Here is a 72,089-nt window from a genome sequence, read left to right as displayed (position 1 = left end):
CAGATTGTTGAGAAAAGCTGAGAGATTAAAAAGAAGAAAGAAAATCATAAGGAATACTTTTAGAAAATTAAATATCAATTATGTATGTAGCTATGCACCCAATTTGTTATATTATTATCTCGTATTTGTGCTAACATCGGAAAAATAATTTTTGCCCATTTATTTCGAAATTATTATGTACATTTGTATGAATAGGTAATATCGTTTCTTTTCTTCTTCCAAACTACGCAAATTCAATGTCCTTTTAGTGTTTCCATTTATGGTAAAATAAAAGCATCGCTATCTTGTTGTTGGCGCCCAAAATTATTTTTAGTCCAAAAATAGTTTTAATTAACTTAATGGATCTGAATTCGCAATAATTTTGTAGGATGTAATAGATAGCTGAATATTAATAATATTAATCAAAATAATCATCCGTTTTGAGCTGTAAGTAGTATAGTAGTATGTAAGTAGGTACTGTAGTGTGTAACGCTCTTATAAAATTGTAATATTTAGCAAAAAAGTTTTTATGGCATTCTAGGAGTTTTTCAATCAGTATTTGTCGTCGAGATTTGCTTTCTGAATGCGTATTAAGAACTTTCTTTTCCTTGGGTATATTCGTTAATTTTTCTTTACAATATCCATTATCTCATTTTATTTATAGAAGCAAATTAGGTCGTAAAGATATTATTTGTTTACGCAACTTTCTGACTATGCGTGGGCACTACCTTATTGAAAAAACCTCATCGTATATCAGAAACCTCATAAAACGTGGACAAATGTACACCATACTATATGAGATCTATGAGATGAACTAGGTATGAGAATTTGGTTTGCAATTGTCAATGTTTTATGAGATTTTTTTCATAGTTGTCTAAATTCTTAGTACAAATGTTCGTCAAAAACAAGCACAAATTCTTTAAACTATAAGAAAGGCTACCATTATCAGTCTACACTCCTGTATTTTTGGATCCTTGGAGTGGGTCGTTCTTAAACTTTTTTTTACATCCAATTTAACGTCATATTAATTTTTGAACAACTCCCGTTGAATTCCCGTTGAATTGAAAAGGTTGAAATAATCTGAAACAATACTAAGAAACATCATATTTAAATATATTATGATGTTTGGTAGTTTTGTAAACTGTCTCTAAAGAGCCATCAGAAATAAATGCCAGGAGTTTGTTATCAAGGACAAGGGTTAACCGATAAAACCCCAGCTTAATTTAAGGGTAACCAATTTAGTACCCAATGAGAGCTTTCCAAAATTATAATAGTGGACCAGAAAATGGTGGTTAATTTAATTAATTGCAAATTGTGATCCCATTGAATAAAATTTATGACTAAATTGCGAAAGTTATAGTAGGAGATCCGAATTAGAGACGCACTTCAAAATTATTTTATATTTATTTTAATATATTCGAAAAATAATCGCGAAAGGATTGACAAAAAAAAACCTGAAATTGAAGGATAAGTCAAATCATTCTCTCTTTGTGCATGTCTCCGACTGCATGTTATCTACGACGTTGCATAAAGTTTCGAAGGACTACCGTATTAATATACTTTAAATGTACAGCACAAAATGTTTGATATTGTTTCTATTTATTTCGCTGACTTTGTGTGCATATTGAATTTTTATCTTGTTCCAGTTTTTTCAGTTGATTTTGTATTAGTTGTTCTTCACGCAGCCGGGTTTTTTGTTTTTTTTTTTTATAATTTTCATAATTATGGATTTCTTTATTTTATAGCTCATACTTTCTGTATTTTCAAGTATTTTTTAACCGACTTCCAAAAAAGGAGGAGGTTCTCAATTCGACTGTATTTTTTTTTATGTATGTTACATCAGAACTTTTGACCAGGTGGAGCGATTTCGACAAATTTTCTTTTAATCGAAAGGTGGTGTGTGCCAATTGGTCCCATTTAAATTTATTTGAGATCTAACTACTACTTTTCGAGCTATATCTAATAATGCGTTTTTACTTGACGCTTTTTTCGTCGACCTACGTTGTATTATACCGCATAACTTTCTACTGGATGTACCGATTTTGATAATTCTTTTTTTGTTGGAAAGGAGATATCCCAAGTTTAGTGCCATGATAAGGAAACCAGGAGCTGATGATGGGATCCTAGAGAAATCGAGGGAACTTCTTGAAAATCCGCAATAACTTTTTACTGGGTGTACCGATTTTAATATTTTTTAATTTAATCGAAAGCTGATGTTTGTCATGTGGTCACATATAAATTTTATTGAGATCTGATAACTACTTTTTAAGTAATCTTTGATAAGGCGCAGTTACTTGGCTATTTTTTCGTCGATCTACGTTGTATTACTCGTCGATGTAATTGAAGTCGGTTTTTTTTTCGTTTGCGAGCAAACACAATTATTCTCTTGTATATTGAGTACGCTATTATGAAACGTGCATTATTAAATAAAGAGAGAAAAAAAAGCAATTAAAACTTTCTATCCAGACTGACAAACATTAATTGTCTTTTTTAGCCGATTCGTTTGACTAACCAACTCTACGTAACTGTTTTTTTAAACTTTTCCCACACAGCATGAGTTCCGCAATGAAACAAAGCGTCGGATTCTCATTCGACATTTGAATATAACCCCTATGTGGTGTAACATATATTAAACGGCATATGATACACTTGTTTACAACGCTACAAAAGCAAATATATCATAAATCGATGTAGTTTAGTGCATAAATTGTCTCTTTTACCTATCTAATTTGGTGGTACATACATATGGTAGAGTCACATTTGATTATAGAAGAAGAAAATAGGTTATTTACAAATAACAAAATAAGTCCTAAACTATTCACATTACTAATAACATTTCGTTACTCAAATAAATACTAAAAAAATAATAATAATAAAAACGCAATAAGTACCTAATGGAATTTTGTCTGTCTGTTTCACTGTTGGTCGGGGCTAATCGTAACGGCTGAACCGATTTTAATGGGACTTTCACTAGAATATAGAAGAGGCTGTGGAGCAACATAAGATAGAAGGGCTTTTTATGCCAGAATTCCTGCAAAATTCGGGATTTACGCGGTTGAAATCGTCTTTATCGCGTCCAAGTACCTACCGCCCAGAAAGCTATGAAATAACCAAACGTTTTCTATTAAATACGACATTTTTTGCGAGTAAATGTATACTACTTATACTAACGTTATAAAGCTGACAAGTTTGTTTGTTTAATTAAATGCGCTAATCTCAGAAAGTATTGATTCAAATTGAAAAATGGTTTTTGCGTTGGATAGTCCATTTACCGAGGACTATTTTTCCTCAGATTAACGAGTGTGAAATCGCGGGGCACTACTATTATCTAACTATATCTATCGAGCACACACTGCCATTTTATTTAAATTTATGTTGTAATAGTTCATACGTACATACATCAATAATCATGTTTTATTTATGGTACTGCGTCACTTCAAAAAGACGTGATATAATCCTGAAATTCGGAAATTATTTTTTTATTATTTTTTTTTAGACAACTAGGTCGGCCAATAAGCGTACGGCTCCTCAGATGGTAAGCGATGACCAATTCTTATAGGCGTCTGTAATACCAGAAGCATTGCAAACGCGTTTTCGACCCTAACCCCAATCCTCATTCTTCCCTCCTGAGCTCTGATCACCTTATTTATTTATTTATTTATTTATTACTATTTGCATAAATATAATCAAACCCTTTTACGTAGTAAAAAAGGAAAAAAAACAGCAGTACAGAAATAAAATTAAACAAAAAGTAGTAAAGTACCTTACTACGGGAACACAACGCTGCTTAAAAGCAGTGTTATTTAGCTGTGAGCTTCTATACGATCGAGGTAATTCCCCAGTCAAACAGTTCTAAATTTTGAGCAGGATACTTCCTAAGTTAGGTTACAGCCTTTTTATATATTATGAATTATTTAGATATATGAAGGCAAAAAAAAAACAAATCTTTTCTCATAATATATAATTAGTAGGTACAGACAAGGCGTCCCCTCGTCTATAGTTACTTGAAGATGAAGCGGACATATAAAAATGTATATCTAGAGGACATTCTACGGAAGCCGCGATTCCGCTTCCTCGTCGGGTGCGGGTAAAATTGCTCAAATATTTGTTACTATCTCACTCCTAAATAGCACTTATCTCACAGCGAAAAAGTACACTTTAAATCAGACAGTTAATAACTGAAATAATCCTTTTAAAAAGTAACGCAGAATTTATTATTTTATTACTTATTTATGTGATTACTTATAAGACGTAAAGTATTGTTCTTGTCAATAAGAAATAAAATTATTGTTTTAATTTTTAAAAAAAATTGGTAACAATTTTATGGGCATAATAAAAATGTGTTTTTCATTTAAGCGTTTAGACACTTTTTTGTTGCCCTGACTTTCCAAATGTTGTAGAATCGTTTTAATATCCTACATCAATTCATTTTTTATTTTCTGTGAAACGTTCCGTCCTCGTTGGTAATTTTGCATTTTTAATGTAATCTACAATTAGTTTCCAGCATAAATTATAAATATTTCCACGAACACTATAATAGTATACTTTATGTTGTTTCAGTTTTATCGTTAGCTTTTTTATAGTTGATGATTGAATTTTTAAATTATAGCAAAAAATATTTTTAGCAAAAAATTCACAAAATTTATTGATCTACATATACTTATATATAAAACTGTTTATCGTGATAAAAAAATCGGCCAGGTGCGAGTCGGACTCACGCACGAAGGGTTCCGTACCATTGACTAAACTAAATATAAGTGCTGTATGGCTACGGCACCAAAGAATATAGCCACCCCCTCTCTTCCCGTGGGTGTCGTAAGAGGCGACTAAGGGATAACAAGGTTCCACTACCACCTTGGAACTTAAGAAGCCGACCGATGGCGGGATAACCATCTAACCGCTGACTTTGAAACACACAGGCCGAAGACGGGCAGCAGCATCTTAGGTTACAAACAGCCCTGCGGTCACGAACCCGCCTGCCCAGCGTGGTGACTATGGGCAACACACATGAGTTCACGCATTTTTGGCGCGAACTTGTGGAGGCCTATGTCCAGCAGTGGACTGAAATAGGCTGGAATGATGATGATGATGATGAAATATAAGTAAATTGTCTGTAAAATATTTAATTGTTAAATAAAACTAAATATTTTGTAAATATTTCAAGCGTTTACTTGGTGCTGATTTTAATATCGGGCAAAAAGCGGCATAAAATCACTTCGTGTTGTATAAGAGCCCCCCTCATCATTACAGCCTATACAGTCCACTGCTGGACATAGGCCTCCACAAGTTTACGCCAAAAATAACGTGAACTCATGTGTTTTGCCCATAGTCACCACGCTGGGCAGGCGGGTTGGTGACCGCAGTACTGGCTTTGTCGCACCAAAGACGCTGCTGCCCGTCTTCGGCCTGTGTATTTCAAAGCCAGCAGTTGGATGGTTATCCCGCCATCGGTCGGCTTCTTAAGTTCCAAGATGGTTATGGAACCTTGTTATCCCTTAGTCGCCTCTTACGACACCCACGGGAAGAGAGGAGGTGGCTAAATTCTTTAGTGCCGTAGCCACACAGCACCCCTAAATATTCTTTATTATAATTTTATTATTTACTAGCGGACCCGGCAGACGTTGTCCTGCAGGGAAGACAGCTAACAAATTTGATATCTTACATACCGATAGCAGCGCCACCTACCGGGTCCAATTGAGATAAAAACTACCATATCTTCCAAGTTATACAAAATAACAGTTGCTTATAAGATTTGATCAAAATTAATTCAGTAGTTTCAGAGCAACATACAGATAGCAGCGCCACCTACCAGGTTCGAATGAGATAAAAAATACCCTATCTCCCAAGTTGGACAAAATTATAGATGCGTACAAAATTTGATAAAAATTGGTTCAGTACTTTCGGAGTTAGATACCAATAGCAGCGCCACCTATCCGGTCCAATTGAGATAAAAACTACCCTATCTGCCAAGTTGGATCAAACTACAGATGCTTAAAAAAATGATAAGAATTGGTTTAGTAGTTTCGGAGTTACATACATTTAAAATTTTCATTATTAACGCCCACCCCCGTAATCCTTATTGGGCATGAGTTATCCTAAAATCCGCTCATCGATCATTTCTACATCACATATAGCAAAATTTGTGAAAATTTGAACTGTCTAACTATCGCGGTTTTTGAGATTACAGCCTTGTGACAGACAGACGGACGGACGGACGGACGGACAGACGGTGAAGTCTTAGTAATAGGGTCCCGTTTTTAACCTTTGGTTAAGGAACGCTAAAAAGTAAATCGCTAGCAAACAATATGGTATAGCAGTCAATTTATTTTCTATTTTATAGGAATAACTAGCGCATACTGCTACGGTTAGCAGGCATATAGGTAGTTAGGTCTAGAAGAATATAAATCGTATTTGCTGTCATTTACTTGATTATGTTTTATGAAAAGGTAATTGTCGTTTTGCAATGATCGTGTAACGATGACAATCGAGACTGATGGATTAACGTGCTCACTCAGGCGCGCAGAGGATCAATGTTTAATCCACAAACGATCACGCTATGCTGTATTTATACAATATACAGATATAATAATGTTTGATTCATGTTTATTAATACACATATAGAATATATTGTAATAGTATATGAGTATTAAACTATTCATCAGCGTATTATGGATTAAATCGTGTTATGACAACACGAATTCGTTTTACTTAATGTTCAAACAATATCTGAAAATTCTGAAGACCAAAATAATTCAAATAAAAGATGTCTGCTATAAGCACGTATACCTACTGTCTAATAATGTCTTCCCAAACATAATTCGATATTAACAATTTCACTTGTTTGTATTACTTACATACATTTTTATTAGTACATTTGGAAACCTAAAACTTTATGTGATTTTACGTAAGCTCATTTTTACATTACGCTTTAAATCAATGTTACGTAAATTTGGAAACCTAAAACTTTATCTGATTTTACGTAAGATTATTTTTATATTACGAATTAAATCAATGTTAATTTTTACATTTATATAAGATTTAAACAATGATTAAAATAAATCGGTCGTTCTACAAGTTTTACATGCATAGGAACGGTTCCATATCATCGTGTAATATTTAATACTAGCTGTGCCCGCGACTTCGTCCGCCTGGAATTAAAAATATATTGTTCAGATCACACAGTTACAAAATAAATAAATTTCTAAAATAAAAATAGCCTAAGTTACTCCTTATTACTGCTATCTGCCAGTGAAAGTCCCGTCAAAATCGGTCCTGGCATTTTAGAGATTAGCCGGAACAAACAGACAGACAGACAAAAATTGTAAAAAAAACAATATTTTGGTATATGTACCGTTTATACATCCATATGCATTTAGTAAAAATCGTTAATATTAATATAACAAACAGACACTCCAATTTTATTTATTTGTATATATAACAGACACTCACAGGTTTTAAAATTCTGTTTAGTACGGCTGAGTTTGCAAGTGTTTTTTTTTTTATTTAAAAATTTTGATCCACGGGTTCAAAATGCCCGTTACTTTTGTTAATCATGCATGCATTATAATAATACCACAGGCGATTTTTCTTTATTACTACAGATCGACAGTCCTGTGACTGCCTAGTTAAACTAGGACGTGGTCCGACGCTGACTTTTTTTTTCCTTTTTTCCCTTACTTTAGTACGTAATACTATATGGAGAAGTATACACATAATTCCTTTCTAATTTCTGAACATTATTATTTTTCTTATCTATGTCTATATTTACACTTATTTGCTAGTTATCATATATGTACACTTAATTCCTAGTTACCATATATGTACACTTATGTTCTACTTACAATGTACACTTAACTTATGTTACTGTTAGTAAGGGATTTCTTTTTTTTCCTAATATTAATTTATCTATTTATAATTTATCTATTTCTATTATTTACTTAAATTTCACTACCTAATTATTTATTTATCTATTTATTTATTTTATATTATTTTATAGGTACATCCACAGAGCACATATAAAACATATATGATTCACTGTTACATTATTATCTAATATCTATCCCATTACGGGGTACACAACATTATATTATAATGTCATGAAGCAAGTATAATTAAAATTATTTCACATAAAAATTAAAAGTAAAGATCCTATTTGTTAACAATAAAATTCATTTAAAAGATCATTAATCAAATCCATATAAAAAGTAAAGTTACGTCAAGATAATATTGATAATCAAACATAGCTAGCATTCAATAATAATAAATTCAATAATAAGAAGATCAATAATACATAGTGAACTAAAATTTAATAATTATATCAACATGCAATAATAATTGCTATTTGTAGTTATTTGATAAATCAAAAGGAAATAATAAGAAATTATATTTCTATATCTACTTCCTTACCTGTATATCATAAGCCACGCCTGCCCCCAGCATCTTGAACAGAGCCCTTGCCAGCGACATATCACACTTGTAGATCGTTCTTTTTATGTTGTGCTCCAAGATGGTCCTCGTCGAGGCAACCAACGCTCGGCTAATGAACCTACCGATTGCGTCATCACCATCGTCAGTGTAGTAGACACAGGTGTTAGTGTGGCTTGTTAACGCTACTACCGCATGAGGCACACTGTCGTGGATTTGTAACCTCTCGGTCTTTGTTTGGACGATGATGACCTCGCCGTAGGTCTGCCCTTGTGCTTCATGAATGGTCATGACGCGCAACCCCTCTCCAGTGCCGTATCCCTGGTCTATCAGATTTCTTTTTTCTTCCTGTGTATAAACCAAGTATTAACATAGTTTGAAATTCATCTCGATTTCAAACTATGTAAGTTTTCAAGTGTTTACATAGTTTGAAATTCATCTCGAACTAGTTGTTAAAAATATATATAAGTATGTATTTGAAGAGAAATGTCGAGAAAATAAATCAGCTACTCCACTGTGGATTAGGTGCATTAGGCTCAAATCCTTGCCCAAAGATGAGACTTACAAGCTAAACGAAGACGCTTTGCCTTAATGCATCTATTATCATCTCATAAATTTTTGGGGTATTTTAACCTTACATTATTTAAGTAGGAAATTTTACCTCGACGGTATATCATTAAAATACTGCCACGTTTTTGTAGATGACTATTGAGTAAGACTTTTTCTGTAAGAAAATAAATTTTAAGCTTACAATGCAAGTGCGCACACATGTGTAGAGCAAGGAATCGACCGGCCAGGAAGCTGCGAGGACGTCCTTTATCTGTGATGTAGACTTGATTTTTAGTCGATTATTTTTCAGCTAAATAGTCATTAATTTTTTTATCCAAATCAAAGCTTAGTTTAGGTAGATTGATAGTTAATAGAACTTATGCTCGCAAGCCGTCGTCAATTGCACCTTAAATATTTTGTGTGGTAAGTGCGAGGAGTAAAGAATGTCGAACTTAGTACTTATTATAGATAAAATATAAGCTAATGGTACGAGATCCCTCTGCAAATTAATGCATGCATCGTGAACAAAAACAATTTTTTTATGTATATTTATAAGATTAGGAGAATATATATTGACCAGGTTGCCTATCTCGATGTGGCCGCTAGGATTTTTAAGTAAATTTTTGTTAATTGATTTTTTAATTAATTGAATTTTGAACAACAAATTGACACTCTAGTGGATAAGACAGGTAGCTCACAACGTTATACGATAGCTCGAACCGAAAATAACGCCATCTTGTTACGACAACGACGCGTAAATAAATAAAAAATACAAGTGAAAGGATTTTTTTACCCGACTGCCAAGGAAGGGTTATGTTTTTCGCGCGTATCTTGTATGTATGTATGTATGTAATATTCTTTACTACCTCATATTTCCAGAACCACTAAACGGATTTACATAACTGAGGTATCGTTAGGTTCGTCTTTGCTGCCCAAGTGTTCTTAGATAGGTGACATTAAAAAAAATCAAACATGGCGGCTGTGCGAAGCCATTGTATTTAATGAAAAAAAAAAATTTTTTCTCGAATACTACAATATGGGTATCAAATTGAAGGGCACAATACAAGGATTTTAAAAAGGTATATCATGATTATTATTACCGTAATACTAAGACCAAAATACAATATTAAAGTTTAAAAAATGTGGACTTTGCTCTTTCGCACGCCTATGCCATGTCAAACTCGCCTCCTAGGCGACGATCAACTTCGGGGTGTAGCCTTTCAAATAAAATACAATGGTTAAAAAAAACATACAATTAAAATTACAAATAAAAATTAATAAATGTCACACCAATTTACAATTACATTAATAAAATTAATAACAAATACATAATACCAAATACAAACAAATAATTTTAATAATAATTTCATTATATTAAAACTAATAGTTGTTGATTTAAGCAGTCACCTATTTGCTAAAGGTCAGGCTTACGTTGCTTTGAGCAGAGTGAGATCTTTCTCCGGGCTTGCTATCAGTTCTCTTGACCCTAAAAATTTACTTAATCAACCACATGATGTAAACTGTTTTAATTAATTGAACCGATTACGTAATTTGTCTGACTAAAAAGACATAAATAAAATAATAATTAAAAAAAAAAAAAAAACCCGCCTGCGTGAAGAACAACTAATAGAAAATCAACTGAAAAAGCTGGAACAAGATAAAAATTCAATATGCACACAAAGTCAGCGAAATAAATAGAAACAATATCAAACATTTTGTGCTGTACATTTAAAATATATTAATACGGTAGTCCTTCGAAACTTTATGCAACGTCGTAGATAATATGCAGTCGGAGGCATGAAATTGAAGGATAAGTCAAATCATTCTCTCTTTGTGCATGTCTCCGACTGCATGTTATGTACGACGTTGCATAAAGTTTCGAAGGACTACCGTATTAATATATTTTAAATGTACAGCACAAAATGTTTGATATTGTTTCTATTTATTTCGCTGACTTTGTGTGCATATTGAATTTTTATCTTGTTCCAGCTTTTTCAGTTGATTTTCTATTAGTTGTTCTTCACGCAGGCGGGTTTTTTTTTTTTTTAATTATTATTTTATTAACAAAAATCAATTAACAAAAATTAATTGCTGTTGAAAATGGTATACATATTAGAAGCTTCCTTAGACCTTTGAGCATAAATACGGTCATTTTGTTTATTAAAATATTGCTAGATTGTAGAAATTTTCTCATCCGTAAACAAAAAATTTCTGTGACCTACCCTTTGCGTACCGCTAAAGTTGTTGTTTTGATTTCACCACGCTATTCTTTTTTAAATTATTAGTTAAGAAATGACCAGTGCTTCTCTTATAGGCTGCAAGTCTTAAGTCATCTTTTAAAATACGCGACATGGTTCTAGATGCTATCTTCATCTCCCGGTGTAAAATCTTTTTCTTTCGGGCAGGATTTCTGCAAATACTTTAACTTACTGATGCCTGCAAATACTTTAACTTGATGATTGCCTTTTTCATACAAACACAACGTGAACGGCCAGTCTGTTTCTGTCACACACAGAGGAGGTTTCATTGTACCTATCAATAGCACAGTACACAAACATTTTTCTAATATCAAGCGTATGGAGTTTTGAAAATTGTATTTGGCTCCATACGTAGTTTGTGTAATATGCTGTGTGGTTACGGCAGTAACGAATATAGCCACCCCCTCTCTTCCCATAGGTGTCGAAAGAGGCGACTAAAGGATAACATAGTTCCACCATCACTATGGAACTTAAAAAGCCGACCGAAAGCGGGATAATCATCCACCTGCTGGCTTTGAAATACACAGGCCGAAGACGGGCAGCAGCGTGTTCGGTGCGACAAAGCAAGCCTTGCTGTCACCAACCCAGCTACCTAGCGTACTGACAATGGGCAACATACATGAGTTCACGCCACTTTTGGCGCAAACTTGTGGAGGCCCATGTCCAGCAGTGGATTGCGATAGGCTGAAGTGAAGTGATTACTTTAGGCTTAAAGAACTTTATTTCTCACGAACATTACAGTTCACTTATGAGTATTGTACATAGATACTTATTGTGTAATGCAATCACGGCGATTCTGTTCTCTTTATCACCCCGCTCCATTTTTATAGTACAAAATATTATATAAAATTTACAATGTATTGACGCGAAAATGAGAAAACACAATAAATAATCATATAATAATGACAGATTCCAAATTCAAACGTAATATTTTGTTTATTTTTAATTTTAACAGTATTTATGGCCAGACTATGTATATATCACCTATAGGAGTGATGTAATTGGTAACTTGGGCTACTAATAATAATATTTTAAAAGAAGAATTAAGGCTCCATACACAAAAATTAAAACACACGAAATTATAAACACAGTCTGACTATATCAAGGGAGTCACACGTAGTAGTTGTTTTTTAGTGTTATTATTATTAATTGTGTTCTTGTATCCATATGAAATTTTATTTTATTTATAAAGCGCTCTAAATCATATATTGCTTTCTATTGAAAGAAGTATCCAGACCGTTTTCAAATTGTTATTTTTACATCCAACAACTGAACATCACATGAAAAGCCGGCTTTGGATTTGCATACGGATTGAAATCTTTTAATGATAAAACTTTTATTCTATCACAGTAAACGAATTGCTTACGATTCCTTTCAAAATAGTTTTAAAGTTAATTTTCTACTCATAAATATACACATAACAAATGAAAATGTAAATAAATGGATAACAAAATTATCTCATTAACAAATAGTTTCTTTTAAACGCGCTTCTGTTTAAAATATCAACACCTTTCCTTTATTTAAAAGTAATATATATATATATATATATATAGATATATATGTATGTATATATATATTCTTGTTAGTATTTCCCAAATCATATATATTCGTTAATGACTCTTAACAGTTCATCTAAAGGAAATTTTACGAATTTTATTTTAATTTGAACATTAAAAAATTCCTCTTTTTATATTTATTTTAAGATAAACGACGCGCTCCCTATTACCTGCGTCGTAAAATATCGAGTTTTCTATCGACAATTCACAATAATTGTAAAACGGAGCTTCTATTACTCAATTAACAGAGATAAATTTTTATAGATCAATGGCATTTATAGTTTAAGTCATAACGTTGCTTTTATTAACTTGTATATAAAAACTTTGCCGTTAAAATGTATTTGTAAATACCACAGTAGAACATTCTTTTAAACTTTTTTTTCAAGAACGATAAGATCATTAATGTATATTAAAGATATGCATTTACTATTTGTTTATTTCGAACGTTTTTCGGGAATAAATGTATTATGTCATGTTGTTAATCAACCAACATGCATGACCGTACAATCCATCGTACAGAACTTATTATAACTTCATTACCCTATGACGTGTTTCGTATACCAACGGGACGTTTCATTTCCGCCAAAGCTTATGGATTTTTGATTGCTTAATACGTATGTACTTTGTCGTATATAACGTTTCCGTTCTATAAATTCGGTTTTACTTCGATTCAGACAATTATTCTTACATTTTTTATGGACAAACAAAGTCTTTTATGTTTTGAATTGTTTATTTTTTGTTTCAATTTAAATATTTAGACGGCGTTGGCGCAATGGTCACAGCCATGTATTGTACCTGTTGCGCTGGCGGTTGCGAGTTCGATCCCCGCTCATGACAAACATTTGTATTGGCCATACAGGTGTTCGCCGTGGTCTGGGTGTTTGTGCAGTTCTTGTGGGTCTCCCCGCCGTATCTCGAAGAGTAGGTTAAGCCGTCGGTCCCGGTTGTTATCATGTACACCTGATAGCGATCGTTACTCATAGTAGGGAATATATCCACCAACCCGCATTGGAGCAGCGTGGTGGATTAAGCTCTGACCCTTTTCCTAGATGGGGAAAGAGGCCTATGCCCAGTACTGCGATATTACAGGCTGAAGCGTTAAATATTTTATCAAAATAGAGTATAAATAGTTGACGAGATATGCACACAAATTTTCATAAAAAATCGGTTCAGCCGTTTTGGTGGAGAATGGTAACTAACATTTTGACAGGAGAATTTTCTATATAAGATTATTGCATATAATTCAGTGAGCTATATTTTTCACGATTTTTGGAACGAAGTTCCTTACAGCAGGCTTGAAATTTGGCTGGGCGACCGAACTGAAAAAAATGTGAGACTAAAACCGTAAGAAAATATATAACGGAAGTGACGTACTCGTAATATCAGTCACACGACTGTATAATATGATGTTTGTAAAAACGAACTCTCTTAACATTAAGAGCTATAAATGTTTGGCGTATTTTGGTAGTATAATGAATTAAAATAGCTATCGTTGGGGTGTAGTGTCTATTTGTATTCTCAATTTTTTTGAAGTCTCCTAAATGGTAAACAAATTTGGCAAGTACGGAAGTCCGACCACAGAAAATTTGGTAGTGTAAATAGTAAAGTGACACAAAGAGCAAATGAATGAACAATACTAATAAGCCATAGATGAGAGTAAAATTCATTTTATATTCAAATATTGTTGAAATTATTTAAAAACCTGATAACATATTGAATATTTTTATTAATATTTTTTTTTGAGTTATTTTATTTTACGGTATTTGTTATTTTCTAAAATACTTAATTTCCTACATACTTTTATATACTTAATTAAAAATCAATCAACAAAATTAAAAAAAAAAAAAAACGAAAATATATATAAAATTAAACATTTTTTTTTAAATTGTGTTGCTTCTATACTATCCGAAGGAACTTCGTTCCTACCTGGTGTCCCATGACACCACATAATTTTTGTTTACTATTTTTTATTGCTGACTAAAACTGTTTAAAAAAAAGTAAACAATTGTTTTATTTCAGCTCAGTATATTGGTATCATCAATATGTCGGCAAGAACGTAAAAATTTCGAAAGGTAATTTAAACAAATCCTTTGTTAACATTTCCATTTTTCTTTTCTTAATACATTTAGTTAAAACGCTTGAAGCGATTTCTAATTCAGAACAAATTATTATCAACGTTATTATTTGCCTTTTTCGATGCTGCACGTATATTTACAATCCCCTTAATTACCAAGTAAATAAAAAGGACGAAGTTTTTTCGATTTAGAAATCAGGAAATATAAGGATCGTATAAACTTGTATTTTTTGTTTCATTAAATAATAATATTTTTACGTAGAGTAAGACTTTCGTACATTAGAGGATCAAATAAGAGATCAAAGGGATCGCAATATGGCCTTGTAGGTATGTGAAAAAAACCAGTTGCAACATAAAATTCACAACACAATGAACTGATAATTTCATAGACTGTTGGTATCCAGTATTCATAATCTTACATTACAGTTAAGCGCGCACTATAAAATTAAACAGCTGCGTTTTTTTGAAACATAAAATCAAATCAAAAACAACAATGACTTTTATGGTCACGTCCATTGGCGTAGTTTGTAGTGACCCTGCTTTCTGCTCCGAGGGTTTTGGATTCGATTCTCACCCCGAGTCTGGGTGGTGTATATATATATATATATATATATATATATATATATATATATATATATATATATATATATGTGTGTATTATTTATAAGTGTATTGAAAAATAAAATAGCTATACCAGTAGGCTGTTACCTATAAGCATTGTTACTTACTTTAGGAACAGACGACCGTGTTGTATTGTAGATTTTTATTATTAACTAGCTGACCCCGCAAACGCTTTTGTGACACATATGTTATTAACCCCTTAATCCCCCCCCACCTTCCCTTTATGACTTAGGGCTATGAAAATTTCATAAAAATCGATCCACCCGCTTCGGAGGAGTATTTTAACTAATATTGTGACACGAGAATCTTATATATATGATTATCGCCTGAAAAGTGGCGGATAATTAAAGACAACAAGATTGGGCCATATCGTAAAAAGAAAGGTCTTTGATATCGAAGCTGGCATCAGCGCAGACTATTTTGAATTCACACATATTCGATAGTATAATCTATCATGAAATGGAGCTCCAATGAACACAAAAATTAATAATGTTTAATTAATAGTACTATAATAATATTCGGACACAATTACAAAACATTGCTAATTTCAAATAAATAGAATGACTGCATTAGGTATATTTGTAACTAAAAAAGCGTTGTTTGTATCTTTAAGGATGTTAGTCGCATGTCTTTTTATTTTCCATGTATTGGTTTTCATTTCACCTTTCCTGGTAAATCAATTATAAAATTCGTCTCTAATATTTCGCAAATAATTTCATTTTTTATTTTTAAAAATCGCAACGACTAACATTTTTAGTGCGTATTTAGCCTAACGTAAACGATGTAACAATTTGTATGACTTCACATCCATTTCCAATTTCATTTTTGTAGTACGTGGAATCTTGTTATCGATATCCTTTACAGATTGCTGATTATTATCATCAATAGTAGTGATGGTATTGGTGGTCAGCGGTAGTAGTGGACAGTGGTAGTGGTGGAAAAGTTGTAGGCAGCGCTTAGTCTGATAAGCAAAGTTGGTCTGTATGGTCCGTTGATCAATGGTGACATGGCCTTGAAGTACTGGATTTGCCTTTTTTGTAAAAGTATTCATTACAACACGATAAATTGATACTTTGTACTGAGGTATAGCATAGTAGGAAATATCTTCGTCAAAATCTGGAGCAGTTTGAGTAAATACTTCCTCATGCTTCAACCTTACAGAAAATGACAGGCAAATAACAATGCTCTCAAGTAGAGTTGTTTTTCTGTGGTAAGTTAGCCAGAGCTCCTAGGATTTTCTTCTGGTATTGCAGGTGTCCATCGATTACGTAACCGCTTACTATTATTAGGCGGATCGTACATTTGTTTGCTAACCTAGAGGTATGAAAAATACATTGAGATACCAGTCTAAAGAATTTTTTTGTATAGTCGTCTAATTTATGCGTCAATTCGAGGCAGTTGTGCCGGGCTTTCGAGGCGGGAGTAATCCAACCACATTCATATATTTACTTAGGACGCGTTAATTAGGGCCGACGCATTATTATTAAGTTATATCACTTTGTAAAATGATGATTTATAATTATATCAGATAGAAAAACGTCAATTGGATCAAAAAATTCGTCGTTTTTGTCTGTTAATTCCCTTATTAAAATCAGAAAAAGAACATTTATAGCTCGAATCAGAATATACATTTTTAATATAATAAATTTATTCCACGTACTCTACCTTTTATCTGGAAAATTACTACGTAATAGCCTGATACGTATAATAATATTTTTATGCAATCCCTATTTATGGACGCTTGCAACTTCAGAAACATTGCAAAATAGGATGGACGTTTCGTCCGAACTTTCAACGTCTAGTTTTTCCAGGAAGTTTGACAACTATAATCACTTCAAGAATACAACGCTACTTTTGATCAGTATTATAAGGCATTATATTCTGTAAAGTTGAGGTAATCAAATAATAATTAATATTTTCATCAATTTCTTGTAAATATATTTAGTTTTATAAGGCACGTTTTATTCAGATAGTGTTTAACAGTTAAAAAGTTTTTGCGATACACTATTTCAGGTTAAATTAATGAAATACCATCTAATTAAACCGCTTGATTGCGTGTAGCGTAACGAATGCTGATGCCATCTATCCTCAACTATACGACGTTCAAACTATACGACTTGTAAAGCAGCTGTTGACAATACGTCCAATAAAAACCAAATAAGCAATACTGAAAAACTGGTCTTTCGGATAAAATCAGGTTGTTGTACAGTTTAAGCTAAAAAGGTGTTTCTGTTGTAACCATAAATGTTTTATTTGTAATTTGTTTCGTTACGCGGATTGCGCTACAACAGTTTACTGCTAGGCATTACTATAAATAATTAATTAAAAGTACACGTATACATCTGTACCGTATACATCTCTCATCACAGTATGTATCTATTTTATAACAGAATAATAGAGAAGAGTTATTTGGTTTGTTCGGACATACTTATCTTGAGATAATTATTACAGCTAAAAGAATAAGTTTATAAGAATAATTACTTTTGTAGTACATAATTTTATAGTATGCACGTAAATTATAGTGAATAAAAAAAAAGAAATGTAACAAGTGCAGTTAAGCGCGTGACGTATGACGTATCTCTATCATTTCATGCGAATTTCTGAAATTCAAATACAGTTGGTTTATTGAGAGAAGGTTACATAATTGTAAAATCTACTTAGCTACTAACTTACTAACATAACTAATACTTTATAAAAGCTGACCTGAGGCGAATAAAACTGCACGAATCGTCTAATAGATAATAAACTAAACATTTATATAATCTTCTAATTTTCTATATCGCTGTTTATATCCCGTTTTTTTATTTTTTAGTACGTTTACGTATGTTTTTATTTGTGAATAATAAATAAAGGAGTTCGATTTCGTTTTGTTTCGTGCGACCTCACATTCACCGTATTGTGTTGATTGTCGGAATAAAATGTTATCCCGCATCACGTTTTTTACCGTTCAGTTGAATACATTGTAAAACGGCTTGGCACCTAAAGGTCATGCCTATATGACAAGTACTTATACTTAATATTAGTTAATATCATTATATAAGATTATAGAATTTTTTTTTAGAATTAATATTGTATTACAGTATACATACTATACTTTATTCAAATATTAAAAGAAACTAGCAAACTCGACCAACGTTGTACTGTCTAGTGAACTTTCGAAAGAGTTAAGTTTTAGAAAAATGAAATTTTCTGAAATTTTTAAATATCGTGTGTGGTATTACTGGTATTCTTATTTTTGCCGTAAGTAACTTCTTTAAAGAATTAGAAATCTTTAGAAAAACTCAAGTTTTCTCCTAAGTGAACTACAAATTAGTAGAATTATTAAATACATATAATAATATGTACCTATATATTGTTATTAATGAAAGCTGAAAAAAATTTATTCACTAGCGCTTTTTCTTATATGCTTAGTGGTGTGAACGTGTGTTGGGCCATTCTAGCGTGCTTCGGCGAACATGTAAAGCCGTCAAACCCGGTTGTTATTATAGGTACCAGGTATCGACGATTTCTCCAAATAAGAAAATTCTCCACGAATATATAGTGAAGCAGCTTACTAAATTAAGCTCCAAACATTCTCCTATAATTAAAGGAGAAAGAGGAGGCTTTGCCCAAACGTGATCCACTCACGTTCCGTACTAATAAGTTTATTGTTACACAACTAACAAAGACTTGAAATATATTTAAAATTGATGTAGAAATAAAAGATTTAATAATAATAATTCTATATGGAAAAGAGTTCTTTGCTAAAAAGTGAGACATTTGCGGGCTGATTTAGTTCAGTCAATTTATAATATATCCTTAATGTTAATAGATATTTTGTACAAATCAATATCATAAGATTTCGATTAGATATTGAAGACACGTTTAGAAGCAATTGTTTAATCGGTGAATGGAAAGTCGTTACTCTTATCGTTATTCGTATCCTTACAATTTATAGTTTGTAGCAGATCGAGGTTACTAAACGACAGTTACTTAGAATCTACAATTCATAATAGAATAAGTATATTTTTACAAATTAAAGCCTAATATAATAATATATAATCTGACTTGCATAATTTCTATAAAAATGTATACGTAATGTATTATTTTTTCTGTTAAAAATTAGGAGTTAAGTATTGCTTTGTAAATATCTACCTACTGAACTTTATTTTATTTATTTATTTATTCTTAATGGACACCGAAATACAGACCCATATAAAGAAAGATACAATACAAGATGTACAAAGGCAATCTTATCGCTAAATAGCGATTTCTTCCAGATAACCAGCGGATAATCAATACTAAATAACGTTAAACTAATTGTTTACATGTTTAATACTAATAATTGTGTTTGCAGGCAAATAAAAAAAAACCGACTTCAATTATATCGACAAGTAATACAACATAGGTAGATGAAAAAATAGTCAAGTAAATACGCATTATCAAAGATTACTCCAAAAGTTGTAATCAGATCTCGATGAAATTTAAATGTGACCACATAGAAAACATCGGCTTTCGATTAAATTAAAAATCATGTCATGTCTCCTTACGTCTAGAACTAATTCGTGGACAATGGAAAAATAATCTCGAGAGTAGATAAGGTGAATCAATATGACTTTATATAATTTTAAACAGTAGTACTTGGTTTCGTTGAACACAGTCAGTGTTGTCAGTCAGCGGCCGTCATCATAGTAACAAAATTGTTCTGGTTAAAAGTTATGTCAAAACAATGCTTAAGCTCTTGCATCATGGTCACTTTATAAGACCTTCATTATTTATGTCCTTGTGACGTTATACCTACAACCATTTGAGTGCTTAAGCTTTGATTCGAATTTTTTTGAATCAACCTAAGAGTTATTTGTATTCTCCACTTTTGTGTGTATTTCAATACACATTCATTTTCTATTCAGGAAAAAAACGATTTTTTCAGCTATCCGAGGCAAAATGAGGAAAATCAGTATTTGATGACTTAAATTCTTTATTTATTTATTCACTCATTAATTTATTTCATTTTCATTTAATTTATTGAAAACTTAGTATGTAGAACCTGAAAATTTAAATTAAAAAAAAATTACCATTTGTTCGCCGATAACATTTTCACGCCTAAGCCGCTGAATTAATTTCAAACAATTATGGTGCGGAGACAAATTGTACCCAAGGGAAGGATATAATTGTATTATCTTTTTGCAAGAAATTCAAACATGAAAATATTGGTTGAGAATTTGCATTTAGAACCCATCATTCCAGAAGTCAGAGATATCAAAATTCAAACTTTAATTTTTTTATAAGAAAACAAAACATATAGGTGTGTTCATTAAAGTAAAAGCAGCAGACTAATTGAATGTGTTATGTAAGGTAATAAAATACTGCTATAAAATATAAAATACGTTTCCGGTTATAAAATATAATTACGAGTTATATTCACTGAGTTCACTCAGTACTTACCTAAAGTAACGTCATCATTCATATCCGTTTTATAGTAGAAAGAAATAACAAAACACACAACTCCACTCGCGGCACTACAACAAAAATATATGTTCCAAACATGACAATTTTGTTTCTGAATTTATACTTATGTTTATTTATTTAATATTTAGCTTTTTTATGTAATACCTAAAAAAAAAAAAAAAAACCTAGTCACAACAATAAATACTTCTCTAAATTACCAAGAATACCAACTTGACAAAAATAATTGTTGAATTCGTACCATTACTTTTTAGGATCGACACCGTGTGCATGTAACTTCTTAATTTTTAGGCTGTTATAGACTACAGTGAAAGTGTACTATTAGGCGGACAAAAAAGTTTTTATCAAGCTTAATAATAGAACGGTAGGTCAGTTTATCAATTCTTCATTATTCATGTCTTTACTATTTGTACGTACGACTGTTTTGTTGGATTGTTTAAATTCAAAACAGTTGTTTAAATAATTAAGTTGTTTAAATAATTACGTTGTTTAAATAATTAAGTTGTTTAAATAATTAGTACCTGGTTGACCGAGCTCAGCTCGGTATTTTTAGTAAATCATGAAGGATTAGTAGAAGAGAGAGCTAAAATGATTCGGTGCCGAATTACTTGTCGATATAATTGAAGTCGGTTTTTTTTTCATTTACCTGCAAACACAATTACTTAAAATGAATTAACGCACGATGACAAAGGCAAAGTCATAGATCAAAGGCAAAGTATAAAATAAAAATAAAAAATGACGATAAATTAAAAATTGATACAAATCACACAATTACACACAATACAAGACTGAGAGTAATTGCTTCTCAAAAACTGATAGGCGCTCCAACAAATCGTGTTGTTTAGAAATCATATTTAAATACGAATTACATATTTATAAAACATAAATAATTTTGTTAACGACAATAATAAAAATATAAATAAATATTAAAAATCAAAAATAAAAAAAGATTAAAAAATAATTATGATAAAATATGAATTATATTTTTCGATTTTACCGACATAATAATAAAAAATAAGAACTGCCTATTTAAATAAAACATAACGAGTGCAATTAGAAAAAAAAAGGAAAAAATTCTTGATCAGGGACATCGGGATTTGAACCATGATCTTCTCAGTTTATCCCGACCGGCCGATTTTCCACCGAGCTATTACAACTTTATTGACAGTTGTGAAATTTACCTTCGTATTCTAACGATATTTTTTCACCCCCTAAAACAGGGATAAAACGACATTTTCTAAAAATGAATCCTAGCTACATGGATTTATCTCCCCCGAAACCTCCTATATACTAAATTTTATGAAAATCATTGGAGCATTTTCCGAGATTCAGATTATATATATACAAGAATTGCTCGTTTAATATTATTATTATAGATTGGGGAAAAGACATCTGTATTTATTTACTGCAATTAATTTCCTAACTCCAAAAACTCATTGAGAATACTGTCTAGTTCTACAATGAATATACCAGCGAAAGTATTGCTTGTGTCACCTTGATTAAAGTGTGTGTGTGCGTATGGTTGGTTGTGTGTGGTACGTGCTTTAACAGTAAACGGTTTCAGTTGAAAGGTTTCTCAAATTTATTATTTCAGTTTACGAATTCGTGGTTATTCTAGTATGCTACTTCAATTATTATTAATAAATAGCAAAAGCAAATATTTTTGTTTGACAAACAACGCTGTTTTATTTCATGCCTCTATTATCGATTGAACGTGTGAACGCAGACTCTTTATAGCACATAACTGTTTCCATTGTGTTATCGTAACATCTGTGTTTAAAATATATACTATGTATATAAAAATAGAAATAGCCATTGTGCAACCTTTTTGGTACCTACTATAATAATAATTGGTAAACAAAAAATAAATTTTACCTCGAGATATAAAGTAATAACAGATTGACTTCCATAGTTTCTTCAGAATCAAGATTACAATACGTACGATTTGTTTTTGTGTTACCCACACATTAGGGAATTCTAAACAATTTTTAATATTATATCGAAAATCGACCCTTCAAGGGGGGTTGGAACCTGCATCTCCAACTAACCGTGTCGGTGCTTTAGCCAATTAAGCTATGGAACGAAGTCCCCTTTGGATCGAAATTTTTGATATGATGATTTTATATTTGGTTCTAATCTGATTCTAATCTAATCTGATTTTATATTTCCGTTCCAAAAAAATTGTTTAAGATTACAACAGTTAACCATGTTTTATTTATGGTACTGCTTCACTTCTAAAAGACGTGATATATTATTAATTTTTATTCAACTAGGGTAGCAAATAAGCGTACGGCCCAACTGATGGTAAGCGGTTACCGCCGTATATACCGTCGTTTGCAATACCAGAAGCATCGCGACCCTACTGCAGAACCCTACCAAGAAATCTGGCTACCTTATTCACCACAGCAACACAACACTACATCAGAACAATATTATTTGTCTATGATCTTCTCCTAGATAGATTCTTTCTCTCTCTTCTTCTTTCTTCTCCGAGATACTTTTCCAGTCGAGCTGCTATAGATTTCGAACAAAACCTCTATTAAATGTTAAATTATTCACTCATAATTTCTAAGTAATAGTTTAATAACTGAGTACTACAATTTATTATTACATAACGACGCTTAACAAAACTGTAGCAAACTTACTCACATACATGTTACTTGAAACTGCATGCATTGTGGTAAGCAAGTGAAACTTCCCTTTTGTTTCACTACTTCTTGCACATGGCTTGCAAAAGTAATATCATGATTATACAATACTTAATTTATGATGTATAAATCCAGGTTTTCACTTGTTCAGAAATAATTATCTCCCTATTTTACACCTATTTCTCTTTTCAAACACTTTCCAGTTTATTATGAACATTTTTTTGTGTTCTTTAAGATTTTTTTTGCTATAATATAATTTGGTTAAAATTCTGAAATATAGGTACATATTTTTTATCGCCGTGAATAGTTTTGATGGATAAAAAACTCCCGATTCTTTACTTATTAGAAAAAATTATGTGGTGTCATGGGACACCAGGTAGGAACAAAGTTCCTTCGGATAGTATAGAAGCAACTCAATTTCAAAAAAAATATGTTGAATTTTATATATATTTTCTAGTTGTTGTTTTTTTTTTAATTTTGTTGATTAGTTTTTAATTAAGTATATAAAATTATTTAGGAAATTTAGTATTTTAGAAAATAACAAATACCGTAAAATAAAATAAATCAAACAAAATAATAATAATAATATTAATAATTCAAACTATTAAGCGAAATAAAAAAACATGTATCTTTATTTATTTTTGTCGGCAGTATAAAATTACATAAATAGTTTAAAAAAAAGTTTACTAGTAATATTTTAGTTTTACAAACGTCATATTATACAGTCGTGTGATTGATATTACGTCACTTCCGTTATATATTTTTCTTACGGTCTTAGTATCACATTTTTTCAGTTTGGTCGCCCAGCCAAATGTCAAGCCTGCCGTAAGGAACTTCGTTCCAATAAAAAACAAGTGACGAAAATAATTAAAAACAAATTTTTACAATCGAATCGAACCAAATTTTACCACAGTGAAACTTTATCTTCTACGTCAACATGTCATGGATTTTCAGTTTTTCTCGATATACTAAAATCTTTAAATAGCTATTACATTTATACGTACTTAAATAAAAGCCTGCAGTTAAAATGTAATGGTCATATGGTCTTAGTTATAATTACAACTTATAACCCAAATTTATAAACCTTTTAGCAATCTTAATATTACATCAAAATAGTTTTAATTTGTCATTAAATTAACTATTTTATTCAGACCAGACACGAGGAGAGTTGTCAAGATGAATTAAATGAGCCCAAGCTCGTCAACAATGTGTGTTGCCCACATTCCGGTGATTGCGGATTCGATTCTCATTCGGGTTTGATATTTGTAGTTCTCTCCAACGTACCTCGGAGAGCACGTTAAGTCGTCGCTCCGCGTCTGTTGTTATCAAAGACATCTGATAGCGATCGTTATTCATAGTAGCGAATATATCCGCCAGCACGGGTGTGGTGCAGCGTGGTGGATTAAGCTGCCTCTTGCCTCTTTTTTCTACCTATGAATGCTAATTACAAGCTAATTCAACAAATCAATCAATAACAATTCATCATATTATTGCAGAGTTTCTTTTTTATAATCTCTTGGTTTCCATGAAATACTCTAAATATCTTCTACGGTCAGCTACCTATTTAAATAAAATATACCCAGTTTATTACATTTACTTTGACTTAATCATCGGTGCAGCTCTATCCTATGCTTTATTTAAACCTATTATATACCTATATTGGAAATTGGTTATAAGATAATATTTAATTTGGAAGATTTGATAGACAGAATTATACTAATAGGCAAAACCAAAGTTAAAACAAATGCCTGGAAAGTTTTAGTAGTATAACAATCTTAATGGTAATACTCGTAAATGTTATGTTAGCTTTATCGTGAATTGGTTTTTGTTCTTTTTTCTTTCCAAAAAAGAATAAATGTAATCAGTGAAAGTGCGTCAGTGATCTAAATATTTTGTCTTTCATCCTCTCTCCAACCGTGCTGAATTTTGGGATAAAAACGGTGGCATGGCACTTTTTATCTATTTTATAAAAAAATATTATTCTAGCTTACTATTAATTTAAATCGCGCCCCTTTCAAATAAATTTATTCAATATTTTTTGTCGCGAAACCCGGTGAAAAAACAAGCAATAGAAAAAATTACATTTTTAACTTCCGTATCGACTTTCGTAAAGTTTAATTTAGAATACCAAAACTAACTACTAAATAATCTACTAAATAAGTCTAACTAATCTTTATTATAAATTTAACTAACTTAATCTTTATTATAAATTTTATTATAACTAATCTTTATTATAAATTTTATGTCCAATAATTTGAAAACGTTAAGTAATATAACTTGGGTCCCGTTTGATCAAAGATATACCACGCCTCTGATAACTGTGTAGGTATCGTTTTCACACAAATAACGAAAGTGGGACAAGGTCGTATAAACTGTTAGTATTAACACTTGGGATTAACATAAAAATTAAAAAATTAAAATCACTAAATTGTAAAAGGCTTTGACGTCAAACATCTTTATTTATAAACAGAAAATATAAAAGCTACGAATACAGAAAAGGTCCTTTATATTCGAAAAATAGTTTACCTTTTAATAATTTAGATGTAGGGGCCTTTTGTTGGACATTTACTCTTCATTTAGACCTTACTTTGACTTTTGAAGGACAGCTATTGCTTGCCACGCGGCTATCGTATGATTAAATGTAAAAGGTGGTTATAATTAAATTTGAGGATGATAATAATCATTATCTATCTGTTTTAATAAATGTTGTTTACGAATATGAGAATTATATTAAATAATCTATGGTGCAATGCTCACAGCAATTGCAGGCGGTCGCAGGTTCAGGTCGTTCAGGTTACAGGTTTAGGAATATTAGAATAATCAATACAGATGTATGTCGTAGTCTGAGCATTTTTCCTGAATTACTATATATTTACAGATCTTTCAAGCAGAATTTCTTAAGCAGTTTGATATCATATCTGATATGCCACCACGATTTTACTTGTTTACTAGAATTATTAGTAGACATATACGATTTTTTTTTGTTAAAATGAATATTTATTTATTTGGTTCTTTTTTTTAATACAAATATGTACAGTAAATTTTAATCTACTCAGCTCTTGATATTAGAAATAATGCTCGTCGTTTCGTTATCGTTGAAGTTGACTGATTATTACAACCGCGAGTCTATACACATACATATTATATATTTTTGGCTGTATAAATTGATTAGGGCTGTCCTACGGGCTGGCGCAAAAGTATTTTTCTAAATGCTTTTGTGTAAATTGTCACCATTGTATTGAAATTATTTCGTTATAGAAATTTTTATTTTATTTTATAAAATAACTATAGCTCGACAAGCTTAAAAACGGAAGGGTACAGGGCGACCAATCCTAAAATCCTTGGCGAGACTCTTTAACGTTTTCAATCACCGGGGTACCACGCTAGAGGTGTGATACAAGAGTGTGGCTGTGCTGTTCTTCAAGAGAGGCGATAAGTCTATCTTAAAGAATTGCAGACCGATCTCAATTCTGAGCCACGTCTATAAGCTATTTTCGAGGGTTGTTAAGAATCGTCTCGACAGTCTTGTCCAAAACTCAACGAATTCCAACTACCGGAGCAGGTTGGGTTTCGAAATGGTTACAGCAACGTAGACCACGTCCATACTGTTCAACAGATTATACAAAAAAATTGTGTTTGCTCGCAAACGAAGAAAAAACCGACTTCAATTACATCGACAAGTAATACAACGTAGATCGACGAAAAAATAGTCAAGAAACTACGCGTTATCAAAGATTACTCAAAAATAGTTATCAGATCTCGATAAAATTTATATGTGACCACGTGATAAATATCAGCTTTCGATTAAATTAAAAATTATCAAAATCGGTACACCCAGTAAAAAGTTATTGCAGATTTACGAGAGTTTCCCTCGATTTCTCTGGGATTCCATCATCAGATCCTGGTTTTCTTATCATGGTATCAAACTAGGGATATCCCCTTTCCAACAAAAAAAGAATTATCAAAATCGGTACACCCAGTAAAAAGTTATTGCGGATTTTCAAGAATTTCCATCAATTTCTCTGGGATCCCATCATCAGATCCTAGTTTCCTTATCATGATACTAAACTTGGAATATCTCCTTTCTAACAAAAAAAGAATTATCAAAATCGGTACATCCAGTAGAAAGTTGTGCGGTATAATACAACGTAGGTCGACGAAAAAAGCGTCAAGTAAAAACGCATTATTAGATATAACTCGAAAAGTAGTTGTTAAATCTCAAATAAATTTAAATGGGACCAATTGGCACACACCACCTTTTGAATAAAACAAAATTTGTCGAAATCGGTCTACCCGCTCAAAAGTTCTGATGTAACATACATAAAAAAAAAAAATACAGTCGAATTGAGAACCTCCTCCTTTTTTGTAAGTCGGTTAAAAAGACTGAAAGGTCACTGTGTGGACATTTGTGGATTACGAGAAAGCCTTTCTTTCACTCGCTCGAGACCTGGATTCTACGCATAGATGTCAAATCGACTGGCGATATTTCGAAGTAATGAGACGTATGTACGACGGGACGATGATGACGATTCCTATACAAGACCAACGAACAAGACCTATTTTTCTCAAGATACATTTTACAACCATTTTTAATTACTTTATTTACCGCATTCAATTAGTTTACGGCAGGTTTGTCCTTAATAGACCCATCGTATATCGGCATTCGTAAAGGCTCGGGCATTCGTTAATTGGATTAAGACGTGTTGATGTCGATGTTTATCAAGTTGATGAAATTTCAAGCTGGTTGAAAGCCAACTATAGAATTATCTGGAATAAGCTATAACGATTCAATCCTTGAAAAGTTGAGTGCTATGATATTCTCTTTCTCCCAAACCTGATGATATTCTACTTAAATTTTTTAAAACACATTCTATTAGATCCGTACAAATTTTATCTACATCTTCCTTGGCGCTGCGGGCAGTACATCCCGTCTGCCATGACGGCACAAATTGCAAACATCTATAGCGCTATGGTGCTTTACATATATACTGTATTTGTTTCGACAGAGGGTCGCTTTCGCTTCGCGTTTCAGGCTACAATTTTGAAGGTAGCAGACTAGTAATCAAGTGAACGGGAAAACCCAATTAGAATTCTAGCCCTATCTTCCATCAAAAAGTGATAAAACCATTTAGTTTTTTTTAAAGTGATCTGTTCTAAGTATATTATGGTTTAAATAAAACAGATGAAACTCAGTTGAAAGCATTTAGTGATTGAATGATTATACCTTTAGGTCGACTCCATACATAGGGTAATAATTAATGGCCACGTTAGTTAAAATGTATCATACTCACAGTTTTATTTACATTTGATAGCTCTTTCGGAAAAATCTATCTAAATATAAATTTAATTACATTTCATTATTATTACACTTTTGTAATTCAAAAGATGTATTTAATCTTTTAGGAATACCATATTTACATACGCTTCAACCTGTAATATCCCACTGCTAGACATAGGCCTTTTTCTCTATGTAGAAGAAGGATTAGAGCTTAATCCCTCATGCTTCTCCAATGACGGTTGGCGGCTATATTCCCTATTATAACCTACGATCGCTATCAGGTGTACTTGAAAACAACCGGGACCGACGGCTTAACGAATTCTCCGAGGCACGGTGGGTAGACCCACAAGGACTGCACAAACACGCAGACCACGGCAAACATTTGTGCGGCGATCGAATCCGCAACCGTCAGCTCAATGGCCACAAACCAGTGCTGTGTCCGTTACGGCAACGCCTCGTTAACATACATAACTACATAACAAATAAACTAATCTAATAAATATATTAAATTGTAAAAAATATACTGAAAGGGCTAGCTAGTAAAGATATAAATAATTTATTTTGTACACTACTGGATTTAAGAACTATAAAGACAGGAAGATTAGGTGTACTGGTAAGCGCGTAATGACATCGTAAAACAGCGTAACCTAGAAACGTAATTGGATGAATGGTGGTGACATCATTTTTAGCATTTAGGTAACATGTAATATTCAACGTAGCCGACGTACGAGCTCATACTGTTTTAGTAGCACATGCAACGAAGTTGGGGCATTTTAACGTGCTGTATGCCTGCCTTGCTTACGTCTATATTAAATTAGGTCTGATTTATATAGGCACGACCTACTACTAACAAATGTTAACTTCTAATATAGAAAAGTGTGTTTTATGTACTGGAAATATAGTTATTTCTTAGTAAAAATATTTGTTATAAATATTTCTTATTTTAATAATAATAATAATAAATAAATATCTCAAATCTATACATACCTATATATTAAAACTGAAATCAGTTGTTGTGTGTGTTGAGAGACATAAAGATAAAACGGAAATCGGGGACGTTTATCAGCGAAATAGAAGCAAATACATTTGTTTCTAGAATTTCCATATATGTTTTTGTTTTTGTTCTCGTATCTTGCAAATTTGCTGCATAAAAATGAATGTAGGTTCCACGTACGGATTGCTAGGTGAACGAAGTCAAAAGTAAAAGCTTGTAAACTATGATATACACTAGTAAATTATAACATAAGTTTAAACGTTAATTAAATATTTTGCTAAAGAAAAACAATCTATTAGATGATTTATCCCGGATAATGTTGTCTTCGACAGGTATCAAAGTTAGTGGTGACATATACGTACTATATACAAAATTCAATGTTTGCAGATTAAAGTCTTATCAAACAAAATTAAAGCGACATTTCTTGGGTTCATGTGAATGAAATCCAGCTTACTTAAAGTATAATTTCCTTCAGAGAATTCTAACTTTACGGAGACCTTTCAATATTCTCGGTCACAAAACTTCTGAAAGGGTTTTAAACGCACTAATTTCCTCAGTAACGAGTTTTTTGCCATTTGAATAAATGTCACACTGACGGACTTATTCAATCTGGATTTTGTTATTTATTGAACAAAAAATGTTTAAATAGAAGCAGTTAAAATTTTTGTTCACACTTCCTTGGCGTACACATTTTGCTTGGATAAGATTAAAAAAAAAAAAAAAAAATTCGATGCAAAATTTTAGTATTAAATTTGTTTGTGTGACAACGAAGAAAACTATATTTTATAAAAGCTCCGGATACGACTACGTGATCGCCAGATTCTATTTATCTGGATGTGTTGAAACGTGATTTTAGACCAAAACTGATTCTTGTTCTTATAGAAATACGTTTTATATAATTGAAAGATTTATTTGATAAATGTTTTCCCTTTTTATATTCTATATAAGAATCTTATTTTCTTGTTAATAAGTGAGTTCATTAATAGCAATAAGCTGCTAAGACGATTTTACCTTTTAAATGACGCTTGATACGAGTAAAACAACTTACTTGATAAAAATATTTTTTCCGTAAAAAAATGTAGGCTAACTGAGAACTGATTATATTTCAACAATATTTTTTTTTTGTTTTTATAATTTTTGTCTTATATGTGATCCAATATTCTCGACGGCTGTTATGTTGTTACCTTAAACAAATTTTGTGTAAGAGTTCCTAGAGTCAACTTGTCATAAAAAAAAAAAAAACATGTTTGCCAAAGTCAAATAAAAAAAAAAAAAACAAAAGAAACGTGAAATGAAACATTGTACTTATATTGCATTATTCTTAGCATACTCAGTTACAAACCGCATACCATTTAATACCATTGTTATACTTTTTGAGAGAACGCATAGCTGTAGATCCCGATTTAATTGCTGTGCTGCTTCGTGAAGCAAATATGCAACTGTTTACAGCCGAAGGCACCCCATTGCCTTAATAAACTTCCTACAAATATATACGTAGACTACTTTTGAAATTTGAAATCTACTATCGGAAAATTTTCGTCTTGCGTATTTTTATTGCTACATCGTTTGGCGTTTTAAACTTTTCATACTGAAATTTGTTTTATTTTGTAACACGACGTTTTAGTTTTTACAATATTTGATTTTAACTCATTAGAATAGTTCAAGAATTGATTATTGAGTATCAGAAGAAAATGTTTTAAGTTTAGTATAATTTTGTATACTCAGTTTATTATTTAAGTAATGTACTTTTGCGCAATATCAAGGAAAAATTTGTTCAGTTTTTTTAGTTGAGCCGATTCGCGGTAGAGCAGCTGAATGGATCAGGTTTCAATATTTCTTCTTAATGAGTCACCTTCTTAATCTTTCTTCCGTTGGAGACACCTAACCTCAAACGGACATTTTTGTTTTTTTTTATTTTTAAAGCGCAAAGAGAGATGGTATCGCTAGTTTTTTTTTTAATATTTTATGAAACATTGAAAAGTCATTCTCACAAAATTGAGAGTGTATTCTTAACTTAAAGAGTTATATCTTTAAAAAAAAAACTCTTGTATACAAATATTCTTTTTTGATCAGATTCATGTGTGAATGTAAACGTAGTCGCCTAAGACTTATACCTACATACAAAAAAAAAAAAACTGTTCATTCATTCATTTTAGTTTGAGGGTAAGCTTAATACACTATTGAAATAGTACAGACAATAGTATAGAAAATATACGTATAACGGACAAGTTAATTTTACTTTACAAATAATCGATACGAATTGAAAAGTCAAAGGTAGCAGGTGTCAAACAATCTTTTCATATTTGTCCGCAGCGTGCTCACAAACTGCTACTCATAAAAACTTACCACTTCATCGAGTGGCTTACATAGAATCGTCTTTACTCGGATAGGTTCGACTTCCTTCGGCGTTAGTCGTAGCTTTTGGGCGGGCGGAAATTCAGTCGACGGTGGCGGCGATAAGTGATCGACGTACCGTCCGGACGTAAACCGATAACTGTGTAACATCGTTCCACATATGAAATTGTTTTTAATTGCTAATTTTAAATGAAAAGTTGTGTGATTCGAAAAAAGAAAAAATACGAAACCAGGAATTAAACTATTCGTGTTAACTTGTGATTTTAAAGTGAATTAACAGATTTGTGAACGAAATAACTTGACTTGAGTACGCGGAAATGATGTTGGGGAGGTTTAATACGAGTATTACATTTAATAAGGTAAGAACCGCGCTTAATACATCAAACGAAATTGAATACGTTTCTAGTATATTTTCTTTAACAAGGATTTCAAGCATTATGTGTAGAAAATATTTGTACTTGCAATTCAAAGACTTTCTTGCGTGCATGTTAGTGATAAAATTTGCATGTGGCTTTGCATTTTGTATAACAATGTTATAACGTCGTGACTGCGATAGAATTAAGGTGCCGTCAAACTTTAAAAATATATATTTAAAAGATAGCTTCTATATTTTATTCTTGTTAATTAAATAACAAAATAAAGTTAAATGTCTATTTCTTTTTTTAATTCTATATGATACTCTAATTCTCAACGTACCTGGTCCTTAACTTTTGTATTACGACATTCCTGTATTTTTTTAATTATTTGGCCAAGTTGACAACAGATACTTTTTCTATTAAGTCTCTTGACACAGTTTCCTAAATATACGTATAAAGCTGCGGTAATCGGAAAGCTAAAACCTGTTATAATAAAAAAAAAAAACTTCTGTGATAATCGAAATAGTAGTGTTTTAGTATTAAAAAATAAAGAGGATTAGCAAGGATAATAAATATTACTCTCAACAGTCAGAAGATTTTCGTGACGGTAGAATGAAAATTTTTACTTATTTTTATAAAATGTCGTTCTAACTGTCTCGAAAAATATACAGACATTTTCAGGAAGATTTTTCAGTAGCTTCAATGTTTTGACGTACTGCCACAATTTACAGTTTCAGTCTTATAAACCAAAGAAAATGCAAAACTTTATAATGATAAATAATATTTTTTAAGTTGAATACACTATTCAGGGTTGTTTAATTTTTATCAAAAAATTTTCCCTAACACTTAGAAGCCCTTTTTATAAAGATATAAAATATTGTACGAGACTACCAAGTTTGAAGCTTTAAATTTCAGAGCAGGTGCCTAATTTTAAAAGACTTAATCAACTGGAAAATGTATGAACTATGTTAGTTATTTTTTATATTTGATGTATACTCTGTTGAAACATGAGCGAATAAATTATGGAATATTACCAGCGTCGTGAACAACAGCTATCTGAAATAACCACGACATTCTTAAAACTTTTACCAAAAAAAAAACCAAGCGTAATGCCACAGATTATAGATTCAGTTAGCACTTTCTGCATAGAGAGGACTAATTAAAGTATTGATGTATATGTATAGGGTAGTTTCGAATAACTTTGTAACGTTAGGACGTCTGAGACCTAAGTCCTGATCATGGTTCCTGTAAAGTATCCGAAACATCGGGCACCGAAAAAACTTAATAAACCGCGATAAAATCCGAAAAAGTTGTTACATTATAATGATTGAAATTCGTGTAAACATTAGAAAACAATATAATCATGACACGCTAATTGTAGGATAGTTTAACGTTATAAATTGCGTTGAATTGCTTAAGATTTCAATAACAAATCTACAAGCCTTCAACTATGGTTAATTAAGTATTAGGGAACATTTATCAATGAATTGTTGCAATTGATTAGCCGTGCAAAAACAGTAATCAATTTGATTCGATTGTTTTAACTAAATTTGCTTCACGGGCCGGTTGTGGAGGCAATTATACAGACTAAACAAACAGAAGAAATACCTCGCTTATTCCTTCTAATCTCTATTGAAATATTTTGTTCTCATTTACGTAGATTAGCTTTTATTTTTATTAAAATCAATTTTTTGAATAGAATTTCTATAATTAGTTTTTACGCTTACTGTTTTTACATTCGCTGAGTCATTCTATTAATATATTTTTTGTATAAATAAAAGTGAAACGAAAATATTTGGTTTGAAACTGAATCGTAAAAATATTTATCCTACATAGAAAAAAAGGCATGTGCTCAGTAGTGGGATGTTATAAGATTCAATCAATCATGTATGTAAAGGTGAATTAAAAACATAAATTAAGGGTGTGATTACTTTTGTGGGTTCAAAATGTTGGAGGATTTTATATAAGATACTAACTAAATTTTAAGCCTGTTTTGCCCTAAAGTAGCAATGCTGTATGTTTGTTTATGTATTAAAAATCAAATAGATGTAGGTACTTGTGGATCGTACTGCCCAAAGGTGGAATAAGGACACTTTGGATCAGGTTAGACACTTAGAATATATTTTAACAATATTAATAATAAAACGATACGTTTTATAATCCAAATTAATAATTATGTAAGTTTATCATATCGTAGTTTTTATCTATTTATAATTGATCTTTACTCCTTAATTTGTGCACACCTTAATCGCTGCTACTGTATCGTGTCCAGTACCCAAAGGTTATCTGGAAGAAATCGCTATTTAGCGATACGATCGCCTTTGTACATCTTCTATTGTATCTTTCTTTATATGTGTGAATAAATTGTAATTGTGTTATTATAAAGAATTTACCAATTATATTTATAACTATTATTTATTTAACTTTAGTAGTGGTCGCTCAGTGGTCGAAATCGGGTACAAAGTTTTTGCTACGCGTATTAATAAATAAAATATATATATAAATATTAGCTGACCCCGCAAACGTTGTTTAGCCATATATGTTATTAATCACCTAAATCCCCCCCCCCCTTATACTTAGGGGTATAAAAATAGATGTTGGCCGATTCACAGACCAACCCGATATACACTCAAAATTTCATAAAAATCGGTCCAGCCGTTTCGGATGCCATTGTGACGAAAATTTTATATATAAGAATATAGATTACATTGCTCAAAGGGTGAACTTAAAACTGTACAGGCTATTTACTAGTCCATCTTAAGACGTACGAGTATACGATAAATTGTTGAGCTATAATTGTATATACATTTGCTATAAATAAGTAGAACACTTATAATAATAAGAACTAAACATAGAAATATTATAAACAGTATTAATAATAAAAACAAATTAACAGTCATGATAAAAAAAATTACATAGAGATATATTATAACAGTATCATTAACAGTTAATACATTTTGAATTGATTGAACCTCCTTTCTGTTTCACTCTTTACAAATGTTATATTTATTTTTATTTAAAATTAAAGTAAAATGTATTTTAAATTTCATAGTACTTACCGAGGTGCGGAGAGGAATGGGGGCAATTTCACCGCCCGTCCTTCGGTGGCTCAAATATTATTACAAATAATTTGAAGTTCTATAACATTTTAGACAACTATTTTATATTTTATTTGTTAAAATAATTAACTATAGAATTAATCTATATTAGTTAGTAGTGGTTATTAATATAGATGATAAGTAATTTTTAATAATGTTAAATACTTCAAAATTTGTTTAGATAGATTAATCACCGATGTTGTTACTTACACGCTTAAACTACGAAATATTAAAATTTGCTGTAACATATAAAATACTAAGAGATAATTATTAAAAATCGATCTCTACCAAACAAAATTTAAGACAAAAACGAGAAATAATAAAATATCAGGACAATATTTGTTTCACATATATAGAAAATGATAAAAAGTAATTAAGTATAAATGTATAATATGAGTACATTTATAGTATATAACTTCAACGTAATTGCACCTTAAGCAAGTAGAACGGCAGGCACAACTAGTATGTATTTTAATGTGTTTTATAATTTACATTTACATTTACTTTTAAAATAATTTTAAAGTCAATTATGAAGCTCCGAAAAGAAGAATATAATTTGTTCAGACAAATTGTTTTGTAAGCAAATTTTTTAATTTTTTACCTCAAACCAAAACGATATTCAAAGCCATTATTGCGCTAAATCTCTTAATTTTATTAACCGAATTCAAAAAAGGAGCAGGTCACTCAATTCAACCGTATTTATATATTTTTTTTAATGTATTTTCGGGGATAACTTCGTCGTTTATGAACCAATTTTGATCATTCTTTTTTTGTTGCAAGGAGGTATTCCAATGGTGGTATCATGATAAAAAAACCAGGATTTGATGATGAAATCCCAGAAAAACGAGGAAAACCCACGAAAATCGTAGTGACGACTAACGGTTGTTAATTTTTTCGTCTACTTACGTTGTATTACTTGTCGATGTAATTGAAGTCGGTTTTTTTCGTTTGATACAAACACAATTATTAAACAACATATTATCTAATGGTGCAATAGAAAATGAATATTTTTTAAATGACGATCGCATTCAGCCCGTAACATACCACTGCTGGTCATAGACCTCTTTCTGCGTATAGGAGAAGGGTTGGAGTTTAATCCACCACGCTGCTCCTATCAGATCGCTATCAGGTATTTATGATAACAACCAAGACCGACGGCTTAACGTGATTTCCGAGGCACAGTGGGAAGACCCACAAGGACAGACATCCAAACCAGAAAGATATATTTGTACAAATCAAATATGAATGAACCAAAATCAAACGATAAAAATCAAAATCCGCAAATTGTCGGGGCTTTAGGCGACTACTAGCACCACTACACTAGAGCGGTTGTATAAAACAAATTAAGTAATATTTGTTTTGTATTCGTATATTAATAAAAAAATAACAAATTTCATTTGAACCAATATAGTATTACAAATTTATGTTTTTGTAGTTCTACTGAAACGTGTTTTCGAAGTAAGTAAATGAACAAACCCATTAATATTGTATACATATGTTATTTCAAAAGAGTAGGTAATACGTAACAAAAAAATTGATTTTTGAATTTGTGTATTCTTAATATTTTTCAACAACCTCTACTACGTTTACTTTCCTCTTTATAATATAAGTATTAAATGGAATTTTATTATAACATTTATAACATATATGCTATGGATGTAGATACAATAAGAAGTGACAATGTGAATAAAAAAAGTACATTAGTATCTGAACTGTCGCAATGTTCACAATCTATATGGTTCATACGCGACGTAGACAAGTGGGACGAGATCTCAAGGCGAACTAACGAGTTAAAAACTAACTTGTTGCCAACTTCACCCATTGTTCCCTATTACGCTTAACTTACACAAATAAGAAAATATACATTTCATAGCTTCATGTTGAACTACCCTGAATGTTATCTTAAACAAGCAGACATGAACAACAACTGACAGGCAACGGTCATATTACGTTCTGTATAAATATGTTATTAGAAGATTCCTGAAATAGATTTATTTTCAGCATTTTTCGAAAAGATGAGAACAAATTATCAATTTTATAACTATAAACATCGAATTATTAAAAAACGAAAAACTATTATTTGTAAGTATTGATTTGAACGACACAAATAAAACATTATTTCATGATTTAGCGTGTATCATTCCAATGCTGGGCATGGAACTCTTTGTCGGTGTGGGAGAAGGTTCGGAGCTTAATTTACCACGCTGCTACATGCGGGTTGGCGCGTACATTACATTTAGTAATTTAACAAACAGCTGCAAAAATCTTAAAAAATCACTTCAAACCATTAGGTATTTCTTTCTCGAAGTTAAAATGTATTATGTTTTAGTATGTACTTCTTTAAGGATCTGAAAAAAATATTTTGATAATATTCTATTATGATGAGTTTATGTAAATGTGGATTTATCATATAACATAATTTTACTTTTAGTTATATACTTTGTTATTATAAATTACTTATTAAATAACTTATTGTTCGGTATTTATCAGCCAATTTCTATATTAGAATAAATTTTCGAATAATACATGTTTTCAATAAATAAAACAATAGTACATACTATGGCACACATACAACATACCTCCCAGTTCCGGAAACTATCTATGTGACAAGTCTAGCAGATTGTTAACATTTGCGCAAATTCTGAAACAAACCTAACAAATGTTTCTCATTCCTTACATTAATTCGTATTTAAATGGGAGTAAACTACAATTGTTTAAATCAAGAAAATATTTAAACTTATTTTTAACATCCACATTTTGTACGATATGGCTATCAACTACACGAGTATTCTAGGTATATAAATTAAAACGAACTATGTAGCTAAGTAAAACACATATACAATTATCTAATTTAAATTGTAGGTAAAAAAAAAACAATTTTAAGAATGCGACGTATTTATAAGATTTGTAGATAGTAGGTTTTTAAAAATATTCAGAAGTCGTAACTATCGATTTGACAGTTTACAAAATAGGACAGATCTGTCGGGTCAGTTAGACTTATTTATCTACTAGCTGACCCGGCGAACTTCGTATAGCCTAACACAAACTTTATCGTATGGTATTAAAGTTCAAATTGACTTTTAAGTATTATCACAAATCTTTTGTATGGGAGTATAAAAAAGTGTTGTTTTTAGACTCTTTCAGGAAATTTAATTTTTTTTTTTTAGAATTTTCTCTCCGTAAGAACCATCCTCGTACTTCAAGGAATAGCGAATTAGCGAAATCGGTCCAACCGTTCTCGAGTTTTGCGCTTAGCAACACATTCAGCGACTCATTTTTATATTATAGACTAGCTGACCCGGCGAACTTCGTATCGCCTAACAGTCGATTCTTTAATTTTATTAATTTTTTTTTAGAATTTTTCTCTTCGTAAGAACCATCCTCGTACTTCAAGGAATATTTAAAAAAAAGAATTAGCGAAATCGGTCCAACCGTTCTCGAGTTTTGCGCTTAGCAACACATTCAGCGACTCATTTTTATATTAAAGATTATCTGGATTGCACGTAGGTATGAACTTACGCCTGTTACGCCTGCTTGAAATCATTATCTGTATACTAGAGCCAGATTGCCAATCCTACCCTCTAACTTCTCCAGGATCTCGGACTACTTTACTCTTAACAGAAATACAACACTACTTGAAGTTTTATTTGACTGTAATCTTCTGTAAAGTTGAGACACTTCTCTAGTCGGGTTGTAAGGTCCCACGCAAAATCTGGAGATTTTTAGTAGGATAGTTCATATTACCTCAATCATAGGTAATAATATAAGTCGGTTAACATGCTAACCTCATCTTTATATATACATTAAAAAAAAAACAATAAGGTTGTAGACAGACTTGTCTAGTTAGATCCGTCGTTAATCCTATTAGTAGGTAACGAACTGTCCAGGTACGGTCATATAACAAGGCATTGCTCTTTAATTGCATGATATATTTTTCCAACAAAGCCCCAGCAGGATATTAAGCAAACTTATATTTTATGTTATTCATATATTAATTTGTCTTAAAACTGTTTGATTATTTGATTTTATTTTTACCCTCCTAACTATCGATTCCGTTTTTAATTTATTTTTAAAATACACTAGAATTGCTGGACCGATTTTTATGAAATTTGCTTGCATGTCAGGTAAGTTTGAGAATCGGTCAATATCTATTTTCATACCCCGAAGTTATAAGGGGGTTAATAACATATATGGCAAAACAACGTTTGCGGGGTCAGGTAGTATACTATTATATAAAAATGAATGTTTTCTGTATATCCTTTTTAGAATCGTATACTATGCATTTGATCATGTCATTATCTTCACCGAAGTATTGTGCATGGGCTCACAAAGGTTTCTGAGTTGGTACGATAAGAGAAAAGCGTAGCAACGCACGCAGGGTACAGCTAGTATCTAATATATGTTATTTAATATACAGAACCTGGGTGACCGAGCTATGCTCGGAATTTTTTTTTTGGTAAATCGTGTTTTTTGTAAATTATACCTATTTAAATACGAATTACATGTTGATGAAACATGAATAATGTTTTTCGATCTTACCACCATAAAAAAAAAAAATTTGCAAGAACAATTAGTTTAACATTTATTAGAAACTTAATACTTCCTCGTCGTCTTAACTTAATACTTCCTTCCATACTATATTGCGGGTGTGTCGAGAATCATCATTTGAAAGACGAACTTTTAATGTACTTGGTCCCTTAACTCTAGGAAATGCTACATACAACATGACATGCATGAAGACCGGACTTGTCCTTAAGTCAACCCCAACAGATTCGAATGTTTGCCCTTGGGATTTGTGGACAGTCATGGCAAATGCAGATCTAACGGGAAATTGGTGACGCTGCATGGTTCATCCAAGTTGTCCTTTTGATGAGTCAAGGGTTATTCTTGGTATATGTACTTCTTTGCCGGATTGTTCACCAGTAACAAATTTTTATTATGTGATTGCACAGACTTGTTACAATGAGTCTTACACCATTGCATAGACCTTCTGATACGTCTAAATTACGCAACAACATTATTAACGCATTTTTTTTCAATTTTAGTTCGTGTGGTGGCAAGTCTGAAATGTTGACACTATTGAGAAATTCTGTTGTAAATTCGACTGCTCCTTCAAGTTGATCTTTCTCCGGGAAGTTTGGCAACTATATCAACATTAATTTTTTTAATATCTTCGTTAAGAGGCGCGAGTATTGCTCTGTCTGTGTTTCATCCCCTCATAATTTTCATTGACTAAGCAGCTACCAAATACTTCATCAATAAGGTTGTTGCTTGAAATGATATTCTGTGGCAATTCAATTTCTTCCATAGTATTTAGGGTCAGTTCGTTGTTACCTAATTTTAGTAAATAATCAGCAAATTGTCGTTGCTCTATATCAACGCGCATATTTTTCTCTAGTTTAAACGTCTTAAAAACGGACCATAAAGAGCATCGCCTAATAGAAAGATCTAATAACTCAGTTTTATTCGCATGCGGCTGTACAGGCAGACATAGACGAAAATCTTCTCCTAGTACTATTACTTTTCCACCGAAAGGTAGATCCGAATTTCCAATGGATCGCAAAATTTGATCAATGTTCTGCAAACCATATTTTGGAAGCATAGGAGCTTCATGCATAAGAAAAATATCTATTTCTGCTAATTGTCTCGCTTTAGAATAGTTGGGTTTAATACTTGAGACTGAATTTGGTGTAAGTGGTACTTTTAGTCCAAAAGTCTTATGAAAAGTGCGTCCATTAGGCAATAATATGGAAGCAATACCGGTAAAAGCCATACATTTTACTCTGTACCGTTTTCCAGTCAGCATATAATATAAAGTTTTATATACAAATGTCTTCCCAGTACCCCCCGGACCATCAATGAAGAAACACTTCGTTTCAGAAGCTGTATTGTTTACAGCTTGAGGAATGGAAGTAATGACTTCTATCTGTTTTCCTTTTAGTAACTGGTACATTTGCTCACCTATTGAAGCTGATTCATTCGTGTTGAAATTCTCTTTATTATCTTCAAGATTGTAACTATGAATACCCTCAAAGCCAAAAGTATGTACCCAGCATTGGAAATTTCGGCCTTCTGTTGATTCGGTGTTTAATTTTTTAGCAATAATTCTGTAACAGTGATTAATTCCATTTTCTATAAACTGTCCGTTTTGCCGGGCTGCATGTATAAAATCTTCTGACAAATTTTCTTTAAATATTTCCCAGACGCTTTGGATTTTCAGGAGATCCGTAAATTAAAATTTGTACATAAAGCTTCTCATCGCTACAGGCATTTTAGATAATGCAGATTCTTGTAATCCTTCTATCCATTGTTGATCGTCGTAAGTCAAGCCTCGTGCTAAGCAGGCTTGTTCATACATCTGATATTGGATGTCTGTTACGGTTCGAAGATCTTCAAAACTTGTTGCATCTTTTACATGAAATAGTAATAATCATAAGTGGTAAAGTACCGGTTGGGCAACGAAATTCACATTGTGAATCCTACCAATGACTCGCGAACGGCGAACTCTTTGCTCCATTGGCTAGACCTTCCGATCCACTTTAAGTTTTCAGGCATCTGCGAATAAGAACGATATTGATGTAAGATCTTAGTGCTTGTCTGATTATGTCTTTTAATATTTGCATTGTGCTTAAAATAAGCTTTCTGAGTAGATCCTCTTTGGCCAATGTCAGCTAAATCTTCATGGATTTGATCCAAGTTTGTAATCCGATATTGTTCTGGTAAGTGGATATCCATTCGTTGGACACTGACTTTTTTTTGAGTTTCAAAAGCAAATAATCGCCAGCATACTTCTGGTGGCGTGACACGACGGCCTTCAATGTATGTATTTGCTTTATTATAAATCAGCGTCCTCCGTTCATCTACAACTTTGATTGATGCACAGTCGTATCCTTTATAAATGTATTTATATAGATATTTTACAGCCAAAATACTTCCTCCTCTGTAGGGGGCTACATGATGATTATCTCGTGTTATACGACGACCGTTTATGTCTTTGCGATAAACGGCATGTTTGTGGGAAAATTGGGTACTATGAGGGTCCAAGTGCGGATTGTAACGTCGTCGGTAATTCGGTTTACCATCATCTACTAAAGATGTAACTTCCTGGTACGATTTTGGAAAGTCGAATCGACATTTTGTTCTTCCGTTTTTATGAATCATACACGTTGCATTGGGATTTAAATCGCCACATGGGTTATGAATCATCCATTTAAGTACCAATTCTCTTAATTCTAAGTCATAATTTCCGGGTATTTCGGATGAAATCTAGTCATCGAGTTCTTCTGGTTGATGAATCTTATCATCAGATGCCATAATTATAAGCAGATGCATGTGTGGTAATCCGCGTTTCCGACATTCTATAGTATATACAAAAGCAGATACCTTTCTAAAGATTTGTTTTTTATCGACGATATCAGGACGATCCTGTGGAAGCTATTGTAAAATAGTTCCATCTTCTAAATTTATTTACAATGCCTGTTTTATTTCTGGCCAACTAGGATTTGATGTCATGGTGATAAAAAAATCAGGTGATCCAAACCGTCGAACAATAGCCATTGCATCTTCAAAATTTTCCATGTCCCATCTTTTCCATGTTCCATCATACCTCGTCGAACCAGGAAAAGAGGATGGTAAAATAATCTTTTCACCAACTGTGGCATTTTTTTCTTCGGCAAGTTGATTAATAAAACTTGTTACTACCGTATATTGTTCAGCTAGAATCTTACTTTGGTTATATTTTATCCATTGAATACGGTCACGCTCTACACGAATGTAAGTATCCACTAAATATTGTTGAAATAATCAGCCCCCTAAATGCAGTGCATTAAATGGAAGTTCCTGTACATCATATCCTTCTGTTAGTGGAGATACTGTTAAAAATTTAACAAACTCTGGTCGAAACGAAATTCTGTATTGTGCCAGTTCAAGGCGAGTTAAATTACTGCGACTGGTATAAGGCGTTTGTAGCTGCAAATCTGGGCTAAAACCATCCGTACCAGCTGGGTATAATAACGGGTAAATGGTTCGACTCGCTTATCAACATTCTTTAAAGAGACAATGTGTTTATTGCGCTGGTGAACAATCATTTGATTTTCTGGCAAGCTTTGATCAGCATTTAGTGTAAAAACTGCACAAACCTCATTACACGCTGGTTTGGAATTGATTTGGAAGTCTAAATAAAACCTTTACGTATGGTGGGGGTAGCCCTTGGGCAGAAGTTAACCGATTTATTTCGTCCTCTTCTTCCCGCATCATTATATATCCCTGTACATAATGATTTTGCGCTCGAAATATGAACTCCAATAACATTGAGGTAGTAATTCCAGAATTAAGTGGACGGTTAACTCTTTCATTAACGGATTCATCAGGATCTAAAAAGTATAGTTGCCCGTACAGTGGCCGTCCAAAGACACCAACATCATTTTGCGTCGGGTTAGCTGCCATATTCATTTTATGATATACTTGTCCGCAAACGATAAAACTATAAATGCCATGGCTATAGTTATAGTTCTGTCAGCTTCTGCATTAAAGGATGCTAGAGCAAAAGATGCGTTTATCTTTCTTATATTTCTATGAAAATCTTCCGAATGTGGGTGACGATTTAAAAAGAGACTTACTAATTCATTTAAAAATTTTGGTTGTTCTATTAAAATTCGTCCGTGCAAACAACAATCACCAAAAGAATTTCTATTAACACTATTAGAGACGCGTTCCTCAGAGAAATGCAATGCACCACAATGGATACACAAAATTTCAAATAGTCATGAGGCGTGGCACAGCTGCATTAACGGCACATTTATATGTCGGTAAATAATTATGAAGTTCTAAAGCCCTACGACGTCTTTCGTCTCGACGTCTTTGTTCTTCTAATCGGTATTCTCTTTGTTCTTCATTTTCAGTAGCTACACGTTGTGCTGCACGCTGCCGCAAATCTTGTAGACGTTGTTCCCGTTGTTCCTCATTTTCAGTAGCTATACGTTGTGCTGCACGCTGCCGCAAATCTTGTAGACGTTGTTCCCGTTGTTCCTCATTTTCAGTAGCTACACGTTGTGCTGCACGCTGCCGCAAATCTTGTAGACATTGTTCCCGTTGTTCATCATTTTCAGTAGCTACACGTTGTGCTGCACGCTGCCGCAAATCTTGTAGACATTGTTTCCGTTGTTCATCATTTTCAGTAGCTACACGTTGTGCTGCACGCTGCCGCAAATCTTGTAGACGTTGTTCCCGTCGTTCCTCATTTTCAGTAGCTATACGTTGTGCTGCACGCTGCCGCAAATCTTGTAGACGTTGTTCCCGTTGTTCCTCATTTTCAGTAGCTACACATTGTGCTACACGCTGCCGCAAATCTTGTAGACATTGTTCCCGTTGTTCCTCATTTTCAGTAGCTACACGTTGTGCTGCACGCTGCCGCAAATCTTGTAGACGTTGTTCCCGTTGTTCATCATTTTTAGTGGCCACACGTTGTGACGCCCACTCTCGTGAAACATCTACATCATAAGATCTCTCTGCTTGTATAATGTTAGTCAAGTTTTGCAAGCATTGAAGCCGTTTCCGAGATTCAGATTCTATATATATAATATATGTATACACAAGAATTGCTCGTTTAATAATATTAGATGGTTTCACTTAATGCACCTCGTTCGTATTCAACCTGTATCATAAAAAGAATACGAATTCTAATAAAAAATAAAATAAAACAATAGTAACTCTAACCAAATAATTAAGTGTGCAGTGTTTTTACGCCTTAATTAAATAGTACTCAAAATCCAATGAATAAAGCGACCTATAAAACATACGTGGTCAGAACAATTCAACAAGCTGAACAAGTGGCAATTGTATTGAATTTCTGATAATTTGCATTCGCTGCAACATTTTGTGACCGGCTAATAATTTTATGGTGGCAATTTAGCAATTAAATTTGGTTGCGGCGGTGTAGTTTTGAATAGAATATAACTCATACAACATATCTAGTAGACAGATAAACCGTTTTTGGGATGTTATTTTTTTGTGCATTTATAAACCTGTGTTATATGGGCATTGATCTGTTTTTTATAGATCTATGTATATGAGTGAATAATTTTAAATTTTATTTGGCTATCGATATTATTACTGTATCTTTTAGGATTCCCATTCATGCTGATGAAGCCGTCGTCATACGTTTGTTAGAATTATTAGAATTATCTATTACTTTTAAATATGAATGCATGCATATTCATAATCGTTAACAATATAATTGAGATAAAATTACAAAAATATTTCCATACAAATAAACTAGTCTTGCGACGAGTTTAGCTAGTTCCTGACCAATTCGCATTTTTAAACATTTCAATGGTATCTTTCATATTTACTTCATCTGAAAAAATAAACTAGCTCACTTCGGTTTAGGTTTGATATATCATTGATTTACTAACTATGAATCGTGATATACCCCAAGTGCCCAATTAGTAGAGCATAAGAGCATATACTACATAAATAACTTTCAAATTGACTCTTCATAGTTAAGGCTATTCTAACAAACTTTTAAGAGTTTCTTTAATATACATAAATGAGTGATACAGATATCTGGAAAAACATTATCAGTGTTCGTTAAATGCAAAAATGTCTCGAGCTTTCAACAACAAACAACGATAAGTCTAAATTATGAATTTAACTCTAAGTAAGTTATAACAGTTTTCGTCTATTTCATTAATGCTAATGTATGTCAAAATAATCTCCAAATACACAAACTAGCTCCAGTAACCAGAAACCAAAGAATGTCATTATTAATTTCACTAACGTACATGCTTAAAATACTTGCCCGCGCTCCGATCAGCGTATGTAAGTTTTAATATGCAAATTTATATGCAGTGCGGGAGTCTGCTGAAGTCATATAAAGCTTTATACGAATACACCTGAACAAGAAACGCATTATACTTGTAGATAAGTACAATAATTAAATAGAGTTGCGGCTTGCTGTCTGTAAAATTTTTAATACGTAATATAGATGCATTCAGTTATAAGTAATTCAAAAAGTTTGTAATCGAGGTCAAGAGTTGCTTCACCTATATTTAATAAATGAATTAATTTAATGAAAGAGGATGTTTTCTATAAGACAAAAGTGAATCAGCCTAAGTATAAGCAAGCAGTCACAGGAGAAGGTTTGGAGCTTAATTCAACGTGATCGTTCTGATACATTCTCATACAAAGTAGAGTTTGTTATGTGGTGTCCATAATATAAACCAGAACTGATGACTTTAAATACCTTCTTAAGCATGTTGGGGAGACCCACAACGAAGTACGCATAAATTGATAAAAATATTTGTACAATTTTAAATATCTGTACGGAGCGAAAAATGAACCTGTGACCGATGGCGTTAAGGCAACTGTTTGCTACAATACACTAAAAAAGTTTCCAGTAGAATGTGCCCATCACAACTATTATTCATGACATTATTCAACTTTTATATTTATAGAATATTTCTTTAGATTTTGTTATTAATTATATATTAAGTTTGTTGAAAATATCGTTCAAATTCATTTGAAAAGTATGAAATGTAAATTTATATATTGCCAATCTACGCTTCAGCCTATAATATCCCACTGCTGGGCATAGGCCTCTTTCCCTGTAGGAGAAGGGTCAGAGCTTAATTCACCACGCTGCTCCAATGCGGGCTGGCGGATATATACCTACTATGAGTAACGATCGCTATCAGGTGTACATGATAAGAACCGGGACCGACGGCTTAACCTACTCTTCGAGGTACGGCGGGAAGACCCACAAGGACTGCACAAACACCCAGACTACGGCAAACATTTGTATGGCCAATACAAAAGTTTGTTATATAAGAGGCTCGAACCCGCAACCGTAAGCGCAACAGCCATAACCTGTACTGTGACCGTTCCGCCAACACGTTGTCAAATTGCCAGTTTATACTATACTAATATTATAAAGGTGTATAATAATGGTAATAAAGGTGTATAATATTATAAAGGTGCATGTGTGTATAACACACTTCCACTACAACCTTGGAACTTATAAAGCCGACCGATGGCGGAATAACCATCCAACTGCTGGTTTTGAAATACACAGGCCGAAAACGGGTAGCAGCATCTTCAGTGCAAACAAAGTCAGTCTTGCAGTCACCAACCCATCTGCCCAGCGTGGTGACTATGGGCCACACATGAGTTCACGCCATTTTTAGCACGAACTTGTGGAAGCCTATGTCCAGCAGTGGACTGCGATAGGCTGAAGTGATGATTATAAAGGTGAAAAGTTTGTTTATTTCTGTAAGCGCGCTAATCTCATGAACTAATGGTTCGAAATGAAAATTATTTTGTGTGCATAGCCCAATTACCGAGTAAGACTATTTTTCTTCAAATTAACTCGTGTGAAATCGAGGGGCACAGCCAGTATATTTTATAGAATACCAGATTATAAAAAATTCCAATATAATCTAAATTTAAGTATTTCGATATAATCCAGAAATCTCTTAATCTTTGCTTCGTTCTTATCTGCTCGTAATTTTATTTAACATTTATCTGTAAATGAAATAAAGTTTGCAAATTATTCTTAAAACGTGTTTTCGACAGAGGTCGATCTAGAGGTCTTTTTTATATTGAATTTATATTAATAATCTCTCATTCTACGGAATGACCTCTTGTTACATTGTATTAATTACTTATTGATCCTTAAACATATTTTGAAATTTAATCAAAAGTATATCACCAAAACATAAACGTTGCCTTTCATACATAGTTAGTGTAAAACATAAATGCTTTTATTCCATCAAATGGAATGTGCAGTGTTTTGTTTCCTGTTTGTCCCACACTCCTACGGCCTAGTTTAATAACGTTTACAGTATTTTAAATAATTAAAGTTTGTGGGAAATAACATTAAATTTTCAGCTTAAGTGAAAATGTAGTTAGTTATCTCTTACTGGCATACCTAGCATCGCAATATACTCAGTTAGCAAATTAGAATAAGTATCTCACGCTCGTTAGTACTCGATATATGTACTTCATTGTATTTACAATGGCATATCCATAGCAATACGGATTCTATTGAGGTATATATACAGTCAAAAATATTTAAATGCGAGTAGAAAATATAAATTAGATTGTTTATATTGTTCATATTTCCTTTCTGAGGCTTAAATAATGAAACGTTTGTACAATATAATCCTACAAAATATTTTTCTTGCCGTTTTTGAAGGTGTTTATTTAAAATTCTGTTGTAGATTATACATATAATGTCATGAGCTTATTACATGTTGATTTTCTTACAGGTAATTTAATACGGGAAATTAAGTATGAATTTTTATTTCAAAAAATTCTGTAATATTTTTTTGTTGCTTCTAGCGCATTTGGAAATGGTTTCTTTCTCATTAACTAACAATACTTATTTACATTACAAAAAAAAAAAAAAAACTTAAAATATATACAAAAAATGAACGTATATGGACATTCGAGTGTTAGCAACTAATGATTGTGCTAATGTGCTGCCGACTGTGGGATAAATGACAGATCTTTGTTTGTACCTAGACAGGCATTCCATCAAATTTGAAAATAGCATAAAGAGTTAGGAAGAATACGATTCATATTATGTCGAAACTTTCATAATATCTCGTGTCGTTATGACTTTATAGTCGAGCGTATAATATAGGTATTAGTATCTAACTCAAAACAATAAGACGATAAGTAAAATATGCTTTAATATAAATTATATACGATTGTGACTTTCATTAAGTATGAATAGCAATGTGGTGTTGATTGCCTGTAATACTTTCAGCACAAAACTGACTTCTCCCACTTTCATCTTATGTATAGGTTTATATATAGGTTTGACAGTAAATGTAATTTGAAAAAAAATAATCAGGTTTTATTCTTAGAGTTATGCAAATGGTGACAAGATCCTTAAGCACTAAGACTGGTGGTTATAAATCATAGGTTTGTCGTCGACACATATCTTATTGTTAGCCGATAATAATGCTTGAAGACCTCAAATCATCAAATAATACGTTCCTCACTTATGTTCTACTTCATCATATAACTCATGTTTCTACTTGATTAAATAAGGTGTATAAGGAAAATGGTTACAAAGAATAGCTAGAAAAACCAATTTCAAGTCGGTAAAACGTGGCGATAGAATGGTTACTTCGCATCAGGAAATGCAATGTTGGCAGGTGGACAGACAACATTAAGTGAGTCAGGGGGCTAGTAGCGGCGCCAGAACGATTTGGAATTTTCAAAACTAGTAAAAACTTAAAACTCGGCGAATAAATTGCCGTTTTAGTAATACATTTTTACGACACGAAAACGTGTATTACGTATAATCGATGAAAAAATGCTGATTTTGTTCTGGATATTAAAAGTTTATACGGCAACTTTTTATTCCCAAACAGTATCGTTAAGGAAACATAGTAATAATAACATTTTACATTTTCAAACTCAAAGTGTTCTTTTATTTTCGCAATCAGAAAGTTGGTTTGCGTTCCTTGCAGTCTAGGTAATGTTTCTTTGAAAATATTTATTCATCGTTACTATTATTTAAAGTTTAGCGTCTAAGAAACTATAAGTTTACTTCTACTTTGTGTGCAAAGTGATCATTAGGAAGGAGACTGCGAATTTTTTAAACAGTTGTATTGTACTTTATACTTGTATTAAAATAACGTTCTTTCCACTATGTAAATATATGTATGCAATATTAAACAATACAAAAGTACATTATTTTAATATACATAAGATTACTGTTCATAACCATGTATAACGAATACTTGTTTTATTGCCCGAGGATTCCATTATGGCTCTCAGTGATTGAAAAGCCGATCAGAGAATACAATGTCACAATCAATCATATTTTCCTAACGTATATAATGAACATTAATTACAATTTTCTTATGTACTCTGAAATATATAATTTGGAAATTGAACACATAAGGTGTTGATCTGAAATCTTGCAATTTTGTTATAATTTCGCTGTACATACATAGCATTTAACATTTTTGTTTTAGTATGATGATGTTTTATAATATGTGTCGAAAACATTATTTGTTATTTATAAATGTTAAGAGTCCTATGATTACATTACAGATACATTCTTTGTGTCGCTTGAATTACTCCCGCTGAGAACAAACGAATGTCCAAAGAGATGCGACATGACTGTTTTGATGGGACAAAACCGGAAACTAGGGCGGGGTGCTTTCTCGGACGTTATTTTCCCTCGTGTGTATTTGTGTTTATTACTTTCGCTATTACGAAAGTTTACGACTGTCTTCTCAGTTGCGCTGTTTGCGGTTAATGTGGAAATTACTTTTTTTTTGTTATGATTTGATGGAACTTTTTTTCTTGTACACTATGAAATGTAATAGTTTGAAATTACTGGCCAAGAACGTATATAAACTCTTCTAATTATGCTAGAAATTTTTTGTTTATTTGTATTATAGAATATGAAATTAAGTTAAATGTTAAAATAAGCAAGGATCTGTTTTGGGTTTAAATTATTTATTTATTGGTCTTGAATATATGTTTAAGAACTTGTCGAAATTCCGTACTTACTGTAAATTATTTTCAATTTATTTCAAAGCCAATCAAGATTAGCTGTCAGCAAAGCTAGTAAACTATATAGTAGTAAGTTTAAAACTTTGCTTTTATAATGAAATCCAATAAAAAAATTGTATATTCAAATATGTTATAAAACACTTCTAAATTAGAACTTTGTATAATAATTGTAATTAAAGTTTATGTTTTATACCACAATGGTCTTAAAATGCAAATTTTGCTAGAAAGAACAGGCAAGAAAGTCAGTTGTTATACTTAAAATATAATTATTTAATATCGTTATATATTTAGTTATATTACCTGTTCGAAATTGTTTTCTTTATTTTTAATTTAGTTTCCAAGCGCAACGTTCCGACATATAAAACACAATAAAAAATACACCGTATATTCACCATATTCCAATTTTAGTAGAGCGGCCACATGTTACCAAACAAATACAATAAAATTGTATTTTTTGGCAACGTGTAGAGGACCGTTGCTCTTTCAATTGAAATATTTCTTTCTATATCTAGTAGACGTCACATTGTAAATGTAAATAAACTTTATTATTATTTTATTTTTGTTTTTTACAAAAGTTCTTTTTTATTATTTAGATTTATATACTAAATAAATAAACGACTGCCGCGGTGTTTGATAGCTTACAATGTTTCATAATAAACTAGCCATCAGAATAAGGATTTATAAACGTATAAAAAAATAATGTGTTATGTTAGTTTCCGCATACACTTTTATATATTTTTTAAAGTTTTTGTTGCTTATACTAAAGTCTGACCCGAATAATAATGCAGTACCCAAATCACAGAAATATTTCATGTAATTTGGGTGTGAATAAAAATATTGAAACTCATATCGGAAAACTTGGTTATTTTGGTAGTTTAGTTGTAGGTAATTGCTTACAACATGTATACGACTGGTTCAAGCGGTGTATTATCACACATTTTTTTTTACCTACATACGTTTTGTTTATCTAGGTTTCGTTTGAAATATGAAAAGTCGCAAGTCACTTTTTTCTTTGGATACAAATAAGCTTGTACTTTTTATGGTATTGCAATTGCTTACAGCCTGCAGAGATAGCTGAATTTACGTTATATTACACTATGATTTTTCGTTTTCGCATAAAAAACAAAAGAGAATCAACTCACTTAAAGTTTGGGATATTTTTGCGACAAATCTTTCCTATGAGAGAAATTGATATCAAGTACATGTTTGTATTATTTTAATTGTCAAAACAAAAAATATTTTAATTATAATTAATAAGAAGTTACTATTTTAGAAATAACACAGTTCCACTATTACCTTGGAACTTAAAAAGCCGACCGATGGCGAGATAACCATCCAACTGCTGGCTTTGAAATACACAGGCCGAAGACGGGCAGGAGCGTCATCGGTGCGACAAAGCCAGCCCAGCCAGCCCAGCGTGGTCACTATAGGCAAAACACATGAGTTCACGCCGTTTTTGGTGTTGTAAGGCCTATGTCCAGTAGTGGACCGCGATAGGCTGATGTGATGATGATGATGTGATGGTGATTTTATTTAAAATTCAGATTAAACTGAGAGATTTTTAAAAATCACTTTTATAAGAATGTAATTATTTATAAATTTATGTATTTCATCACTCAATTTAAGCAACGTTATTTCGTTTATTTAAATTCGTTTATTTTATCTGTTAAGATAGATTACTCTCTATAGAAATCAGAATAATATAATATGTTTGTCAAAATTCTCATTTGCCTGGTGGTAGAGTTGGCAGTGCTCTCGCGTCCAGGGACGAAGGTCCAATTCTATATATATATATATATATATATATATATATATATATATATTATATATATATTATTATATATATATATATATATATATTTATTATATGTATATATATATTTATTATATGTATATATATATATATATATATACATATAATGCAAATGTAGATCTATATCAGCCTGTTGCTACTTAAAATACAAGCTAAACTTAATGTTTAGGAATTTTAGGAACAGACCACCTATGTGCATATTAAACGTATTCATAAAAACGTTATTCATAAAAAGTAATACTATATCCGCATTAGACTTTGATAGCGTTGACTAGACTTTGACAAAGTTTTCTTTTCATTTAACGGTAACTAAGTATAAATATTTCTGTCCAACTTTATATCAGAAACGGATATTACGTTCAGAAAGAAAACACTGGCTGCAAGATATTAAAAATTTGGTGTCGTAAACCTATTTTCCTCGAGTTACAACTATATTTGTCACAGTTCTTCTTAAAATAATCTTAATCTATCTTAATATATATAAATCTCATGTCACTGGTTTGTGACTGTTGCGTTGGCGGTTGCGGGTGCGATCCCCGCACGTGTCAAATATTTGTGTTGGCCATACAGATGTTTGCCGTGGTTTGTTGTTTGTACAATCCTTGTGGGGTCTCCTCACCGTGTCTCGGAGAGCACGTTAAGCTGTCAGTCCCGGTTGTAATCATGTACACCTAATAGCGATCGTTACTCATAGTAGGGAATATATCCGCCAACACGCATTGGAGCAGCGTGGTGGACTAAGCTCTGATCCTTCTCCTACATGGTGAAAGAGGCCTATGCCCAACAGTAGAATGTCATAGGCTGAAGCGATCCATCCAGCATCTGACTTGTTTGCTTCTGAGTCCTACAAACAGCTCATTAACATAAAGATTGAAGAGCTTAAATGCGGTTATACCCCAAGGGCTTCACCCCGCACATTTAAAGTTGTGCTATGGAATCTTTAGGAAAAAGAAGGAAATCTTTACAAAGTCAATTATAAGAAATTTATAAAGTATAATGAGTTATATTGTTATCGAAGCCGTAAAATTAAAAAACAATGAAGATGAAAATGTAAGTAATTATTTTAAAAAGGTTCAATAGTGAGTTGCAAATGCCACTGAAATTTCAAGAAGAATTTCGAGCGATATTATAAACGAAGTCAGTACTGAAACCAATTCTACTACAATCTAGTTCAGCAGTCCGAAAAAAAAGGAGATTTAAAAAGCAATTTCATTTAGATATGGATGATTTTGATAAATAATGATAATAAATATGTATACATTTTGTGTTTTTTTTAAATATTTTACCCATACGTAAAGAGAGCACTTATAGAAAAAATTGGTGTATTTTGTACAAAGGATAATAATAAAAAATTGAATACTATCATAATTGACTTAATAGATATAGGACTGTTAGTATTTTGAGTAACAAATATAACGTTTAGTACCATTTTTACGTACATATAGCAAATATTAAAAAAAATCCCTGGTCTTAGCTATATTGTATACATTTTGTCCATCAGAAAATAAGACAGGTATGGGGGTGTTGGATCTTGGACCGCAACGCTCAATGAAGTCGGAATTACTGTTTCTAGAGTTTGATGAGCAATTTTTATCGCCAGGTACTGTACCAAGACAGAGAGGCTTATTTTATATATACATTGACATATTATTTTTAGTAATAAAAAGGAAAAACAACAGGTACTTTAATTAGCTTCCTTTGCAGAATTATTATTTTAAGACTTCTATTATAAACTTTATTACAATGCCTTGAATCTATGACAATACTCAGACACTATTTGGTAATTTAAAAATATATTGTAAGTAAGCACACCGTGCTAGCTTATTCATCGTAAGTTTTATTTAACGTGTGTTATGACAGAAATTTGATCGACCAAGTTTTTTAAAATAACTTAGTGCTCTTTTCTTCACAACTTAATCCACTTAAAAATATAGTATAAAAACTAAATTATCAGACTTTCTTTTTTTATGTCTGTTCCTATGTTAAGCAACTTAATGCTTATATCATAGGTTACAGCTGACTGATATAGATAAATATTTTTTAGATAAATATACATAGAAATAATACATCCAGACTCACAACCCTCGAAACAGAAAAAAGGCCCACTACCACACCAGAGCGGTATGTATATAAAAAAAATATTTATTTTTTTAATGTACATACAATGTGAAAAGGGTTTGGTGTGTATGTGCCATATGTGCCGATTTGTGGGAAATGTTGGCAAAATAAGCGTGTAGTAGAATTAGGGGATTTGATATTTTATAGCAAAACTTCTTATATTACATTCTGTAAATTACATTGAGATCTCCTATATGTATGAAAATTAATCCCTGTTGCTATTGGTCACTTCATAATTAGAGAACGATTTTACAGATTTTGTTCATTTTTTAAGCGTTTTTATAAAGTTTTAGAAGGTTCTTGTGGAATGAAAAATTAAGAAAAACGTTCAGAAATTTTTGGAAACTTAAAGATGATTTCAACTTTACGCGCTTGACAGTTCAAGACAAAATAATGTCTGTCAGGTCAGGTAGCGTGTAGTAATTATAAGATTTATATAGTATATTTATAGATTATATAGAAAGTCTTATGATACGTAATCCTATTTCAATTTTACCTTCATAAAATCCACTGAGGGCTTTTTTTAAATAGCTCTATATTACTTTAAGTAGTACATTCATAGCGGCAGTTTGATTTGTGTTTTCATGTCAAGGCTGGCTTTGTTTCAAATATCGGCAAACGAAGCACGTTTTAAGTTACGTGTACTGCATAGAAATGTTACGTTTACAATTTTTTCTTATAAAAAATAGCATTACTATTGATTTCGTGAACCTGTTGTGTTAAATAGAATAATATGAACAGTTTAATAGTTATTCCGTACCCATACGGAACAAAGAAACTCTTTTAGTGAGACTCCGCTGGTCGACTCTCTTTTTGTCTATCTGTTCGTTCGTGTGCCACCTGTTTGTCATAGAGCTACAGGATTTCTGGAACTATAATAGGTATTTGAAAGTTTAGTGGAATAGGCATTACGGTTACTGCTGTAGAGGTGGAACTACTAAAAAAAGGATTCGAAAATGAACACATTTTAATATTTCATGGCAACATTTCATGGCGTTACGAAATATTTGTTTTATCTGATTCACTTGTATGGTATCCTCAGTGGTCGGAGTGTTCTTACATTTTATTAAGGTTTTGTTACTTAATTAGGTAATTTATTACGAACATCATTGTACTGTTGTAATATGTATTATGTTTTCAACCCTGATAGGGTTACAAAGATAATACAAGTTTTATTTGTTCATACAATCTACAAAGTAAACTTTATGGAGATACCTACCTAAAATAACCTATATACAAATAAATAAAATTGGACTGTCTGTTTGTAATATAAAAATAACCGCTTTTTACTAAATCCATATGATTGTATACACGGTACATACACCAAAATAACATTTTTTACAATTTTTGTCTGTCTGTCTTTCTGTCTGTTTGTTCCGGCTAATCTCTGAAACAGCTGGACCGATTTTGACGGGACTTTTACTGGCAGATATGTGATAAGGAGTAGCTTAGGCTACTTTTATTTTAGAAATTTATTTATTTTATAACTCCACGAAGTGAACAATAGCTTTTTGTTAAATTCCGCGCGGACGAAGTCGCGGGTATATAATATATAATAAAATCATCAAGCAGAATCGGAAATGCTATAGATTTAAAACGTGTATCTAAATTATATAGACACAAATGAGGCTTTATGGCGGTTACATACTTCAGTACGTATATTATTATTGCGCCCGGTGTGTTTCGGAACTGTAAAATATAACCAACAAAATTGTTTTTGTTTAAATATAGTTTCTAAATAAGTTAATATTTCTTTGAGCGATGATCGCTTTATCAGTTTATTTTCTAGTGGGAACTCGGTTAGTATCCGTAATATAACTTTAATCTCTTTTGCTGCTTCAATCTGTTTGTGTACTGGCATTTTAGTTCTGCAGAGTTTATTACATTATTGCGTTTACTAAATTGTTAAATATTATTGCTCAATGAAAATTACATTTTTCCTTTAAATAAAATTCTATTTTATAATTTCATCTTTAAACTTCTTAAATCTATGTTTTCTACTAGGTTTTGTTTTGACCATTTTATCAATGTCTATATCTTTTTTCTTGTTATAAGAATATTTACTTTAATGAAGATATACGCTTCAGCCAGTAATGTCCCACTACTGGATATAGGCCTCTTTCTCCATGCAGGAGAACGACCAGAGCTTAATCCACCACGCTGCTCTAATGCAGGTTGGCGGATGAGCGGAATGAGGATATGTTGAAATAGATTCTATGGTATTTAGATTTTATATATAGATAAATAATAGACACTTTATACAAAAAGTTCAACAGACAAATTAAACATCTTTTTCTATATATTGATACGTGAATCCAAAACTTTGTACCCCTTTTTACAAAAAATGCTTAGATGGAGGAGAATGAAATTATGCACACAGTTTATATAGAGAAGGAGTGCAGAAAAATACATGGAAACAATAAAAAAACATCACACACACTCCTATGTACTTGACATACAGACGCATATTGACTCTTGTTTATCATTATAGTCTTTGACAACAGAACCTTGATAATGTTCAAACTTATAATTTAAATAATTTATGGTCGAATTTCAACCACTGGGCGAACACTAGTTTTGTTAATTTTATGTTAAAGCCAACAGTTAAATTGGTTGTTCTTGGTCATATCGTAGTGTAGTTATTTAGTTCTGTAGTTAAGCGTATTTAGTAGTAGAGCTATTTGAAAGCAGCGGAAACAGAGCTTTATGTAATAATGTTACACAAATGAAGATTCATGAACATTACCCCAACGCTGGGTAGGCGGATTAGCCACTGCAGCTTCATACTAAGCATCGTTTACTTTGCCGCTCGACAAAGACCTGTTAACGAATGCCTGCAAACCGGAACTAAAGACTTAGACAAAGTTACATTAGGTTAATTAAAAAAAAAAGAACAGACATCACGACTTTGTGACACTTTTGTGTTTGTTACTATTATGAGAGTTTTAAAACAATATTTTTTTCATTGTCAATTAGCAATAACTCTAAATGTATTTTATCGAGAAATAAATCTTTTACTATCAGAAAAATATATAATTCAGAAAAAAATATATCCTATATGTCAAATAAATAACGCCGATGGTAATACAAAGGATCTGTTAACTTAAAAGGATCAATAGTCGCTTCTCGAGCTTTGGCTAAGATCATTATCATAAATAATTTACTAACAACCATTTATTTATTTACACTGCATCAAAATTAAGGAACTCTTACAGATAAATGGATTAACGGGCTTACGTTGGAAAATCGATCAGTCAAGTTTATAAGTTTATCTATAATTTTGAAGTGATAGAAATGAGTAATAATAACATTCTGTAGAGACATAGTAATGAGAACTTTTGCTAATATCTCCAAAACTCAAGCGGCTTTCATCAAAATTGCTCGAATAGACATACTCGTATATGCGGGATGGAGCGCGGTTATTAAGACGTTGACGTAAATGTTTCACATTCAGTGGGCGTTTTTGTATCTTACTAGGTATTGCTACACTTGCCATTAGTAGTATATAAACTTAACTGTATTCAAGAGATGATGGATTTAGGTTCTTTGTTTGTAAAGATGAGACTTAATTTTTTTTAAATAAGTAAACGTCTCACACTCATCGGTTCCCAATAGGATGTTGTAATATGTAGCCATTAAATTCAGGATATGAGATTACTGCGCCAACGCATTAACAACGATTACTATAGTTATTTGATTGTTATTAAATTACGTTATCACAATTGAATTATCATTAATATTAATATTATCACAATTTAAAACAACATTTTAAATCTTTCTTCTTTATACGATAATACCGTCTTTGTCCATCCTTGTTACTATAATTTCGTTATATATAATTCTGTTTTTCTCAGTGGTGTACCATAAACAGTATGATTATAATTGAAACAACTAAAGACGTGTCCGTATGAATTGCTTGAACCATTTAAAAATTAATATCCATTTTAGTTTTCAATTTTCCATTTTTAACCGACTTCAAAAAAGGAGGAGGATGAGATGAGATATGTATTTTTTATATATGTTCGCGAATAATTTCGTCGTTTATGAACCGATTTTAATATTTCTTTTTTGTTGGAAAGGAAATATCCCAACGAGAGTACCATGATAAGGAAATCAGGATCTGATGATGACATCCCAGAGAAATCGATGGAAACCTTCGAGTGTCGTAGTGGCGAATAGTGCGTTTGTTACTTTTTCTCGTCTATTACTTGTAAATGTAATTAAAGTCAGTTTTTTTCGTTTTCTAGCAAACACTAGCATTATTTTATATATACATTTTAAAAACATTTGTATTTAAATCTGTATGTACATATATACCTATAGGAGGTTAATATAACAAGCAATTACAAATATAATATAAGATCAACAGCTTAAAACAACACTAATGTGAACAATTTATCTTCAGGATTCATTAGTCTATAAAGGAATTTCACTCCGTCAATAAGTAGAGTAAAGAGCGATTTTCTTGTTACGCTTCACAGCATTGCATTCAATAGTCGTTTTATCTTGTTCTAAAGGAGACGTATCTGCTGGATAGGACTTAAGTCCTATTTACACAATACTCAAATTTACTACTTTTCTTTACTTTGCTTTTCTCACTTTTACTTTATATCAGAAGATATTTAATAAAAGAAATTGAAGATTTAATTTTTACGAACAAACGATGTCGTACTTTTTAAAGACGACGCGTAGGCACAACGGTTATAGCACATTTTTGTGACTGTTGCGCTGGCGGTTGCGGGTTCGATCCCCGCACATGACAAACGTTTGTATTGCCCATACATATGTTTGCCGTGGTCTGGGTGTTTATGCAGTCCTCGTGGACCTCCCCACCGTGCCTCGAGCACGTTAAGCCGTTGGTCCCGGTTGTTATCATGTACACCTGATGGCGGTCGTTACTCATAATAGGGAAAACCGCATTGAAGGAGCATGGTGGATTGGAGCTCTGATCCTTGTCCTACATGGGAAAAGAGGCCTATGTTCAGCAGTGGAACATTGCTGGCTGAAGCTTTATGTATAAAACATTTGTTCAAAAATAGTCTTATTATTATTTATTTATTATTATTAGTAGTAATTTTTATTTTATTTATGGTTCACTGTTTTTGCGATAATGGCCGGATAAGATAAATGAATCCATAAAAAAACAATATAAACTTTTTTCTTACGCTTCAGCCTGTAATATCCCACTACTGGGCATTAGGCCTCTTTCCCCATGTAGGAGGAGAATCAGAGCTTAATCCACCACACTGCTCCAATGCGGGTTGGCTTTTTTCTTATACATTATTATTTATATTCAAAAAGGGATTGATGATGATATTTTTGAAATCTCATAGATGGCGCTGCTTTAATAATGTCTTGATACTACTTATATTCATTTAATTATGTTTATCTGCCTAAGTTACTTATATTGCGTGATTTTTATAGTGTGAAGCTAGCTTATAGCATGGTTATTAACATAATAACAACAACATTCAAATATGCGTCGTTATATTACACGTTGTTACAGAATACGTTGAAGAAATAAATGGTTCACTGCTCGTTCCCCATAGGTGATAGCGTGACAATATGTAGCCCATATGTTGACCTGACTTAATTGAATTGAATTAAAAAAAATATTCACCCTACGGTTTTGACTTTCCTGCCATTTTATTATATGTATAGATTTAAGTTTTTAAGAATTATGAGATAATAGGATATAAAATGTATTTTTTTTATGTAACTAGATCGGCAAAGCAACGTACGGCTCATCTAATGGTAAGAGATTACCGTAGCTTATAGACGTCTGCAACACTAGAACCGCACATGAGAAACATTTGTTTATATATGTACTAGCTATGCCCGCGGCTTCGCCCGCGTTGAAATCAGTGTGTCACAAAGTTTTCCCAGCAAACTTCCAGTGAAACTCTCATCAAAATCGGCTTAACCGTTCCGTAAACCTTCCTCTTGAAACCTTCTCTCCATTGGTGGAACCGCACGAAAATCCGTTCAGTAGATTTTGAGGGAATCGATCACATACATTTTTGGGGACTTTGTTTTATAATACACTAACTGTCGCCCGTGACTACGTCCGCGTGGTTATGAAGAAATGCATTTCTATCAAGATGTTTAACGCAAATTATTTTTTTGTTTCAGTCACTTGAAATGCTTATCACACTGAGCAATTTTTTAAAAGGCACAATTTAGTATAATTTAATAGTTATTTTTATAAAACCTCTTTATACACCACATTTTTAGTTTTATTTTCAGGCTGCAGTATAAATAACCTATCAGGCGAACTTATAGCTGCTATATGTTTCATACAAACTATCAACCCCAATTAAACTCCCTTAGCGGTGGAATTTCGTAAAATCCGTTCTTAGCGGACGTCTACTAACTATAATCTACCTCCCTGCTAAATTTCATCTTTGTCCATCCTGGATGGATGGACCATCCAGCGGTTTTTGAGTTCTCGTAAATGAGTGAGTCAGTGACCTTTCTCTTTTATATATAAATATAGATTACGATGCATTATTTGGACATCTTTTCACCATCTATAGAGCATACATTTTAAATTTTAAGTCTCTTACTTCAAAAAAATAGGATTTTTATACAAACTCCCAACCCCCGTTTCATTCCCTTAGGGGTCGAGTTTCATAAAATTCGTTCTTAGCGGATGTCTACGCCCTATAAGAAACCCACCTGCCAAATTTCAAGTTTGTAGCTGTTATAGTTTCGGAGATTTTGTGATGAGTGACTCAACCTACCATTCTCCGTTGTAACCCCAAAAGGGAGTTGATTTCTAAAAATACATTATTTGGACACCTTCTAACTATCTATAGAGCATACATTTTAAATTTCAAGTCTCTTACTTCAAAAACATAGCACTTTCATACAAACTTCCAACCCCCGTTTTATCCCTTTAGGGGTTGAATTTCGTAAAATCCGTTCTTAGCGGATGTCTACGATCTATAAGGAGCTTATCTGCCAAATTTCAAGTTTTTAGGTGTTATAGTTTTGGAGATTTCGTGATGAGTAGGTCAACCTACCATCCCCCGTTTTAACCCCAAAAGGGATTTGATTTTTAAGGATACATTATTTGGACACCTTCTCATTTTCTATAGAGCATACATTTTAAATTTCAAGTCTTTTACTTCAAAAACATAGGAATTTTGTACAAACTTGCAACCCCCGTTTTACCCCCTTAAGGGTCGAGTTTCGTAAAATCCGTTCTTAGCGGATATCTACGCCTTATAATAAGCCTACCTGCCAAATTTCAAGTTTGTGGCTGTTATAGTTTAGGAGATTTCGTGATGAGTGAGTCAACCTACCATCCTCCGTTGTAACCCCAAAAGGGAGTTGATTTCTAAAAATACATTATTTGGACACCTTCTAACTATCTATAGAGCATACATTTTAAATTTCAAGTCTGTTACTTCAAAAACATAGCACTTTCATACAAACTTCCAACCCCGTTTTATCCTCTTAGGGGTTGAATTTCGTAAAATCCGTTCTTAGCGGATGTCTACGCTCTATAAGAAACCTACCTGCCAAATTTCAAGTTTCTAGGTGTTATAGTTTCGGAGATTTCGTGATGAATGACCTTTCGCTTTTATATATATTACTAGCTGTGCCCGCGGCTTCGCCCGCATTGAAATCAGTGTGTCACAAAGTTTTCCCGGTAAAATTCCAGTGAAACTCTCATCAAATCGGCTTAGCCGTTCCATAAACCTTCCTCTTGAAACCCTCTCTCCATTAGTGAAACCGTATGAAAATGCGTTCAGTAGATTTTGAGGAAATCGATCACATACACTTTTGGGGACTTTGTTTTATAATACACTAACTGTTGCCCGTGACTACGTCCGCGTAAGGCGCGCGTCGCGTCAAACAAAATGGTTCGTTAAATTCGTCAGAATTGTGGTATGAAATAATGTAGTAATAATATAGTATTGTAGTGTAAATATGTTTAAAATATACTGCATGCAATTTAGTTTTTAATATGGTTGTACGTAAATATATGTTACGGAATAGCGTAATACACGCGCTTCCGTGATTCCGTGACGACAGGGGTAAATAAAAAAGTATTCTAGTAACGTAAAAGTTAGATATTGTAATAAATATTTTTTTTTGTACTACTTATAAATGATCAATATAAATGTTTCTTGAACTATTAGGGGGTAGCAAACGCGGTTATTTTCCCAAACCCCAATTAAACCCCATTAGCGGTGGAATATCGCAAAATCCGTCTTAGCGGACGTCTACTAACTATAATCTACCTCCCTGCCAAATTTCACTCTTTGTCCATCCTGGATTGATGGGCCATCCAGCGGTTTTTGAGTTTTCGTGATGAGTGAGTCAGTGACCTTTCTCTTATATATATATATATAGATTACGATGCATTATTTGGTCTTCTTTTCACCATCTAGAGAGCATACATTTTAAATTTCAAGTCTCTTACTTAAAAAACATAGGGCTTTCATATAAACTTCCAAACCCCGTTTTATCACCTTAGGAGTCGAATTTCGTAAAATCCGTTCTTAGTGGATGTTTACGTCCTATAAAGAGCCTTTCTGCCAAATTTCAAGTTTGTAGGTGTTATAGTTTCGAAGATTTCGTGATGAGTGAGTCAAGCTACCGTCCCCCGTTTTAACCCCAAAAGGGAGTTGATTTCTAAAGATACATTATTTGGACACCTTCTCATCATCTATAGAGCATACATTTTAAATTTCAAGTCTCTTACTTCAAAAACATAGAACTTTCATACACACTTCCAACCCCCGTTTTATCCCCTTAGGGATCGAATTTCATAAAGTTTGTTCTTAGCGGATGTCTACGCCCTATATGGAGCCTATTTGCTAAATTTCAAGTTTGTAGGTGTTATAGTTCCGGAGATTTCGTGATGAGTGAGACAATCTACCATCCCCCGTTTTAACCCCAAAAGGGAGTTGCTTTCTAAATATACATTATTTGGACACCTTCTCACCATCTATAGAGCATAAATTTTAAATTTCAAGTCTCTTACTTCTAAAACATAGAACTTTCATACAAACTTCCAACCCCCGTCTTACCCCCTTAGGGGTCGAATTTCATAAAATCCGTTCTTAGCGGATGTTTACGTCCTATAAAGAGCCTTTCTGCCAAATTTCAAGTTTGTAGGTGTTATAGTTTCGGAGATTTCGTGATGAGTGAATCAACCTACCATCCCCCGTTTTAATCCCAAGAGGGGGTTGATTTCTAAAGATACATTATTTAGACACCTTCTTACCATCTATAGAGCTTACATTTTAAATTTCAACTCTCTTACTTCAAAAACATAGGACTTTCATACAAACTTCTAACCCCCGTTTTACCCCCTTAGGGGTCGTTTCTCATAAAATCCGTTCTTAGCGGATGCCTACGTCTTATAAGGAGCCTACCTGCCAAATTTCAAGTTTGTAGGTGTTATAGTTTCGGAGATTTCGTGATGAATGACCTTTCGCTTTTATATATATAGAGATGTATGGAACAGAAGTTCTAATAAAAACATGAACTTAAACAGCAGAAGCTAGTTTAAGTTTTTTTTTTTTTTGAGATCTTATTAGAAACAAATAGACGAAAGTTTTTCAACGATTTTAAAAGTTTCACAATTTTATATCTACCATGGAGTATTAAAGTTTATATGGGTGTGCTGCTATTTTAGAAGCTAGAGAAGGAAAAGTTTTTATTTTGACTTTTTATTTTAAATAAGTCAGTAACGCCAGTTGCATTGCAGTATTTTTAGAATTTCAAACCTGGAATTGGTGAATTGGGAGATAAGTAGAAAGTAATTCAATTCAATTTATTTCAGTCGAAAAATTAAACTTTATTGTTTGAATCATTGATTACAAAACGACAGCTGCGTTTCTTCTTATATTTTTTTATTTATAAATTATCTAGGTTTATACGTCTGTAAAACTAAATTCAAGATTAATAGCTAGATAAAAAATAATTTAGAAACTCAATCTTTGGTACATAAGTGAACTTGAATAAACCTAGATGATTACAAAACATAGATATATAGCGTGATTTTAGCAAGACTCTTTCAGTGGAGACTATAAAATATTCAAGCAAATACGCACTATTAGATATAACTTGAAAAGTACTTGATAGGTCTTAATTAAATTTCAATGAAACTACACGACACGTATCCTATCGATAAAAAAAAAACATCGAAATACCCAGTAAAAAGTTCTAAGGTAACAAACATAAAAAAAAATTTATATACCTATACAGACGAATTGAGAACCTCCTCCTTTGTCGGTTAAAAAAAGATTTTATTACATTATAATTAGCCTAGAATCCTTTCGAATGAAAAGTACTTCATCATAAAGAACAATTTTATGAATATTGATTAACATTGTCTCTATTGCAATTAATTCGGACGCTTAATTGAGGAGATAATGTAAAATAAAATGTAACGACGCCGCGTCACGCCGCGTGCCTTTGTAAGTCGCCTAAGTTACACAGTAAAAGGTTTAAAAATATTTTAGTACTTTTTTCCTCAAATTAACGCGGGTGAAAACGCGGGACACAGCCAGTAATACTTATAAAAACATTTTTTTGTGGTAAGCTATATTGTAATAAAAATACAATAAACTGTGTTAGAAATAAAACATTGACTTTTTGAAGTTAAAAAATTTACAGATTTCTATGATGAAAAAAATAAATTAGTAGCAAAAATAAATAGTTATAATTGTGTGGTATGATGGTTATATTAAAAATATGTCGAAGGAAGCCTCGTCTTCCAAAATACCACAAACAACACTTTGTTATAGAGTGAAATGGTTACAATATTTTTTTCCGTTATCCAAGCACGCTATTGTAATATTAAATTCGAAACAACAACCGAACCCAAGTTGTAATCATCTAAATTACTTAAGTTTGAATCTTGTGCTCAAATGAATACATCAAAATGATTGGTGATTAATCAAAGATGATACGTATATATGACAGCGTATCTATCACTCCCTATTTCTTCAACATTAGGTCAGGAAACAGTACAAGAAGTTTTGAATGAACATGCGTATGTACATCTACGTATAACGACTAAATTTTGACAGCACTAATGTTGTCGGCAAACTGTCCCCGGTGACAAGGGTCACTGTAGCCTATTTGTTGAAGTGTATCCACTCTCCTGATACTAGTAATAACTGGCCTTCGTTTGAACGGCTTTTGCATTTTAATCGAGTTGTGTAAAACATTCAAGCATATACATAATACCACATAAACTACAGTTAAGTATGGATGCGACTGGGGTATGTTATGATATTTCAGTTGAACTCGGGTTTTGTTTAAACGGTTAGTAAAAAAGTTATGGGATTGATGTCGAAGATAACATTATAGATTTATTTTTTGTTATAAAATATGTCAGCGTGTATAATATAAAATTTGGAATAGGGACAGAGGCTTCAATTCAATTTATATACAATATTTAAATCGGCATTACGTTTAAGCATTTCTAGAAATAAAATTTACGAATTGATCCAATGAAAATAAAACTGCTGTGTTATACATATTGTGCAATGTTATACATATTGTTGAACCATCGTTTAAGTCTAATATTTGAATTGAGTTAAAAAATATTTTTTCCCTTTGTTTCTCTTTATTTCCGTACTTATCTGATTAGGTGACTTGTAGGATCTCTCTCTACCCATTACACTTGTTATGTATCATACACATTTTCTCTATACACACCCTAAGAATCACAAAAATAATAATTTGGAAGATTGGACCCGGATTTAACGAATCCAAACAGATTTTATTTTGGATATTTTCTAGGTATTCTTATTATAAGGTACATGTTCGGTGTGTTTTAGGTATTTTATATTATTTCTTGTTTGAATAATAATAGTCAATTTATTCTTGTCTCTTAGTAATATTGTAATTACTATAATTTAGGTAATTAAGTTATGAGTGGGTAAAGAAGTCATAAATATTTACGCTTGAATATTATGATTTTCCTTCAATAAATTCGGAATAATTTCGTTCATTGAACAACTAAGTGTGTAAACTGGATTAACGAAATTTATAGCTAATCGTTTTTAAATTATTCGAGAATTAATGATGCTTAACTTCTCTTAAAAATTTGTACCTACACATATTATATATATCACAGGGGTGAGAAATTTCTTTGTTTGAACAGTTAAGTGTACTGAACTGAACATTAATAACATATGTATTTAATGTTGACTCTAGGGCTCTTCCTTCAAAAAGTCAAGTGGATAAACCGAAGATTTTTTTTAAAACACAAGATCAAGATTTTCGAAAAATAGTTCGATGAACTTCGATGATGTTCGATGAACTACAGGTAACTATGAAAATACATACATAGGTTGCATAGGTTGAAGACGTGAGACGTCAAATTTGGATAGTGCATAGTATGTCACATAATTTAAATACAAATGTGAAATGCACAATATATTTTATATTGCGTAGTCGTGTGGCACAAATCGAACTTGTATATGAAACCATATGCAGCGTAAATTACGTGACTTAAACATTGCGACTCATAACTTACAAAATTACGCTCGCTTGGCCTCACCCTCAGAAATAGAGCAGTAACTAGATATATAAACGCTAGTGAACCTGGAACAAATAAAAATGTAGTGTTTGTTTTTTTGAATATGCTGATCTTAATGCACTGACCCAATTCTTTTTTCTGAAGAGTGCTCGTAGATAGTTGTAGGTTATTCATATTATATATTACGCAATGACGCACAAAAGCAGAGCAATTAACATAAATTAGTTTGATGGGTTGATAATCTCGTTCAAATGTGATGGCGAAACGGATCCAACAGAATTAGACATTTTAATGTTTCGCTTCAGCCTGTAATATCGCACTACTGGGTATAGGCCTCTTTCTCCATGCAGGAGAACGACCAGAGCTTAATCCACCACGCTGCTCCACTGCGGGTTGGCGTATATATTCCCTACTATGAGTAACGATCGCTATCAGGCGTACATGATAACAACCGGGACCGACGGCTTAACGTTCTCTCCGAGACACGTTGGGGAGACCTCAAGGACTGCACAAACACCCAGACCACGGCAAACACCTGTATGGCCAATACAAATGTTTGTCATGCGCGGGGATCGAACCCGCAACCACCAGCGCAACAGGCACAATCCATGGCTGGGACCGTTGCACCAACGCGGCATCATTTCAATGTTTACCAGATCAATATGATTATCGGACACGGTATGTAAAACTATATATTATATCCACTTCTTTTTACTCACAAATTCTTTTTACTAATTATTACCACCACGCCTACGAAATCATGACTAGAAAAATAATATACTATAAAAGCTTAAAAATATAGATTACGATTTAAATTGCACATAAAATGTAATTTTAACAAAAATATTTTCTAGAAAACATGTTTTGTGCCTAGAAAAAATTCTAATTTTTGCATTGGGTACAAAGCGAGCGAGACGCCTCGAACTTGACTGTTTTTAAAAGTGCAACGACATGAATGTTGTGTTATGAGTAAATCTAGGTCAAACGGTTTCGTTGGCAGGATTCTATTCTAGTGTAGTAAGCGTATTCGATCTTTAACTTTATTGTTTATGTTTAATATGCCGAGCGAATTAAACTACGCTCTAACAATGAACTTTACTAAACATTAGTTTAGCTATGGAAGACAAGTATAACTACTACTAAATAGACGAACCCGTTGGCGCAGTTGTTTGTTGTTTTCTGTGGCCCGCCCTTTTGTCTGCTCCGCGGGTTACGGGCTCGATTCCAACCTCAGTGTGGGTGTATTTATATATATGACCCGGCTCCAACGATTTTCATGAAATTTAGGGTTTAGGGAGCGATAAATCGATCTAGCTAGGATTCGTTTTTACTAAAGTCGTTTTATCCGAGTTTTTAGGCAATGCAAAACTGCTATAATATTATTAGAATAAGAAGGTAAATTTCGTCGTCTTTTATAAGGTTATAATCACTCAGGTGGGGAATCTGGTGGTCCCGAAATGAGAAGACCCCGGTTCAAATCCAAATTACTCCAGACCGATTGTTTATTCCCTTTTTTTTTCCTAATTGCACTCGTGATTTTTTATTTAAATAACCGGTTCATAATTTTTATGATTATGTTGGTAAGATCGAAAAATATTATTGATATTTCATGAGTATGTAATTGTTATTTAAATAAAATTTCCAAAAACATGATTTACCAAAAAAACTGATCGTAGCTCGGTCATCTAGGTAGGTACTTAAACATGATATACAAAAAAAGTGTAGAATTAACCAAATGAACATAAAAATTAGATATTCTAATAAAATAAATCTAATAAAGTAATGAACAATAATAATTATTATTATATTATTATTATTAATAAAGTAATGAACGTTATTCCATTCAGATCGTTTGTATGTCCTGTTCGTCGCCATCTTATCTTTTTCTTTATGTAATTTCCGCAGCTTTGAAGGAAATGAAACAGGACAGGTACATTAAAATGTTTTTTTTTTAATTTCAAATAAGCGTTATCACTTATTTGAAACTATTGAGGCAATTGCATGTTTGAGGTTAAACATTTACCTTTAAACAAATATTAGAGTTAGAATGCAAAGTGTGAAAACAATATTTAAAGATATAAATATGATTATGAATACATATGTATCTTCGAAAAATATTCTGGTATTTTATAGTTGCAGTTATAGAATATAAAATCAATTTATGTTGTTAATCACAACATATATAAAATTTATTCTGTTTAATCATAGGTGCAGAAAATATCTAAAAACAAAGCGTATCAAGGTTTGGATAGAAACATGTAACCGTGTACCGGGTTGAGCACGCGATTGCGTGTTACAGAAAAGGCACATTACAGTTACAAACGGAATGACCCTTACTTATACCACAGTTACACGCGAATGTCACTGTATGAAGTAAAATCAGCCTCATTTACAGGCTGCTAAATGTAATAAAAATAAATAATCCTTTTAAATAACTTTATTAAATAAATGTAACTACACGTAAGCTTAGGATTCGTTAAATTTATGTGCCTTCTAAGGTGTTGTCCTAGGTACGCGAGGTGACGTGCTGAGGCATACTGCAAAAAAATATTTCTTTTTATTAGACAAGGTAAAACAGTTCTACTAATGTTATAAATACGAAACTTTGTGTGAATATTTGCTTTCAGGCAAAAATGTTTTGAACCGATTTATATAAAACGTGGTAATAGGATATCAAAATTGATATCACAGAGATCAAAATCGATATTATATAAACTACATTTTATCCACTTTTACGAGATCGGTAGTTGTAGGAGTAAAGGTGCAGCCAGCTAAATATATATTCAAGGATTACTTAAAACTTTGGCGTTGTGTCACGTCGCATAGCTGTACCGCATTTTTTCGTCACGTAGGGCAACGATTAATTTATTAGGTTTTAATCAAGTTTATTTGAATTTTTTTTTCTTTGCGCTATAAAACCTACAAAATGTCGTTTTTTTAGTAACATGTACATACGTATATTTACACACATATTTTATATACGTATGACCACATGTGTTACGAAATAAACTCATTTATTTGATTGTATGATAAGATCAGATTAGATTTGTTAGTCATTATAGAGTTTCATTTTGGTCATTATTTTATAACCATGTTTGGGGTGATTCACTTAATTGCAATGGCATTTTATTGTATATAAAAAAGGTTTGGAGTTTGTAGTTTGAAAAATATAGGTAATCTAGCGCCCAAATCGACACTCGACCGGACCCCAGCGTACAAATATAGCATTTATGTGATATCGTTTAAAAGATTATTCATAGTATAAAACAAAGTCGCTTCCCGCCGTCTGTATGCTTACACCTTTAAAACTACGCAACGGATTTTGATGCGGTTTTCTTTAGTAAATAGGGTGATTCCAGAGGAAGGTTTATATGTATAATAAATATATGCTAATATAACAAAAACTATCAGTGTTACTCTTCTATACTATGGTATAAAAGAGGAACATTGATAGTTTTTGTTACCGTGTAAAGCCGGGGCGGATTGCTAGTTTCATATGTATATTGTGATTTAACAATAATAAAATATTTCTAAACAATTGAGCATTTAAATAATTAATTAATTGTTAAAATAGATATAAAGTAATAAATAAAAGTTTCGTCATAAAATTATTTGAGAGTAGGTTTAATAATAATAAATAATAAACTCTTAAATAAAAAACAAAAACAACTTTATTCCAATAGGCTACGAAAGTATTTACGAACGTCATTTTACAAATTAAAATTTTAAATTGTTATAATTTATTTTTAAATTAAACACATAATATAAGATAAAGAACTGTTCACGTCATCATTATTTACTTTTTGATGAATCATCAGCAAATAGCACTATATCACAAATACCCTTGGCATAAAATGACAGATCATTTATATATATATATTAGAAATAGAAAAGAAATTAGAATGGATCCCTTTGGAACGCCCAATTTTTTAGTACAGATCCAGAAGACTTCGTTCCGTTTAATGATACGTGTTGAATTCTATTAGATATATATCACGACGCGTTGGCGCAATGGTCACAGCACTGGTTTGTGGCTGTTGCGCTGGCATTTGTGGACATTTGTATTGGCCATAGTAGGGAGTATATCTGCTAATCCGCATTTGAGCAGCGTGGTGGATTAAGCTCTGATCTTTCTCTTATATGGGGAAAGAGGCCTATGCCTAGCAGTGGCATATTACAGGCTGAAGCGTAGATATATTTGAAAAAATGAGATTAAGAGCTTTACCATTAATACCGCAATACTCAAGTTTACTTAATAGAATCCCGTGGTCCACGTCATCAAATGCCTTTAAATAATAAGTCACAAAATACACCATGAGCATTTTGTGACCTCTCAAAAGCGTCATATATATGTTTGAGAATTGCCTCTAGTGAAACCATATTGTTCACTGTGAAAAATGCCGTAGACATTAAAAAAAAATTGATTTAGAAATTATTAGCTATTGTAAATTTTTTTTTTCAAAAGTAGTACT

The sequence above is a fragment of the Melitaea cinxia genome, chromosome 8, assembly GCF_905220565.1.
Source record: "Melitaea cinxia chromosome 8, ilMelCinx1.1, whole genome shotgun sequence".
NCBI classification, from domain to species: domain Eukaryota; kingdom Metazoa; phylum Arthropoda; class Insecta; order Lepidoptera; family Nymphalidae; genus Melitaea; species Melitaea cinxia.
This window is presented reverse-complemented; position numbering follows the sequence as displayed.